A 72,089-nucleotide genomic window follows, 5' to 3' on the forward strand; every position below is an offset into this window, starting at 1 on the left:
ACAATGGCTTTCAGTAGGACAGGGGAAAAACTGCCAAGAAACAAAAACAAAAAAGAGATTTCTTCAAGAAAGATGACGTAATTGTTAAATAAGGCAATAATATTTTTTTTAAGCCATGCAATAAACGTTTTTTATCTTTGTTATTCTTTGGAATGGAACTCATAACTCTGTCTTGAAATCTCAGCCCCTAATTTTGCAGGCTGTTTTGCTTTGGCAGAATAGGTATCTGTCAGTGCAAAGGGCCTTGCACAAGCACACTGAAAAACCTTTCAAGTAAGTTTTAAGTGTGTGTGCTTGAAGGACAGAATTTAGTTGTCTTCTTAAAAAGGTCATCAATGCTCCATAACTGAATATGTTTTAAAATTATGTACTGTCTTCGCTGTCTTGTTGTTTGTATTGAAAAATGATGGATAGGTAGATGCACAAATCTAATCTGTGTCTGGGAGCTGTCTAGTGCATATTGCACAGGTTGGAAATCTTCCACACAATTCTTTGCTGATATGTATGTATATATTGTGATGCAGGGATTAGAGCAAATTTAGCTGGGCTCCTTGGGATGCTAGTCACATACTAGGCTGTCTACAAAGTGGTCTTACTGGCCTGCATCTCAGTCTCTCTCTCCCTGTTGCTATTTTTAATACAGAGAAACAAGAAACTGTAAGGCAAGGACTAGACTATGATTTCACTTCTGTTCAGATTCTGTGCCCATAGGCACCTCTCTTAAAAAGTGCAATAGCTTTGGGTGCCCCAGAGTAAGCAACACAATAAACCAGATCCAGATTCTTCAGAGAGAGAGCCGGAATTTCAGTTAAAATTTAGGAGAACTTTTAGATGTTGGAGGAGCGCACTGGAGGCACTCAAACAACTTTCTTTTAGACTATTTCATCAAAACTGGTTTAGCATTTCCAAGTCCCTAAGTATTGCCAGCCTGAAAGCTTACTAGAAGGGAGACATACAAAAGAGTGAATGGCAATCAAAAGTGAAATGAATGTTTCTTTAGTGTTTAATCTTTTGAAACATACAACATAAGAAATGGAAACTACAGGGCTACAGAGACAACTAATGATTACAGGAGGTGCAGTGAATGGAAGGGGAATATTTGGGGGCGGTAGAGTCCGCTTCGGAAGAATACAAGATTGGCTTTGAACCTAACATAGTCACCAGCGATGCAAGGCACAGCACCCCTTTTTGTTCTTTACTTCTTCCTGACTCCGTGGAGGCTCTCTGACTCCATCTGGCTCTAGCATAGAATATAGGCAAGACAAATATAATACAGAATAAAATAAAATATTTGGAAAATACTGTAATTTTACACAGCACGGAGCCAGACTGATTCTATGGCAAGAAATTTGTAGGATTTAAAGCATGAATTGCAGATATATGTAGGTAACATAAATATCCCAAATGAGCATTCGAAAGGTGTTTTGTAAAGGATTGTGCATTGGAGCATATGACAGACAGCTATTTATATGGAGACACATTTCTGTGGACATTTTATTGCAATAGTCTCCTGCCTTTCATATCCCTTTGCTGATCTTGGCTGCTCTCAAGAAAAAAAGAGATGGGATCAGATGGATAGGTGTAATCTAACAATATCAGTTACTGTGTTCCTGTACCTTTACAGTGGGCCTCAGGGAAAGGCTGACTGTATAAATGCCAGGTAGATAAAAACTGTTGAATGGGAAGAGACTGGTCTGTTCACATTCCCCACTGCTTCACTCTTTTGCTTCAGCAGTTCACTTCCTCTGCATCCACTGGGAGGTCCTGGCTGTGCCTCAACTCTTCTGTGATTTCAACTTGTCATTCCTGCTTTTGTTTTTTTTTTTTATGTTTCCAATTTTTAGAAACCCTTTGATAACCCAGTTATCACAACTATGGTGTGAAAGGGGAGGGACCTCAGGTACAGTAATTATGATACCATGGCTTTTGTTTACCCAAGATCAAATACCCAATATCAAAGTTGAAGTGAAAAAGAAATATGTTTTTACAGAGGTGATTAAAAGCAGCTGGCTTTTTTTTTTGTGTCAGTCTGCTACATATATATATTTTTTTATCCATGATTCTACTTGGAATATTAATGGCAGAAATAGCTTTGACTCAACACCATAACTGTGATGACAAAATTGTCACCCCCTCTTGATAACTTGCTGCCAAAAGCCATAAAACATTATTTCTCCAAGTTAAATCTAAAGGCTTCATCTATTTTTATGCATGTCTGTTATGACTGACAACTGAAAATTCAAAGGCAATGAATATGTGCTTTTTGCTAGATTGAGGCATGAACTTTTTATAAATAAAGGGCTACTATATATTGAAATCTTAGGCATTTCCATTAGTGAGGCAGGTTGCATCTGTGGGAGGTGGTGATTTATGAGGATCATGCTTAGCTCTGGGGAGACTTTTTAATGTATCCATGTCAGCAGCTACTCTTCACCCATCAGAAGTCCAGCAGCCTATTAAGTATCTGACACAATAATTTGAAAAGGTTATTTTATCAAATAAACTGCAGTTAATTGCTTCTAAATGCCTAAACTGTTAATTACTTCTAAATGCTACACATACACCATAAATAGACTCCTGATATGATACTGGGAGCAGTTTTGCTCTGAGGTATCTCTACTACTTTCACACTGCTTTTGGCAATGGAATAACATTAGCAAATAGCCTTAGAGCTGTCAGCAGACTGCATCAAAAAGTTTGTCTCGAGGTTAGGAATCACAGGCATTGGAGGTGAAGAAAGGGAGTCCCAGACCTTCAGTGTCACTCATCTTACAGTCTCCACTGATGGGTTTTCCCGAGGGACAAACTGGATACTACCAAAGAAACTGCTCAGGAAAGTTCTATGCTCACAGGCTTTTGTCCAAATGGCATAGACAGCTGTATCCCATTGCTAGGACTGGCTGGATGGAGAAACTAGGGCTGGTGACTAGTGCCCATAGGAAATGTAAAGGCAGATCAGATGAGTTGTGTTGGCTAGACAAAACAAGTGAAAGCCAAGGATGGGACATCTGAGATAAGGAGGGGAGGGCTTGGGAGAAGAGGAAAGAAAGAAGGATAAACTGCTCAGCTCATATTCTGAATAATGAAGCTGTAATATTTGAAGTGAATATTTACATTAAAGTCAGAACCTTTAGAAGAGTTATGAATATATTTAATTGAAAGAAAAACCACAGTGTCCCTGTAGGTATGGTGAAAAGTGGAGAAACGTTACATTAATCAGATAAATTTTATGCTGCAAAGTCCCACAGATCTAAAGTTTCATATGGAATAAAATTAATTCCTGCATCAAACCTATTGATTCCTGAGACTCAATGAGATCCAGGTTACGATGTATTTAACTGCTTAACTTGAAGTATACAAAATGGCATTATCCACAATTTTTTTTTTTTTTTAAGATAACTGTTAAAAATGTAAACTGTAAAAAAAGTTCCTTATTCTGGATTGTCCTTTGGTGTAATCCATATTTACAGATCAGTATACCTTTGGCACAGATAGTAGTTTATAGAACTAAACTGAAGAAATACATTCAAGCTGAAGTGTCACCTATGCAATAGAAAAGGTTACCTGATACAGATAAGACCATATGCCTTTCAGGAATGGTTTTTCTTTGTAAATAAAACGTACAGAATTTCAACCACAGCCAGAGAAAAGAATATTCTCACTTTCACAGGTCATTTGTATTAATGTTCTGAAAATTAGAATTAAACTCAACAGATTAAACATGGTTATCTTATAGGATGAAGAACTACTGGAAGTACGGGTATCATTTGCTTCTAAATCATATTTAGTCACAGCTGTGACAGTGCTATGTTTTGGAATTGTTATATTGAGTATATTATTTCCAAAGGTAGATTGGAAATCTTCTATTTCAGGATGTGTAGATAATGTCACCTTACTCTGGGAGGGTAACGAAAATACAGTTCTGTTAGACAGGATCTTTTCTTCAGAGTCTTCTATATTAGAAAGCGCATTTGAGGATATCTGAATGCAAATATCTTCTGAAATGCAAACATGGAGGTAATGGATGTCATTTATATCAGCTCTCGGTTCACAACTCTGCCCTGCATAACAGTGGCAATCAAATTTTTCTATGAATGTTTGCAGATCCTGAAATGCTGGCTGCCCTTGTAGAGTGTATTTTCCATCCTTTGTCATTTGAATGACAATATTCTCAGGGTTTAAGTGAAGATAGTCAGTGGAATTCCATTTTTTCCGTACACAGGCACCAGAGTCTTGGCATAACACCTGGCTACAGATTCTGGCTGCCATTGTGACATTGATGAGGTATGGGGTCAAGGTCCTCCTAAGGTAGTTGTCCAGAGTTCTGCAGGTGTTCTGTGAAAAGAATATCATATCTGCATAGTTTAGTGTAGAAACCATTAAAATGCTGTCATTCTAACACCACTTTACTGTAGTGGATATCTATGAATGTTTCTTCTGAGGTTTTGATAATAGATAACAGTTCCAACTAGTTGTTGGAAGCAAGTTTATCTGAGAAATTGCTACACAGTTCAAGGATCACAGCAAATTTATGTGGGTAGTTGCTGTAGATGTGATGAAAAACACATCAGAAAGCCAACAACTTTAGGCTTTCATTTTATCTGTATATTTCATGTAGCTTCTTGAATCAGTTGCATTTAAAGAAGTTACATGAAGGATCAAAGTTCTTTTTTATGGTCTTGAATGGTTTGAAGGGATCTTGGAAGAAAATCTCACTTCTTCAGCCTGAACAAATATTTTTTTTCTATCAAATCATCTCTATGAGACTCTTCAATTTTGCCCTGACCTGAATAGGCTGCAGGAAAAGGGAGCTTTCACAGCATTTTTGAATGGAAAACATTTTGGGAGGATGGTCAAACTGGATGTATGCTAAGAGAATTGAGCATTTGAATTGATCACAAAGATGACATATATTCTGTGTATGCTTGGCACGGTTTAATAATCAGAGGCTTTGGAAACTCTTTGTTTCTGACACTGTCTTCTTAGGGCATTTGCCTAATACCACATATAGATACAGCTAATATTTACACCTGTGGAGATGACTTTGGTGAATATGAGGTACAGGTAGGTTTTTTTGTTTTTCTTTTAGGTATAGATAAAAACCCTGCCTAGAAATTTTGGTTGATGCAATTCTTGCAGAAGGGAGGCTCACAGTAATAGTTCATTGCTGAAAGGCTACTGACTCTGATAGCTGTAAAAAAAAAAAGGTGTGATTAGTGCACAAATACATAGTCTGACTGGGCTGTGGAAAGTTCTGTTTCCTTACATGAATCTCAAAATTCAAGCAATAAAAGTGGTTGCTTATCTGTGGTCTGATATTGCACTAATAGGCAAAAAAAAACCCCTTCAAGTGCAACTGATAATCCTTTCTCAAATGCAGGCACATATAATAAAGTCAAGCTCAGATGCTCTTGATTGTTTGACCCTAACAACTGGGAGGTTTATTTGGCTATGCTTTCTATGACAGGAGGCCCAGCAGTGCTTTAGAGTTTCAGCTCTTTGCTCTTAGAAGACTTCAGAAGAGTCTCCCCATACAGAAGTTTATGATATCTAGCTTGCCTGGGTATGAATGAGCTAGTTCGAAAGATTTATTTGAACATCCTTGTAACACTGTTTCTCAAACTATGTTTTTTCCCTTCCTAAAACAAACTAGATTTTTTCTCTTTTCTGACCCAGATCCTTCTTACTATGAAATTAATCAAAGTAGTACTTCCAACACACACAACAGGCTGACGCTGAAATTTCACAGACTAACTCCTAGTGCTTTAAATATTCTTGCTAAATGCACTACTTTAAAAAGTAGAAGAGTCTTTTAAAAATTGTTTTGGGCAAGCACAAGTAATTTTTTTCTGTACCTCAAGACTGCAATGCAATGAGAATATAGGAATTCTTTCCTTAAATTAAGCGTGAACTTGCCTACAGTTACCATAGTAGCTTGTCCAGTTGCTCAGATCCAACACCAATAATCTGAAAAACTGAACTCTTACTCTGTGTGGTCAGTGACGATCTTCATATGCCTCAAATGTGCTTGCTTTTTTTGACTCGATAGGACTGCTGGCAATATAGAGTCATTATTATAAATGTAGAAGATCTTATGTAAGTAATCATAATGCTTTATGTCCTTTTCACTTTAGAGCTCTTTAAAAATGTCATGTTATGATTAATCTGGCATACCTTATTTTGTGTTAAATTCATATCACCCCAGATCACAATTCCAGAAGCACCCAGTGCAGCAGATTCTCCGATGGTATTTACCAGGTCATCCTGAGGGGAAACATGTTATAGCTTACTTACATCAGTATGATTCTTTGTACAAGGGCAAAGGGTATAATGTGTATAGTAAATTACATATCCAAAATAACTGCTTTGAGGACAGCAAGTAATTATACACTATGCAAACATTCTGCTCTCAATTACACTGTTTTATTCTGGGATTGGGTTGCACAGGTGACACCAGAAAACATTGCCAACTATATCCAATTTATGTATGTCATCTGGTTAGAAAAACAAGGCTGTAAAACTGAGATGGTGGTTAGGCATATGACATACACTCCTCCAACCATTTTAAATTATGTTTTGCTGCATTGCCTTGACACTGCTCAGAGCTGGTAGTAGCTGGTTTCAGTAATGCTGCCTGAAGCAAAAGCTGGACAGCACAGCTATTTTGGTTGTTTGGCTTGGGTTTTGGGTTTGTTTCTTTTTGTGTGTGTATTTTTTTTTAAACTTCGTATCAGGTACCAGAAAGTGCTAAAGCAGAAAAGTAGCAAGAGAAAGAGCTTTCATCAACAGCAATCAGTTTTCTTCAGAGGATGGCTCTGGCCTTTTACAGAGATTAATCTGGGAAATTTGTTTCTGCTCATATCTCCTTTTAGGGTCAGCTATTAACCCAGCCCTAACAAAAATCTTAAAGCTCATCCGGCCTGCGAGAGGACTATGGGTAGAAAAAGAACAAGGGGAAAACACAGCACATGAAAAGGAAGAATGTAAGGATTACAGGATTTAAGCGATTGGTTAGGAACCCAGTAGGGACTCTGACAGCACCCCTTGCTCCCTGAAGGTATCCACAGAACTGGGGACAATGCCCGGTCATGCTGTATCTAGAACGTGAGACGACAACAGACAACAATGCATTCACCATTACTACAACATCTAACTTCACTTTCCTCATGGTCTGGATGACCAGGAAGAGATTCCCCAGATTGGCAGCATCTCTGATAGCATGGGTGTATATAAAAATATGAAGGGGAAAGTATAGCCATAACTGCAATAAGATGATTAGACCTTAATCAGAGCCTAACCTTGGCTAACCCATGAGATGCTGAAATACTATTTGGAAAGCTACTGGAGTACAACTAGGGACAGAATTTTCTCACTATCTTTTAACCCTTATTCAAGGGCTATCTCCACTCACCTGGGACAGATATTCCTCATAGACATCTGTGAACACTGGACGTGTATATACAAAAACTGGAAGAGGATGAGTAGCACTAGAGACATAAGAAATTCTAATGGCTTCTTGAACTCTGTTGCGAACAAAGAGCTGGGCATTTCTGGAAGATCTTAAGGCTGTCTCTAGATAGATAGATGGATAAAGTGCTGTGCTTTTCTCCCACAACCAATTAAGCTCATTATTTCTTTCTATTTCAATATCTAAACAGGTCCCTGTGTAATTATGTGGGTTTTGTTTGTAATCATAGTTGTAACAGTCTGGATAAAGGTAATATCCCCACAGACGATTTGGCTTCATTTCTATGCCCAGCTTTAAAGATTCCAACATAATTGATTTTGCTGCAGCTTCAAATTCCATTTTGGCTATAATCCTGGCTTCGGCTTCTGATATACTGAGGTCTCTCTGCTGAACCAGTTCAATGGATTCCTGCCTATAAATATCTTTTGATCCCCAGTTTCTTATCCATACAGGTCTCCAGTTTTCCCAGTCAATGACAGCCAATCCAAATTGTTCATCTGAAGGAATATAGAACTGGATGTCCTCTTTGGCTTTCTTTAAATGATTCTCCAGCAGTGAGAGTTGAGGGAGTCCTCCATTTAACGCCTCTCCTGTGATTTCATTTTTGTAAGGATAGTAGCCAAGCCTGTCTGGATAGAAAAGAGTGATGTTTTGCCCAGTGGATGTCTTCAGTGTGCTTCCAATGAAGGAAAAAAAATTCATGTCCAGCTGTACTCCAGTCCTTTCAGTACAAAGCTCTGTAGGAGCATTCCAGATAGAAAGGAAGGGTGAATTATGAACAAGTGGACGAGCTCTTATGTTCAGAGATGAGCAGCAACACACTAGAAGAGTGGCAAATACCATACCAGATGCTATAGGATACGTATAGGTAACACAGATACCAAAACTTTGTATTTGTCTTACAGTTTCCATTGTAGCATGTGCAGTTACATTAGGTGGTTTTGACTGGACAAAAACTAAATGCTCTCTGGGTGTTAGAAGGTTGGCTCTCTATTAAATGCTTTACCATACAGTATATTACTTCAGATTAATACATATTAAGCAATATTCCTTGGGTGTAAAATTGGGGTGTCCTTTATCTGAGGCTCTCCATCATTTCAGGCTGCAGGAAACCTCTCAACAACTTCTGAAACCTAATGCAGAAAAAGACAGATGTGGATAAAGCAAGAGATGATAAATGTTTAATTTCTAACCATGACACACATACTATTTGTGATTTTGAATGCATTGTAATCTTTGAATAAAATTCTCTTATGAAGCAAAAGCATAATATGTAACCATAGAGGAAATAAATTGTACATATATAAAATCATGTATATATAAAGTAGGTATAAAACTGACAATGGATTGGTATCCAGCGAGTCATGTATCTGAATGAGTATGCTCGATAGTAGCCCTGATTGTACCTGTGACTGAAGTCTGTAAGCAGTCGTACAATATCTTCTCTTAATCAACAGTAATGTATGTGTAGCATTTCTCACCTATTTCAAAATACAGCCCTAGCTCTTACTTAATTAATTTTACAGAACATTTAAGGGAAGTTAAAAGATAACACAAAACTGGAATCTGGACTGCTGTATATATGCAAGAAAACAATCTATGTACACTCATTTAACTCGGTGAGGTATCTGAAATAGTATATGTACTCTATCTTCTGTCCAGAGCTCTATTAAACAGGCTCAGAAGCTATGTGTCATCTTGGTATATGGCCATCTTTATGTTGCTGGAGGCTATTTGAGATCTACAGATTAAGTGACCTTAAGTTTGCTTGTACGTGTAATTCATTAGGAGAGCTGAAGTTGTCCATACACCCACAGTGAGCAGTCACACTTTTATTGAAGAACATAATGGAAGCGGTGGTAGTCATGGTGTGGTCATCAACTTTTACATAGTAGCCCAGGAGCTAAACCATTCCTCGGTGCAGTGACTCACTTGAACCCACTTCCCTCCTGATTTTGAAATAGTTCAAACTTGCATCCATCACTTTCCATAGGAGCCTCATGACAAGGCCATAGAGTATCTAAGGAGTACATAGAAGTGTGCACAAAAATATAGGAGCCACCATGAAGTGGGCCACAGTGTGGCTGGCAGCGTAAAGTCTCTGAGTACAGATTAAAAAGAAAAGCCAAAAAAGATTTTGATTTGCATTTACTGAATTCAGCTAGGAGTGAAAATCCACAAATCTCTGGTTCCTACACCCTGAATTATCTCTCTCCCTCTGTTTCTCTTTTCTGTGACTACTTAGTGTAAAACAAGCTGCATGGGCACAGAATCTTAGATCTCTGTTCCCCCAACAGCACATAGAGACAATAGGCTGCAATTATAATCCATTTGCGTTTTTTCATCCTCCCTCTGGCTGCATGGTTATATTTCTGATGTGTTTCAGTAAAATGGCAAACTGCCTCCATCCATCAAATTGTCACATAAGCAGGAAAGTTTGACAGTATAATGGGAGGTTGATAGACTTGAACCTTCCCAAATTCAGCCTCAAGCCAGATTCACAGCAGAGACTGTTGTAGTACTAGTACAAAGAGTTTCCCAGTGTGCGTTCACAGTTTGATCACATCTGAATCTACTGAAAACTACAGATTTGCCTTGTCTGAGAGAGAAAGCCACGTATGAAAGGAACTATCATGGGGGGGGGGTGGGGGGTGGTGGTGGTGAGAAAAGGCAGAGCAGCATGATGGAAATCTAGACCTTTGGGGGATCAAAACAGTAAAGGAACCTATGCCAACAAATGGACTAGATCCTGTCCCTGGTCACAGACTTCACACTCTCTAGAGATTTTTCTGATTCTTCTTAATTTGAGGGTAATTTGCCTCTTCTGAGGACTACAAGGAAATGAAAGACAAATGAGAAAGTTGTACTGGAGGAGGAGATCTCTAGGAGTCAAGTCTGCCAGAGGAGAGAGGATGCATACATTAGAGGGATCTTCAAGACATGCCAGAACCCATACTCTTAGGCTCCCAGATTAGCAAGTCTATTTTGCAGATCTCACTGTACTTCTTCCTCATCCATCATTTCTGATGCCAACAGGCAGTAGGGATCTTTTCCCTTTTATTCCTTTTCTTCCTGGGCGCATTGCCAGCTCTTGACCATTGTGTCAGTGGAGAAACATAGAGCTGCTCGCCATTCCTTTTGCTTGGTCCCCAACCTGGCTGAGAAGGGAACAACAGCCAATTCAATATTGTTGGCTTCGAGCTCCCAGTACATGTGAATGAAAACAGCTACTCAAAGACATAAGCATGCACAGCTGAAAAACTGGCAAATAGGCACCTATAGCAAGGGTTCTTGGAAGATGGTTTGGCAGCAGAGAAAGACTTTTTCTTTAAAAGCAGAACCTTATAGTCCTGGAGTAGGAAGTGCAAGTAGAAGGAGCAGAAAGTACGTCCATGCAGTATCTTCAAGCATCACTTCAGAACTCACTAGCAGATACACAAAAGACAGGTAAGGAAGGGAAATAAAATGTAGCATAGGTGGCGAGGTGCAAAGTACACCAGACCTATAACTGCAACAGCTTCCTCCTACAAGCCATGGTAGCAGCTCCATCTTCCCAGTAGCACTGCTAGTCTCTAGAGCCCAATTTCTGACCATAAATCAAGCAACGTAAAGCACATTCTACATTCTCTAGCAGGAGTGTCATCAGCACTTCTCTTCCACAGACCTGCACAAACTTTCAGCTAGGATTTTGGCCCAGTCATCCTCTTTCCCCAGTGTTCACAGTGCTATGTGCATATCTGCAGAGAACTCCATATCTTTTCACAAAGAGCTGACCTCTGCTCCAGTGTAGTTCTGCACTTCTTTATTTAGCTTAGCTTTTATTTTCTCCCTTACAGGAAAGCTTTTTGTTCATCTTCAATGGTCAAATTTTCATCAACATTTTGGAAGAAATGGAAACAAGTGCCTTGAAAGCTAGACTACCAGTCAAGAAGGCCAAGAGCTGTAAAGGAAAAGTGAAACAACAGATACTTCAGACCCTATGATCAAGAGGTATGTATGGTGACTGCTTATTGCTTTCAACAAGCTTGAATCCTCCTTCATGGTCAAGCTCTTTTTTTCTCTTGGGACGATGAATAAGCAGCAGTAGACAGGAGTTCTCACAGTTGTGTTTGCATTCCTTCACCTAGTCTTCAATTGTCCACTTCTTTTATCTTAAAAAGCCTTATCAATCACAGGAGGCAAACAAGTTCTTGGTATAGAAATAGCAGATGCATTGAAGTCTAAACATTCATACAGATACTTCATCATTCTGCACCTGCTGATGTGATAACTAAAGAAATCCTGCCAAGAAGCAGTTTCATAAGATAGGCTTATATTACAGATCTGATCACCAGGAAACAACGTATGGCTGTGTTTAAATTGCTCCAAGAGCAGCACTTCATTTACATGGCATCTGCTTGATGAGTCTTGTAGAAAACAAGGCTTCATGCACTTCCCCCAACTGCCCAGACATGACAACAGGAAAAAGCCATCTCTCCTCTGATCTAAACTCTTTGAGCCTCTCCTCATATGACAACTGTTATAATCCCTTATTCATTTTTGTAGCAATTTGCTGGACTTGCTCCAGTATGTCCATTTCCTTCTTGTACTGGGGAAACAACACCAGGGGTGGAGACAATACTACAGTGTGGTATCACCACTGCTAAATAGACAGATGAAGCACATTCCTCATCAGATTATTCCTCGCCAGGTGCAGGACTTTGCTTTTGTTGAACTTCATGAGGTTCCCATCAGCCTGTTTCTCCAGCCTGTGAAGGCCCCTCTAAGCAGCAGCATGATCCTCTAGTGCATCAGCCACTCCTCCCAAGTTTGCATTGTTTGCAAACTTGCCAAGGGAGCACTCTGTTCAGCTAATTAATCAAGATGTGAAATGGTATTGGACCCAGTATGAGCCCTTATTGTACATCATTTGAAATGGGCCTCCAGCTGGACTTCCTGGCACTGATCACAACCCTTTGAGCTTGGCAGTTCAGCAACTCTTCAGTTTCACCATCCATTTATCTAGCTTGTACTTCATCATTGAAAATATCACAGGAGACAGTGTTGAAAGTCTTGCTAAAATCAAAAGAATCTGCAATAAAGACAATATCATCTGCTCTTCCTTTGTTCATCAAGCCAGTCATCTCTTTGTAGAAGGCTGTTGGGTTAGGCAGGAATGATTTCCTCTTTCTTAATACATGCTGACTACTTCAATCACATTTTGTGCTTAATGTTCAGGAATGTTTTCCAGAATTATTTGCTCTGTCAGCCTCCCAGGGATTGAGGTGGGGCTGGGCTGATCAGCCTATGGTTCTTTGGATCTCCTTTTTTTTGGCTTTTTTGAAGACAAGTGAAATTTGTTTTCATCCAGTTCTCAGAACCCTCACTCAATAACCATGACCTTTCAAAGATTATCACGAATGGCCTTCCAATGACATCAGCCAGCCAATTCAACACATACAGCTTCTCACGGACACATGAAGTCATGCCCCATAGACTTGCGTATGTCCAGTCTATTCAAGTGTTCCCCAACCTGATCCTTCTCCACTGAAGGCAAGTCTTCCCTCCACCACTCTTTTTTTCATTCCAGAAATGACTGAGGTGGTAAAGCCATTGAGTACCTCTGCCTCTTCCACGTCCTTTGCCACTGGACCTCCTGCCTGCCGCATTCCGCATTGGGCCCACATTTTCCCACATCTACTGCTGACAGACGTGTAGAGCCCTTCATGTTGCCCTTAACATCTCTTTCCAGATTCAACTCCAAGTGGGCTTAGGCTTTCTTAATCCAATCCTTACACCTCAGGCAGTGTCTCTATTCCTCCCAGTTCACTTGTCCTTGCTTACCATTCACGTGTTCTTCCTTCTTATGTCTGAGTTTTGTTAGGAGATCCTCCTGCTTTTTCTTGATTTCCTACATGTGGACCATTTTTGAGCTTGGAAAAGGTGATTCTTGAAAGTCAATCAGCTCCTGTATCCATCTTTCTAGGGCTGTCTCCCAGGCAGTTCTTCCAAGCTGATGCCTAAAGACATCAGTGTGCTCTCCTGAAATCAGTGGTTGCCATTTGCCTCTTTTGGGGACCTTGAACTTCACCATTGCATAATCACTGCAGCCAAGACTGCCTCCAACCTTCACCCTCCCTGTTTGTAAGGTTCAACAGAGCATTTCCCCTTGCTCACTCTTTGCTGTATTATCCAAAGTGACATTTCCCAAGATGGTACAGACTGATACTTCAATGACAAACTAAAAGAAATCCATACTGAAATTCTGAGGGAAAGTATTTTCCACTTATGCAAGTACATCTTATTAAAATGGAATAAAACTATCACACATAGAGAGCTGAGATATACTGGTATTTGCCAGGACAGCGATCCTTCATGGGATTGGTTTTGTCCTAACAAAGTGGGATAACCTCAGAAAGGAGCTGTGGGACTGGTTCAGCTTTTACTGTGCCCCTGTCTCTGGTTGTATAAGATTTCTTGCACCCAAAGTCAGAAAACTGCAGGACACAAATTTTTTTCTTTGTTCCTACAGGCTTTTTTTTTTATGAGTGGATTTCAGCAATATGCTGGTTTGATGTAGAGGAAAAGAGGAAAGCATTGTTTTGAATCCTGTATTTGCTGGTTTAGCTAGAACATATTTATTTTTGGCTAATGTTGCAAAGTTTGATTTAACTGATTGTTGGGAAACGATGCTCCTCCAAATCTTGCTGTAATGTGCTCTGCTGGGTATAAATTAATACATTATTGTATGCAATAATTTCCAGTTAAAAGGATTGCCTGTAGCCCCACCTAACAATGACAGCTCTGATAAATGTTGCTCTTTTCGGTCTTCTTGAGCATCCTTCTGAATGAGCTGAGTCATAAAGCCACCCTTGTCTTTGTCAAAAAGTCAATATCTTTACAATATATTAACACTAATTGCTCTGGGGCTACCTGACCAGGAGTACATACTGATGGATCTAAATGCCCTTTGTCTAAGGAAATAGCTTCTGCTTTATTTTCCCAAATTTGGCATTTGTAAAAGTTAACTATTAGAGGGAATCATCTTAATTTTCATGGTATAATTATTTCATCATTTTTCACAGCATGAACTGCACTGCAGAAACACACAGTTGAAAGTACAGCAAATGTGCTCCTGTATTTTGGTAGCTAGTCAGTCATAGATGCCAGGGGAGCCTGAAAAAAAATGCCTCACTTGGCCACAGACAGAAAATAAAAGGGAGAGGAATACTATACATACCTTTGGACTTCACATAAATATTATGCACCACAACCAGATGATGTATCCCATCAAATAAGCATTATGTTATTTGGCTTATAGTCAAGAAGTGCCACTAAATATTAGAAGAATTCAGGTTTGGGCTTTTTTAATGAAAATTAGACATGAAAGTCCATGTTTAGCCTTGAAATGATTAGACATTGCTTAGTGAAGTCAGACCTGCTAACATTAAAAAGAAACTTAAGCCAATAAGTACAACCAGTATCTGACATTGTGATTTTAGTAAATCTTAACCATGTTTCTCAGATTTCAAGAACAAAAAAAAAAAAAACCAAAAAAAAAAAAACCCCATGGAATCTCACTTTCCCTGGTTTAGTTTGAATGCTGAGGAAGCAGTGGTGCTCCTCATGACTTCTGAGGGAGAAGCTGGGTGTTACTGAGCTGCGGTATCTGGTTGAACAATAGCATGTAGAAATACTTTTAAGCCCTAGTTATCAATATAATTTTAGGTTATAAATGACATAGTTTAAATGTTTATTGACTGTTTCTTGCATTGCACACAATGTGTTGCTGCCTATTAATTAGTAATATAAAACAGTAACAGAAAATACCAATGTAAAAATTGGTTGGGCTTTTCTCCTGTGCCAAGGAAAATATGAATTCAGAAGTTGGCATGTGGAACTGTTTTGTTTTTGGTTTTTTTTTTGATAGGGCAGAGGAATCCAAGTCTTTAAATCCTTCTAAAGCTGTGGTGCAAGTCACATGGTCAAACATGCAGATGGGACCAGAATATTGAGGATTTAGTCCCTATTCTTTCATTTCCATATAAACACTATGTTAGTGTAAAAATAATTCCCAACAATAGAGACAAAACATGGTATTAGACAGTGTAACTTTATAAGTTCTTTGGTCAAGTTGCTTTATATCCTCCTTCATCTTGAAGGCTATGAAAACAAAGTTGTGAAAGATGTCTGAAGACTTCTGTGAACAGATCAGCACTGATCAAATCCTAAGGAGAAATAGAATAGACTCCTAGGATCTGAGAAACAGACTAAGGATATGTTAAATTGGTGTTAACAAACTTGGAACTTGAAGCAGAATCCTTCTGGATGAAGGGAACAGTATCACTGCTGGGACTTCAGCTTAGAGAGGGTTTAAACCCTGCTATATATTTGTTTATTTTAAGAGGCGCAGTCCTTGGGCTAGAGGCTGTTTGTTCCTTACAAAGAGGTTTCATAGTCATGACACAACCACAGAGGAAATGCAGAATAACCCTGCAGTTATATTGCATTCCCTACTTGGGTCATTTTGGCATTTCTAAAAGATAAGTCAATGATATTCGAACACACATTGATGTTGCGATGATAACATTAATATCTGGGAGGAATAGGATGCTCCTCAGAATGAAGGTCCTCCTCTAGGAGTATGAGCCATCAGTGCTGCACACCTGATGGCAAGTTTAACCCGGTGAGACATTAAGTGTGAAGGATGGTCTTTGTATAGCAAGATGTAACCGCATTGTTATGAAGTAACCTCATTGTTATGAATGCATTTAAGCTGCACTTCCCTGTGAAGTCAGAATTTGCTAAGCACTTACGTTTGACAGTGGTTCCTAAACTCCACCCTCATTTCAGTGTAATCTCAGTTGAGTTAGGGCAACTGTTTCTGAGGCCACATAATGAATTGTTCAGATTAAAAATACCTCAGCCAAAAGAAGAGAAAGGAAGGGGGTTTTATGACTAAGTACACAAACCAGCAAAACTGGCTAGTTTAGCCAGCATGTCTGATTTAAGACATGGTTGTCAAACTACACCCCAGTGCTGTGGCTGTCTTTATCATCAAGAACTGCCAAACCACCTCTTTCATCATTGCTTACTCCCATTCTTGAGTTGTTTCCTAGTACAGGGCAATGAGTGTGTGAGGACCTGAAGTCTCAGAAAACTTCTAAACAGATTTCTGTGATGGCATGCCTGACCGTTGCCTGTGGAAGACAAAGCCAATGATGTAAAGGTCAGGAGATAAGCATTCAGGTTATAGACAGCCCCCCTTTAAAGATGTATATACAAAAGATTTAGTCAAACTGCCATTCAATTATTTAAACGAGTCCATGATATGTTTTTACTAATGTATCCCAATTATTTCTGTTTTATAGTCTTACAATGACTGCTGCAGCGTTCCATGACTAGTTTCAAATGTTAGGAAATACTATCCTCTCCATTCTTGGTTTCTTTTTCTTTTGCAAGTTCTAATTCTCAATTTCATAAAAATTCTTAATACCCTAATGACTTGTTTACTGATGTTCTAATTTTTAGCAAGTTAGCCAAATAAACTGTCTGAACACATTTCCAAGAGTATTTGGAAAATTTCCTGTGCTTTATTGTGCATACTTAGGTTTGTCATTACAGAGTCTGAGTTCTGCCAGTTCCATTGCACAGAAATAGCGGACAAGATAAAGAGTCCATCACTGTCACTTTGCAGAGTATTCCATCTCATGAAGGTTATTCTGCAAAATATTCACTGTCTGCTGAATCTCTACTGCTTTATGGCAAAACAAGTCCAAACATTTTTTGTAGCAAGAAATATGCATTACTAGACAAATTTTAAAATCATATCTACCGTTAATATCAATTAGCTTATTAGAGTACAGATTGACCTGGGGGTATATTTGTAACACATTTCTGCACTACACCGCTACAACTCTAATGTAGAATAGAGCAAATCACAGACCCATTTTTAAAAAGCAACTAGTGGTTTTCTTTGGTTTGTAATTAGTCAAATATTTTTCACTGTATTACACTGAACCCTCTTGAATAATTTTAATTAGAAGCATTCAAAAAAAGCCCCAAACCAACCAAACAAAAAATCCAATCCTGATTTCCTTTGGTTGAGCCTTTATGTTCAACCTGTTCTTCATCTGAGAACTTGACAAAGCTGTAGACAAATTTTCATAGAAGCATACAATGGTCTGGGTTAGAAGGGACCTTTAAAGGTTATCTGGTCCAACTCCCACTGGGGACATCAACTGAGTAAATCAAATAATCTTTGAATAATTGCATCAAGCAAGATAATGCTTTGAAATTTGACCCAAGATGTCCAGGGGCAGGGTTTTTTTTTTTTTCGCAGCAATATCTGAATTCCAGTATTATTTAAAACTCTATTGGACAGCAATTTTTACAAAGGGCTGTCATGCAGATCACTGTGCACTTGGAGTTACAGTACAAGAACAAGCTTCCTTTACTAGATCTTCTCAGCGCTCTCTTCCAAACATGACAATATTATACCTGCAAATGCATAGGCAATATCACAGGGAGCTCATACTATGGAGGATTATAATATGCTATTAACATGTATGATCATTAGCTCCCATAGGAATATTATTTTGAAAACCAGAAGTCTGAACTGAACATATACAGTGTTCTTTTCTTCTAAGAACAGCAGCACAGAAATAACTTCAACACGTTTGGACAAAGCAGATTGCATTTCACATCTGTGTTAAAAATATATTTTCCGCCAACCTAACCATTACCCTGGTCTAGGGATTAATATGGTAAAATGATCTACATTATACAAAAGCAGCTGTGCCTTTGGAAGAGGTAAGATTGCTCTGGAGAACATCTGAGGAAAAGAGAGCAGGCTTTTGCTTAATTCTCAGAAGTAATGCAGAATTAAAATTAACACAGCGGCCAGTTCTGAATGTGAAACTGGTTCGGTTCTTTCAAGAAAAAATTATAATGGCGTTCCCTTTTAAAAGCAGGGGAGCAGATATACCCCTGGAGTAAGCCCAGCCTGCATGGATGAACTTGTTCCTGGGTTTTCAGCAGCAACGCTTCATAGCTAGAGCAACAGGAGGCGGCAGGGGGGTTTGGGGGTGTCCTCAAAGGGAATTATCCTTGGAAATAAATATGTATTATTAACCTCAGTACCAGTTTGCACAGTAACATCTGTCTTCACAGTATGTGTTTCAAGTTCTGTAGTGCTATGCCTGAATGCTCTCTCTTTTTAAACTTCCTCTCCTGGGACTGTAATTCATTCCATATTCCTTTCTTCCACACACCTATATATAAATAACTACAATCCGAGGAAAATATGAAACCGCAGTAAAGAAATGCACCTTCTCTCAAAGATAATTTCTCTTTCCTACTGTGTCCCTTTTCACCTGCTGTTTCTTCACAATCCTCATTGCCTTTTGTTATTTTGATAAGCCTACTAATACCGAGGAGCCAGTGTAATTACCACCCATCCCTGGAGATAAGCGAGAGAGATGGGTAAGCAGATGTCAAAGGCTCAAAGCAAAGGTGAGTACAAAGCTATGCAGAACACTGGTGATTTATAAAGGAGGCATTAGCATTATCTAGCACTGTTTTCGGAGACAGTTATGCAGAGAATTAACAGTTTCAATTGAAAAGAAGAAAGGAGCTCAGCTGGACCTGCCAGAGCAAGCACATTAACATAACCCTTGGAGGAAGCCTAAGGAAAAGGATTTACAGGGAGGGAGCTGAACGCAGAGGCTTGTGGCTCTGAGCCAACACCAATTTCTTTTTCTTTGGACCTACCACTGCTAGGGAGGCCAAGCTGGTGCAGTCCTTATGAACAGCAGCGATACCTGACCTCCTCACCGGGTCTTCTTCTACCTGAAGTAACCTACAAACCTTTATACATTTTGACTAAACAGCAAGGTCGAGAGCCACAATGAAGTCTAGAGGGTAAGAGATCTCAACATCTATGGTGTTGAGAGAGTGACTGTAGACCACTTGCCAGGGGAGCTGGGACAATGTGTGCCATTCAGGCCTGGCGCTTACCCTCTCTCAGATTTCTCCTTGGCTTCAGCAGAGACCCATGCCAACCTGCAGCTGTGCAAGCTGTGCCCAGTGTGCGCTCCATTGCTTATGAGCAACTCTGACTCTTACCTCAGATATTTTGTGGATTGCCTTAGCCACCTGCGGCTCCACATAGAAAATAACTATTACACTGCAACATATCATTTCCCTGAGTTGTTGAAAGCTGAAAACAATCAGGTGTATTTTCTTTCACCCCTGACTAGAAGCATTCACTAGAGACAAATAACTTCTTATTAAACTTCCCCAGGCAGAATTTTATACCAATAGACTCCTAAAACCCAAAAAATCCCTACTTTTACTTCTAAGTGAACGCCATTCCCACCCGCTGTAGACTAACAATCTTATTTGAATTAAGACCTGTTTCAAGTTTTTAGGTTGGTTTAAGCACTTTTGTTGGTATGGAGACACAGATTTTACTCAATACCTCCAAGAGCTACATATCTGCAGCTTATAGGTAATCTGTTGTGTGTGCAATGGTTCCGTGTATCGTTTGCTATGAAAAAAAGTTAAAACAGGCTGAAAGATAATGGGGTGGTAGCATCATACATGGTTCAGAATAGTGATTGTTACACCTCACAATTCCTGACAATCTTCCTGGTAAGTCCTACTGAAATTTACCTTCCCTGGCTGAGATTTACATTTCCAAACAGTAAAAATGTAAGCAATATAAAAATAAGCAATAAATACTCACCCACATGGTTCTACAGGTCAGGACTTGCTGGAGTGAATAATCGAGTGAGTGGACAAAATAATTATTCCTGTCTGGAAAGGCAGGGCTCTGGCCCAGCCAATTGGGATTTGTATCTGGTGAAAGCCTTAGCATAATTATAGGGTAGTTGATTAAAGGTGTCTCCTGTCACAGCTGATTGCAGTAAGTAGTATAACAACACATTACCTGTCAGAGGTTTTACACTGTGTTTTATAGTCCACTGAAAAAAGCTTTGAATGAGTTCTTTTTTCCTAAAGTAAGAAATGTTTTATAGCTTGACTTAATTTTGCTTTTTGATGCAGCAGTGCTTTGAGTAATGGCTATGCAGAAATGGGGTAAGGAGTAAGCAAAACTGTATCCTGCATGGCCGGAGCATTGAGTACCCCCAGGCAGTGCATCCACGCTGGGCGGGAAACGCGATCGTAGGAGGAGATCCTTCACTAGTAAGCAAGTGGCAAGGCTGCTGTGCCTGGAGATCACTGAACTGAGACACACTGGGCCAGCTTCCTGCTCCCGCAGAGATTCGGGCAGGACCACCAGAGCATCCCTTGCAGGTGTTGATGAGTTTGTTAACACCCAGATAAAGATAATTAAACAACCATCCGCTGTTTGTTGTTAAACTCCTAGCTCTGACTATGCTCATGTTGTAGTTTGTGTTGAGGGGTTCCCAGAGCAGTGGGATGGCAGGCAGTACCACAGGTTAGAGCCGATTTGAGCTGTGGCCCCTCTGTTATAATTGTAATATAGCAACTTAAAAAATGTCCCTTTTCTTCCTCAATATAAAACCAGTTTTGTCTTTGGAATTGGTTTCAGTCTCAAGACTTTCAGTTCAGTTCATTCCAGCAACATCTCCTCTGGCTTCTATCATCAAACTATTTCTTCCAAAACAAGACTTGCAGTCACTGATACAGAAGGCTCCCATCCCCGGAACACCCCCAGCAGGTGGGTGATCTGCAGATTGTTCACCCAGTCCTCTCAGTCTTCTCTGTGGGCATTGCTCAGCGTTAAGAACAGCCTCAGTGCCCCTGCTAAGCCTGCCACCAAAGGCGTTAGTTTTATTTGCATTTTTATGATGTGGATATCTGTCCATTAGCAACTGGAGAAAAGCCACCAGTATCACGCCCCACAGCTGCCAGCCCATCAGCAGGCACTGACAATATTTAGTTGCTACTGAATGAGCTGGATTCAACCCAATAACCTGGTGCTAAATGTTACTGTGCTCCTCTAAATCATTATAGTATGGCTGTTGGGTGGCTCCTCATTTCCATTTGATATAATACAAATTGGAAGGTGCTCCTGGGCAGCAGGAGGTGAAAAATTACAGAAGCCACAGCTGGCAGCTGAAAAGAGAGGCGGTGTCATCCCAGATGGGAAGAGAAGCTGATAAAAAGATGAAAATACCACCCCGTTGATACCATTGAATGCTACAAATAATAATAATAAAAAAAACTAGTGGTAATGTGCAAAGGCAGAGATGGTCCAAAGGTTCTAAGCAGTGTAGGCAAAATTGAACTCTGCTGCCCCAAAAACAAAGCATTGAGGAATTGATCCCATTATTAATCAGTAGCAAAACTCAACACTGTGATTTGTGTAAGGCTAAGGGAATGGAGTGAAAGGAGGCAGGGGGCTCAGCTGAAGATGTGGTATCTCCCTTCCCCTCTCCCCTCACATCACCTGCTCTCCTGCCAGTCTGGTTCCACTGAGATGAATCCTGCCTCCCTACACTTCTTCATCTCTCAGCAAAACAAGGTATTAAGGCAGCTGTAACCTGTTTCTCTGCAGCTATCCTGTGAACCTCAGTCACGCCTGTCAGATCCTTCTCTGCACACCCCATATCCCCTTCTTCTAAGCCCACCCTCCACAGAGGTCCTGTTCTTTTTCTCTGCCCCAGTACAGTTTGGTATATCCCCACCTCCAACCTCATTTCTCCAAAGTGCCCATCTTAACCTCCACATCCCCAAGGCAGAGGGACCTACTCCATAGTATGCTCATCCACCATGCCCATGGGACAGAGCCTGCCTTCCAATTCACATCGCTCAGGATGCTCTTTTCCTTCACCCCTTCACAATACGGGGCTGACTTCCCTAACTCACTCCCAGGATTCTTGATGTTGCTGTGCATTGCCCTCAGCCAGACCCAGGCAGCGTTACACCCCTTGCAGTTAAGCTGTGAGAGCTGAAGTCACACCAGTAGTTTTGACAGCACCACGTATGTTTGGCATGCCCTGTGCGCACCTGAGATTTGCTTTCACCATTTTGATATGACTCTATTACAATTTACCACCTCTTTAGCCAAGATTTTCTATATATTTGTCAACTCCAGCCTAAAGATTCAAACTGCTTTTTGGAGAACCATGGCTTAACTTGACCAAGATCCCCCATTTGGTAGAAGGTTCAGCTACCCCCAGAGGTGAACCTTCATAAGCAACTAACACCTCTGTTCTCTTTTGTTTGAAGGAGCCACTTTAGTGCTAGAGAATCTGTAAATCTTTTTTTTTTTTTTAATTATTATTGTTATTTTTCCTGCCCTGGCACAGTTGCATATGCAAGGCTACCTCTGACTTGTGCTCCTCTGTGCCAGCTAAAGGAAACTGGCGATGGGCAGCATAGTTCTCCCCTGGGAGGCCTCCTGCCAAATGGCTTGTACTCAGTGCCTTCCAGGATTCAGATCTAGGCTTTTAAAGGCAACACAGAAGGCTCTTTTGCCTTTATTTTTTTCCCCTACAATTCTGAATAACAAACTCAGTTTTGAGAATGACAGATCTAATTTACATTTAAATCTTTCTAATCCCTTGCTGAGCTGCCATGACAATAGGCCCTGTAAAAATTAGTAAATAAGAATTTTCTTATTTACCTGATTGCCTTTCATTTCTCCTTTTTATGTCAATCTACGCCAAGGCACTTTCAAGTTATATCTTCAAATAGGAAAGCTAAAAGCAATCTGAGTGAAATGGTTTTGTGTTAAGAAAGATGCATTTCTGTGTGTCCTGTGTTCATATTGAAAGCAGCAGTTTCAATCAAGGAGTAAAGAGACACCCTCCCTCACCCAGCCCAAGTGCAAAAAGGTTTGTAAAACTAAGTTCCAGCTTAAACCAACAGCGGTAGCACAGGATGCTTCTGAAGCTTATATAGTCCCATATTCTCAACTGTGAAAATCCATGCAGTGAACATAGCTCTGGTGCATCTGTGCGGATCTATACCAATGAGCCCACATTCACTAATACAATGATATTTGGGATTGCACCTTTAGCAAGAGTAAGCCCACTGCCCTATTCATGTGCGCTGATGTGGATGTCTAGAAAAGGTTCCTTTCCACATAGGTTCAAATTACATGTGGGGAGAAGAGAGAGAAGCACACATTGTCACCACAACAGCATAGAAAAGGAACTGCACCACCCTACATCCTTGCCATTGTAAACGCTGGATAGTACAAGGAGCACTTACCAGTCTTCCCCGTACTCCGAAATTTGTGCCATTTAGGATACCAGGACCACTGGATCATAGGAAATCCTGCTTCTTGTTCTCAGCCAGCCTTCACTTTTGTGCGCAGAATGTGTCTTGTGGACCAGAACCTTTCTTTTCTGTTATGGCAATGTAATCCACCTGGATTTCATTGATGTAGTAGACATGCAAAATCCATGTTAATGTTCTCCACCCATATTTTCCTAACATACTAATGTTTGTATTAACCATAGTCCATGAGAGAACAATGAAAATATGACATACGATACTGTCCAGGAATAAACCAGCTTTGGTATATAACCTTGACCTTCACCCCAAACTCAGTGACATAACACTGCCCCAAGCAAAGACAAATGCCAGGCTCACAAGAGACAAGGCTTGGTTTCCTGGCTATTGCTTTGCAACAGGTTATGTAAAAGGAGGCAGACAAGAGAGAAGGAAGGAGAGGGCCTGGAAATGAGCTCTGGCTGGGGTGACTGAAGGTGCTGCAGTCCCCTCTTGCCCTCCCAACTCTCAGCTGTAAGCTCTCTGCATGTGCAGGAGAAACAGGTAACACAGACACAAGCAGCATTCTGCAGCCAAAATCACCTTCAGCTGGCTGTTACCTGAACCCAGCAGGCTCTAGACTGCAGCAGTGCCTCTTCTGCTGCAAGTACATGTTTCCTACTATGCAAAATACTGTTTTTCTATTTCACAGTCAATGTCAATAGAACTCACATGAGTTGGAGAACCCTGTATTCCCTGCTGGTTTCTGTTGGTCCTCTGGTTTCTTGGAACTAGAAGATCTTAAGGTCCTTTCCAACCCTAACTATTCTATGATTCTATGATTCTTTTTTTTTTCTATTTTATTTTTTAACAGACTGGCATTTTCTGAAAAAAAAAAAGGATAGTTTTATCAAACAGCTCCCATTCAGCAGTAATTTACAGTGTGTTTGATTGGGAGGTTTTTGTTCTTTTCACCTTTGCATGTATTGAACTTGATTTGGACTTTGATCTCAAGGATTTTTTACTTCTGAGACCTTCTTGCAGTTAAATTAGCTCTTTCTCCTGAGCATTCAAAACTTCTCTGCTGAGTCTGCTTGTTTTTTTTTCCTGCCATCAACTCTGCTTGTGAAGTCAAGGAGAGTAAAAACTCATTACAGCTTTGCTGTAACCGTGTGTGCACTGGAGGGAAGTTCTGAAGTGTAAAGCAGTTAAAAGGCTATGATCAATCTGTGCCCTGTTTTACCAGAAGTTCAAGGGCTCCAGAGGCCTCTCTCAATTCTATTTGTTTATTTACCTATTGCTAGCTCACACACCACTTCTGCAGAAATCAGAAATAGATTAGTCCCCATTTCTAACTAGATCTACCTAGAAATAGTCTGTCCATCTTGCATAAAATCCAGAGGCTGTTCCTTACTTGTTTCCGTCAGTGACAGAGCCAGGGAACTTTCTTTGTGATTTCCATATTAAGAACAATAATACAAGAAATTCTAAATCCGGTCTGACAAAGACATTATTCACTTCTAAAGTAATTTTGAAAAAATGAATTATTGAAATAAATCAGTATCTCAGTTTATTATAATGCTTGAAAAAACAGATCCCACTGTCTCTTACCTACAAAAAGTCCAATTTACTAAGCCTGCTGAGAAAAGTGCTCATTAAAGTAGGTTATAAATGTTCTGTGTGAAGACGACTACCTGAATTTGAATTGAAAACAAAGCCAAGGGTTTTCACAGGGGCTAGGGTAGGAGGTTGCTTACTAGCTTGCTCCCACACCTAACACAGCTGGAATGCGGCCTGAAAGAAAGTCTGTGTTACAGACTGCCTCTGAACTGCCTCACCTGCTTGTGAAACGAATTCAAATAACTTCTGAAAGCTGCAGAAGTAGCAGCTCATTTGGATTGCAAAGTAGCAGAGTTAACAGTCATTTGGATTGCAAAGTAGCATAGAAAAGGTAAGTGTCTTCCCAGGCTAGCAATCTACATATTAAAGACATAAAAAGAACTACCTGGAGTCATTAAGACTAGTGCCAAAATAAACTCAGGAAGATCCATGGCGAGTGAAATGGTGGTTCTGGGCAGGACTGTCAGTGTTCATGGGTTTATAGAGTCTTAAAATGTTTTTGTACGTTATAAAAATTATACTACACTTCAGGATGGCACTGCCCAGTATTGTTAGTGCCATTTCCTAAAGGAACAGCTTTAGGAAATGGTGCTTTCCATGAGAATTTCATGTCTAGACCGCGTTTAATTTTCATTAGTTTAATTCTCTGCAATATAGAAATAGAATTTCTGGGGGATTTTTTTTATACTTTTCAACTAGTCATTTGAGAACCATCAGGGTTTCTTCTATGCTTGACTGTAGCCAGAAACTGTTTCTGTAAAGATGATATGTGAACTTCTGGAATGCCTGCGAGTGTGAATCATTTATTTCCAATTCTGTCTCTCAGACCCCAAGTACAGGTGTTTGAACTTGCTAACAAAACAACATGTAATCAGGTCATTGTGAAACCAACAGAATGTGAGAGTGAGATGGAGATTAACAAGTTCAAAAGCTTTATGTAGGACTGTTTTAAATGGTGGGTTTTTGCTATTTTCTTACTTCTTCATTGAGCAAACAGAGTAAATCACCCAGGACAGATGTTTCTCTCAATATAAAGGAAATTATCGATTTACTGAAAAAAGGGAAAGATCTTGCAAGCTCGGAAAATCCTAAAAATGTGGGAATTCTACTCTAAGTATTGTATCAGCAATGAAAACATCTTAAGAAGAGTCTCTTTCTCTCCTCTTTTATTACAGCTGAGTTCACCTGCTCCCAGATAAAAGAGGAACTTAATAATGGATTAGACAATAACTAGTCTATTTCTTAAACTGGGATTTTATCATACTATTTTTTTAAGAAAAGTTTAGGGAAATATTCATTCATTTTCAAAAGCCATTTTCAAAGAAGTCAATCACTTCCAATTACCACAGGATATGCAACCATTCTGCAGCCATGTTTAGTAGTTCACCTTTTATTTGCTACTTCAAACAGTTTTATAACATGTAATTATCTATAAAACACTGCTGAATATCTCGGGAATAGATTTACAGTCAGGCAATGTACATCTTGCTCTGATCCTGCCTTAAATACCTGATGCAGCTTTGCACAGGAGGAATTGTTTACGTGATTAATGGTAAAGTGTGCAGCACCTACCCATAGCAGAGGAAGAAATCTGAGTCTTACCTCATGGGCATTTTATAAGAACTTGTCCAGAGCTATTGATTCACGTTTTTTTAGACTCAGTTTCTGTCTCCTTCTTTGGGCCAGAGAATTAATTGCCACGAATCCAAAACATGCAACTCCCTTGAATTACAAGATTAATTTACAGCTTTCCTTTGGCATAAAACAGCTGCTTATTGCTTGTTAATGTTTTCATAGTGGTTAGATGTGAGAAAAAAAATATCACGCTGAAGTAATTTGTTACCAAGAAAATAGAGAAAAATGATCAGGAAAATACACTAGTGTAAAAAAAAAGATGTAGAAAAGCCCCCAAATGGAAATGCCCAGTTGCCCGATTAGTCACTTGTTTGCTAGAGGCATGTAGCAATAGGTCTCTGTTAGTGTGACATGTACACAGACACATCACAGGTAAAGTTTCAGAGAGTCATATATATTCATATGTGTGTGTTGATGTGAACTGAAATTACGTGCCAGCTCAGCATGCACAGCCTCCTCAGAATCCTAACAGAGGCTTAAATGTAATTTCAGGCAAGTGTTTATTTTTTGCTGAGCATGGCCTACAGCACGGACAGCCTACAGGTCTGCCTAGGCGGCAAAAGAAATAATTATCATATGGAAGGAATGACGAGGGAAAAGGTTGGATTCAACTCAATAGGGACGTATGCAAAAATTTGTCCTGAGGTAGAAGAAATCAATTGAGCAGAACACTGAAGATACATCAGAACACAGAAAACAATAGAAGTCTAGGAAATACAGCAAGGTAGGACTGAAGAAATAAAGGATATTTCTCTAAAGGACATTATTAGGAAAACACAGTAACATATATTTTATAGGCATGAAATGGAAAAAGAATGAAAAGGGATGAACATTATATTCTTATATTCTCCGTGTCCACTAGGGGTTAGGCAAGGACTAATGAATCTCAATCACACTAAAAAAGACTTAAACTGAATATTAGAAACCTTTGTAGCAGTAAGAGCAGATAAACAACAGAATACTTTGTCTAGGACAGTTGGTAAATCTTTCAAGGAAGTTGTAGATATAATTAATTCTATAAACTTTGGAAAGCAAGCGATAATCAGATTATTTCCAGAGGACCCTTTCAGGATTGTATTCTTTGACTTCTGCAGTATTAAAAGATCTCTTTGACTTAGAATTCTTTTCTTTAGTTTGGTTGACACACAATACCTGATGGCTGCAGATACAACAGGCAACATTATGATTCAAGAGATGAGGCACATTGTAGGATTGTTTGCTAGATAAAGCTTTTAAAAGCTGCTCACATTTTCACTGCAAACCAGTGTAGAAATATTAGAACTAAAGTAGTTTTGTAAACTCCACCCAGTTTCTAGCGCTACGTATTTGTGTTCATAAGCATTAAAAGCTCCTCAGTCAGTGTAAGGCTAATTCAGAAATTTTAACTAGTAGACTCTCAAGATAGGTACTTACACATTGCACCACCCACAGTTACTGACTGTGTTTAAAAATATGAGCCCATATTTTATCAGTTGCCCAGATGAAAACATCAAGTTTGGGCTCATCTATGTCATTAGGTGCATCATTTATGTCCTCACACCAAAAGTGTGAATTTCTGCACACTGCAGCCAGTAACTAGAATGAGTTAAACTCATATTTGATCTTGCTTCTGCACTGCAGAGCTCATACAAGACTGCACAAGCCAATGTTGAGCAACTTGTCCATAGCTGGTCTTCGTAGCCTTGTGAGCACTTTTGCAGTATAGCAGCCACTTGTTCACTCTTGCATGCAGTATGATTATTGAATTATTAGGACTTTTAAAGGATTTTAAACTCTAGAAATATAACAGTCTACTAAAAATTCATTGCAGGCGTAGTTATCAAATCATGATCATCATGACGTGAGAACATTAACATCTTCCTGAAACCCATACTTGAAAAAATAGTGGTCTGTTCTCCATCCCTTCTCTTAATGGATTCAAAGTATCTACAGTTAAATCTACTTTATTTTTCTGCTATTATGCCATCACAACTAAGTTGAAAGTTCAGTTTCAGCCTACCCAGTTAGTATCTTGGCTACCTGCTGCGTCACATAAAATTGGTAAAATGACTTCAGCTCTCTGTCATAAAATCTGATGTACAGCTGAAAGTAACTGAGTTAATGACAATGAAGGCTGAGCTATTTTCTAACTCTTCAGGCAAATCAGAGCTTAATAACTTTGAATGATACTCACAGAACATTACAGGGAAGCTTGCATCCTGCTGCCTGTTTTATCCTACCGGATAAGATAAAAGATGACTATTAAGCTGCTGGGATGATACTTTCCTTTAACACTGTTGTGGTTTAAACCCAGTCAGACATACAGTTGCATGACTGCTACTGCTGAACCCAGGACAGACACTAACAATGAGACTTTTTCAGCCATCTAAAAGTTAGGCTCCTGCTCCAAGGTAGTTATTCAAGACACTCTTTAGCAGAAAGAGACAGAAACCCCTACAGCATGACTCTTCCCATCTATGTACAACATCTGTCCAGTATATTTATTCTTGCCAGGAAATACCTTCTCCCTCTAATGACTGAGTAAATTACAGGCACATACCTGGGTCCACAGTCCTAACACATAAATGGTTAAAGTCATAAGGACTGAATGTCACAGTGCAGTTTACCCAGGCAACTTCATGCACGTAGCTGCAGTGCCTACTTTAGGAATGCAGTTGTCATAGACTCGCTCTGCAGGAACCTCTCGAGTTTATCTCAGATCCTGAATGGTGGGTGAGGGGGGGAGGAATCACCCTGCACACGTGCCTGTCTCTCTCCGTTGCCTGCAGATGGTACCTAACAAGAACAGGTATCTAACTGGTTCATCAAATGTATGTAGATGAATTCAAGACCTAAATAGTCAGTTATTCACACAGAAAATGAAAAGCAATTTGTCTCCATAGGAGATGGATGCACTTTCTGCACTATATTGCACTACTCAGGATGTGATAAAGGACAACGTGAATATCATCACACAAAAGTATTCAACCTGGAAGTTAGTGCACAGGCTGAAGGCATGCTAAGGACCCACTAGGCCATCAACCTCTAGTTTACAGGCTCATCTACATTTTCTTCAAGATACTGTGTAACTGAATACTGGATGTGTAGCCTAGTTTTTAATAAAATTATACAAAGTCTAATAATTACCTACTTAAAAGGAAAAGAGAGAAAGGAAAATGAAAATGTGGGTATTGATAACTTTTCCAAAGAGCATACAGCATTAGACAGTTTAATCAAAGCATTGCCTGTACCAAATTAGCTCTAAAGATGTCCACTACATAAACAATTATTATCAAATTGCTGCAGCAATAAACTGGACAAGTTCTTTTTATAAAGAACAAATATAGGACATCATCATGGTCATCAATAGGGTTTGAGCAGCAACCAGGGTAGATTTAATAATGGTGACTCAAAGAGAACAAATGCAGATACCAGTAGCTTGAGGAGTTCATACATACAAGCACACACACATTCAAACCCTTTGGCTTTTTGAGTTACAGCGGTGGGGCTAGAAATCTAGTTTTAGAAAATGAGGAATGCTAACAGATCCTGAGGGTTTCATGAGTGCTTTCACCAACCGCTCATTCATCTCCCCATAACATAAAGACACAGTTCAAAAGTAGTTTCTGTTATAGACTGACTACCCAAAGATTGACTCAAAATACTTCACAAGCAAAGGAGTCACCCTTTTAAATTAATTTACTTTCAAAAACAGATGCTAAAGAAAACCAAAGTAAAGGAACTGCCCCATAGAAACCCACTAACAGATACTGTCCTGGTCTGCCTGGGATGGCTGCCCTTCCACCAGCCACATGAATGAACACATGGTGTATCAGCCAGTCATGTAGCAGGAGAGGGAAAAAAACAGCTGGTATTCCTTCAGTCTCTTCTCTGCACCACCATAAGTAAAAGTGTGCTTGGGAAAAATCAGCCTAGTGTGCTGCCCGTGCTCTTTCAGCAGCACACAGTATACATTTGCGGTGATACACATTGTTTATCACAATTATAGAATGTATCTGCAAAACAGGGAGAAAAATTACCTTTATTATTATTATTCAGCTAAGATATAAATTGCCATCTGGAAGCAGGAGTCATAAAATGTAGCAAAATAGGTAATGACAACAGACAAGCTCAGAAAGAAAAATAGCTTGGCACCATCCTCACCATTGCTCCCAGACTGGGTTCCATATCCCAGCAAGGTGCAATCCATCTAGGAGCTGTGGGAGCATGTATGACTCTCTCATGGCAAGTTCTTCCTTTAAAAATTAACTCATTACCCTGGATTAACAGCTGGCACTTAGCAAATACTGTCCATGCTCTACTGATTTTACCTCCTTTATAGCTTCCTCTGTGACTGCCCTTGAGTTAATGGTTACATCATGCATGAGTAGGGTAGCACTCCACATTCATTTCCCAACACAGCAAGCATTGTCATGCACTGGGTCATAAGCAGGTATAAACCAGCCTAAGTCCTGTGTAATTAACTTTGGCCCAGCACATTGAAGTGTCTTTGACAGTGAGCATCATTCTCCCCATCAGTTCTGGAAGGGGAACATGGGAGAATTCAGATGGATGACACGAAACAACCTGGCATCTCTCTGCAGGTAATGGTGCTAGGGCTGCAAGTGAAGGTCCCTGCATGCAGGGATTAGAAAACTGCAGGATGAGTTATGATGGCCCAAAATGCTTCAGTTCTTTTAGTTCTTATCCAAAATAATTCAGGCAATGATAATTTACATGTTAAATAAAATATTTCCTATTTTTCTAATACAAGAACAGGGTGTCAGACCAACTTATTTTATTGAAAGTATCAATGATACTGAGGTGAATGACGTTTCATTCTCTGAATATAGCTGTAAGAATCTTCCAGGTGAGATAAAGTTTAATAGGTCATTTGGTCTGTTATTTAAAAATGTATGTATATCCCCTGCTTCATGTACTCTTTTAGGATACTTCCCATAGAACAAGATAATCTTTCAACTTTCATTTTAACCTAATATTCACCAAACTTTCCTTCCTTCTGCAGGTTTAATCCACTATTTTTATTTATAAGCTTTGACAACACGCAAAAGAAATCCTTTCTTTTCTTGTATCCCCAGCAATTTTTATTATAGCCTATGATTTTGTCCTCATTTACCAGGAATCACTATGTAGTCAGTTGTTTTTATCTTTTTTTAATATATATAGTGGTCTCTTCAATTCCTGGTCATATTCTTTTAATCTAAGTATAATACTTAGCATATTTTTGAGGTAGGGTCCCTGCAAATGCAGGGACACTGCTCGATGATGTCCCACCACTACATAAAATTTAATTGCTATTCTTTTGCTGTTAGATGAAGCTGCTAGTTTGAGACTTGTTATTCCCTCTCAGCATTGCTGTTCCTCTATACAGCTCTTTCACTGAACAACTCCTTTATATTATTTTTCTCCAAATATCTGTCTTTCCTTGAGGGAGAAAGATTTTTCCTTCTCTGATTGTTACCACTAAGTTACCCTATGCCCACTGGCCTGTGAAACTTGAACAATTTACTACAGATAATTTCCCGAGAACTGCTACTAATACAGAAAATGTACTCTGGTTCCCAGCAAATACAATTTATTTATTCAGTGGCTCTTCTTGTCTCCGAGGGAAAATCAAGCACAGGTAGATCTTTTCTTGCTTTCATTTGTGAATAACTCTGAGTTTGTTCATGCAAGGTAAAACTAACCCCCTGCAGAATGGAAATAGAGGTTAAAAAGAGTCAGCACCTTCTTATACCATGAGTTTTCTTAATAAAGGGGGGAAAGGAAGAGAATTTGGCCTTACTTGGGAGAATTAAATAGCAAATCAGAAATAGGATGGGAGAGTAAAAAAGGCAACCAAATGCTAAGCAATTATAGGCTGCTGATGGGAAGGAACAAAGAAAATAGAATAAATGTATATTGATTGAGGAGGTCAAGCAAATGCATTTATTTACTGCATTCATTACCAGCTCTAAAAAAATCCTGAGAAAAAAGCTGATAAAACGCTTTGCCCAAGGATCCGATCCTGTGCCATCAAAATTAATGCACTTTTTTGGTTGACTGCTATGAGAAGAACCAGGCTCTTGAGTTACCTGAAGATTGAGAATGTAAAGAATTTAGTGGAATAGAGCTGTCAAATTGCCACGAGCTGAGGGAGAGGGTAGCTTTGCAAATGGGCCACAGGAACAACTGGTCTGCAGCGATGCTTTTTTATGGTGAAAACTTGCAGTGAAAATCTTTTCAGGAGCCACATGAAGGCAGTGTGTAACAACTTCATCGTAGGTTTGAAAGCTCCATGTCTGACATCCAAGGAAAGGATATAGGATGTCTGTCAGTCGTTCTACCTGAGCTCAGCTTAGAGTTGGTCGCGTTTTTCAGTGGCACATTATTTTCAGACACAAAATGCTGACTTTTGACCTCTTGCTTAATTCTGACCTTATCATTTTGATCACTATTATGTAAATGACTGATACAATGTATGTTTGCATGTAAATAATCATTGGGGTGTTTGACATTTATAACATTTCTGTCTTCAAAGTGGAGTCAGCCTTCCGTGAATGCCCTAAAGCAACTGCAAAATGTGAATCTAGGTCAGTAAAGGATGAGATGTGTCAGGCAGCAAAATGCCTAAAGCCACAAACATTCAGGTGTCATTCACAGTCAGTGCTGTTCCTGGGTGGGGAGGCAGGATGCTCTTTGAAGTTTCTTTATTACAGTGAGGAGGCTACTCAGGACCCATGAGTACCAATTTCAGAGACAACTAATGTGGGCAGTAGGCAAAGAGCCACTTATTCTCCTTTTTGGCTGCCCTGTTTTAATGACCCAGATGCTTAGATGAGGTAGCCAGGGTATACGGTGTGACCTAACTTGTAGCTGCATTCCTTCCTATCCCTTCAGAGGAACAGGCAGGCAGAGGGGTTAAGCCCACACTTCCTCACATGTTCACATACAAAAGGGCTGCAGCCAAAATCCCTGCTCTTTGCTGCTTTTTCACGGCCCAAAGTGTAAGATATTTTGAAGGGAATCACTACAAACCTGCTTTAACTCCTCCTTTCTGGTTCCACTCCTCCTCTACTTTTGTCATTATTCCATCCTTGTCCTCCTGGACAATTGCAAGAGTAATAGCAACTATTAGTGCACTGGTGAAAGGTGTGTGATTTATATTTATGGAGGGAAGTGATGGTGCACTGGTGTGTAAGATCCCTCAAATATAGGTACTGAGTAGCTGGCATGTGTCCTGGTGCAAGGGATTAATTGTCCTGTCTCCAGCGCTCACTCTGTGCTACCTCCATCTTCAGAAAATCCAGCCTGCAGATGCAGGTACACTGAATTCCCTGCACAGTTGACAATCACGTCTCTGACATGTCTGTATGGAAAATAACAGTTTAAATATTTCTGCACAAAGAATTCACAGTACTATTGGACCATATAAAATTTTCCTAAGATTTGGCCTACATTTTTCTTTTGGATCACTGTGTTTTATAATAAATAAATATTATCTTTTCCCTCAACTTTAGACTGATACTCAGTCTTTTTGGCAATAAAGTGATCATATGAATTTTCCACATATTTTACTATTTTCCAAAGAGAAGAATACAGTTTCTTTCAAACACCATTTTTCCAATTTAGTTAAAATTAGTATAGATTTTTCATTATGCAAATCAGCTTACAAGCCCATTAGCTATTGGAGCTGTTGTTGGTATTCTTAACTATCTTAGTCCTGCAGGACAATGTGGAACAGACTCACACGAAGGTTTTGTTACAAGAAAGAAAACCTTATTATCCTGCTCACCTCACAGGGGTACATTTCAGCCAAGGAGAATTTCAGAAGCAGCTGTTTGCCGATGGGTGAATGTCTAGCATTGAACTTGGCTGGATATAACATTTTGATACGGGATATAGAGAATTCCTGCAAAAGTAAAGCAGAAAATTGAGGGGGAAGAATAGTTTTGTAGTTTTGCAGTTTTGCTGAAGCAGTAGCAAATGCAACAGTAGCAGGGGATTGTGGTGTTTCGTTGAGTTTTGCAGTTTATATGTGGTAGAGGGGAACAGCTGGCTTGTGGCCCTGAGAGGGTAAGTTTTTTGATGTGTTTGCTCTTTGCAGTGCAGAAAACTAACAGCATTCAAGCCTCAAAAAGAAGAACCTTCAATTCTGGCCAAAGCCAGAAAAATCAGTGTCTGGTTTTGTGACCTTTTCACATTCTAGACATTCTGTATTGCCTCAGTTGTTGGGTAATGTATAGAATATGATTTTACACACATAAGGATAAATATTTAAAAAATTATTTCCATAAATAAGAGGAAATTCAGGGACCTGAATATTCAGCAGCTTTGTTCAGCTTGAAAAAAGCTGTCCAGCTGTAACAGCAACTCATTGAATTTTCCTGAACCAGGCAATTTTCCTAGGCAAGGTCTTCTAATGCAATTTCCAGTAATTTCAGGATCAGAGCAGGATATCTTGTGCCATTTTCTTACTGTTTCTATTTCCAGTTTAAAAACCCTGAAATTATTGCAAGGAGCATGCACTGTGACAGCCGAAAGAAAACTCTCCTTTCTTTCCTAAGAGTTCAAACTTAGTTTTCTTTAGGCTTTTGCCAAGGATCACTGAAAGGTGCAGGTGACTGTTTCTCAACCTTCTTCTCTAGCTGTGATTCTTACTACAGTTTGGAAGGTATTTATCATACCATTTTCAGTGTTGTAATCCCTGAATCACCATTATCAATACCCATTAGACTGGAGAGAGTAAGGTTTAGGCCCACAGAGCCACTTAAGTATTTAAAGCATTTCAAAGCCTGAACTCTATTTAAATCAGTTGGAACTAGTTGGTAAAATACATTCTTAAACACAGATTGTAGTCTGCACTCTAAATGTTAGAAAAAAATATCTCCATCGCCTGTTTATTTGCATTCTAAATGTCTCAGGCTTTGAGATGTTAAACACCCTTTGCCCAGGTGGAAATGAACAAATGACACCCAGCATTCTGCAGAATGCATCCAGCAAATGTTTTAAAGAGTAGTTTGACTTTAGTATTTGACATGCAGGAGGTAGAGCTGCTAGAAAAACTGGTTTGCATTAAAAAAGGGCACTACTTTTAATTAAACATATATCTGAGATGTATGAAATTGTTTACTTTTTCTCCAACACAAAATCTCAGTGAAAAGGGAAAGTTGCAACAATATAAAAAAAAATTTGGAAGTTTGCTTGCCATTTGAAGTGATGCTTTCATTTTCATTTTGTATTTAGTTGGAAGTTACAAAGCTGAAGGCAAAATCGTTTGTTGAAACGAAACTGGTATAAAAGGATTTTTTCATTTCCTGACTCAAAAAAATCTTTGGAGTCTTTAAAGTGATAGCCAGAGAAGCATCTGGGTTGCATTATCCGGATCCCTTGGAAATAAGAGGACACGACTGCTGGAAAATGCAGCTGAAAATAAAGATCTCTCACAGTTGTTACAAATATTTTCCTGCTTTCCCCCAGGGTTTGCCTGTGGGTTTCTTTCAGAAGTCCTGGTGCTGCCCAGTCTCTGAAGGTCAAACCTGGCCCAGGGCACCCACACCTCAACCCGCAGCAGGAACAAGGTTTGCATCTTTGTAGCTGGTGGGTGCCATGCCGTGAGCTGGGTTTATGCCATGGCCAGAGCCTTACCCTTCAGGGCATTAGTCCTGGAGAAAAGCAACTGAATTCCTAACCCTGCATTTCTACCCTACCTGCTGTGCTTTTCTCCTTTTGCTTCTCATCTCTTTATGAAAAGGAGGGAGGTGTCTCTTGACAGATGAAATTATGATTTAATGAAAAAAACCCTTTCCATTCTCACGTCTATAATCTTGCTTTATATTACCTACCAGTTGAACTAATGGTAAACACAAATTTATCGTAACATGTGGCCCCTCAGTGTGCAGATAAACAGGGATACAGCAAGCCCTGCTCAGGCTGCAAGATGTTCTCTTACCTCAAAAATAGGTGGTGTAGTAACAGCCCAAAACCCAGTTTTATTTCATTTATAGCTCAACTGCATAAAAGATGGTTGTAGTACCTTGATAAACACTTCTAAGTGACAGCAAATGCTTTATTGCCATTAGCATGAGCTGGCAAAGATTAACAGGCTCCATCATTTTGTACCAATAGTTTGTCGAACTGCCAGCACAACGTTCCTTCCCCATGTCTCTTTAACAGAAGAATGTGACTTTCTGAAATACCACTACCTTTACTGTTGCCATTAATTTAGCAGGAAGGCAACATCTTGAGCACGTGTCGATTCTGAGAGTTATTTTTGATACTGAATCCCAAATTTATGTCTGTTAAGTGCATATTTTCCCATATACAATGCCAGACCAGTGGGAATTACTGTGTACAATAAAATTCAAACACAGTCTTGTTATCAACACTGACACTGTTCAGAGCAGTAACCAGTGCTGTAATGTTTATAGCAAGCCTGTCTGTGTACATGTAAATAAATTTGACAGATTGAGCAATATATTTATAAAATGATGCTCAGTATCTTCCAAGAACAGCTTTTAGTAGATACTTCCCACAGAATTCAACTATATTTTTCCCAAAGGAAGCCATGTGAATTTTAAGTTACTTGCTATTCCTGTGCATAAAGCTCTTGCTTCTTTTTTTTTCTGGCTAGTTAGAAGCTTTGTGCTAAAATGTGCTAAAAAGGGGGTGGACTGTGCATTTTAGATGCTAAGTGATGTGGAGGATTTTCCAAGCTTGTCAGCAGAGAATCTGAGTGGTAGAGCTAATCTTTTGCTTAATTTAGCTTGCTGCTAAAAAAGATTCCCTCAGATCTGTTTTCATTTTCCTTATATTTCTATTACTGTATATTCCTGACCTGTTTCTATTCAATCCTAAGGTTGAATGAGGCAGACAATGCTTTAATAAATATGTACATTCCAGTCACAAAAAGAAGTTGTATTAGGAGCAATTGGTGCTAGTATTTCCACAGCACATCACATGAAGATGATGAATTAAGAAACCTTTTGAAGGTGAAAAACAATCATAGACTTTCATATGGCCATAAAGGATGGTAAAGACAAAAGCCAGAGCATTTCCAAGAGGTCTTAATCCAGCACTTCATCCACAGCCTGCAGTGCCCTCACTTTACAGGGATTTGTTTTTAAATGTATTACTTGTTCACTTCAAGAAACTCTTTTGCCCTGCCTTTCTCAAGATAAACACCCAGCTAGGGCACATTGCTGGGAGTTTAGGGAACCTGAGCCTTCTACCTGCTGCACCAAGATGTTACAAGAAGTACTTATGTCACAGAGTCCAAAGACTGTGTGTCATAGATATGCTTAATATCATGCATGGAGTCCTTATCTTTGCTGTCTTGGTGACTGTTCAAGGGGTTCAAACACTTCTCTGCCGCAGCCCCCAAAGGCACTGATGGTCTTTCTGTCCCTGCCCAGCCTTCCCTGGGGCCTCCCTCCAGCTCAGCCCATGGCCCTGGAGCCCCATTTCAGCTTAGCCTGGGGCTGTTGGTCCTTGCCGCAGCAATGCAGGAGGGGTGCCTGTCTCCAGCCCCATCTCTGGCCCTATTTCCTGGGTGAATGCCTTGGGCCCACACTGTTGTCTCATCTCTGGCTCCATCTCCTGCTGCTCTTGACTGGGCTGGACAGCCCTTGCACCTGGGTCATCACTTGCCTCCTCTGGCTCTGTCAGTGGGCCCATTACCAGCACCTGGCTATAGGGGCTGTGCCTTTTGATGAGGGCAAGGCCCATGCTGGGGTCACCCATGGCTGCCCATCCCTCCTGGAGCAGCTAGTACTCAGCCCCAGAACCCTCATCTTTAGCTTACTGCTCTGAGAAAACAGTCATATTGTATCTGCAAGGAACAAAAGCTCACTGTTTTTTCCACTCTAATGTTTCACCAAAAGTAGATCTTATTTTTTGCATTACCTCAGGATTCACCAATCTTAGTCAGAAGTGCAGGAGGCCTGGGCTTAAGCCTCTGCTCCCAAACAAAGGCAGCAAACAAGTCTTTCAAATCCATTTCCTACAATACCAGGCTGTTGACTAAAATGCAGTAGAGTTGTTGTTCATCAGTATCTCCCTTAGATATCCAGGAGATATGCTTTACAGATGCTTGGCAAGTCACTCTCAGCTGGTCACATAGATGAGACTTCCAAAGAATCCCACCAAACTGTAGATGTGAAATAGGTCTCTACATAGCCAGCTGGCAAGAGGGGTTGGGTGAAGCAGAGACATTACTGGGAAAGCCTGACATGCTAAAGGAGTGTAACAGTCTGGAGGGCTGGGTAATACCTGAGCAGAAGTCTTTTAGAGGGCTGGTAACATCTGCATGTTAGGTGTAAGCATCGTGGTTCACCATGGTTGCTACCAGTCCACATCTATCAGGAAGCACAGAAAACAATCTTTGTGAGTGTCCCCCTGCACTAGGACACAGCCGTTTCTTTTCTAAAAGCAAATTTATGCAGACTCAAAAGCCTCAAAGCCTCAGTGCAAAGAGTTGTAAAAACACTTGGTGAGATTTAGCTGTCTATATACAGTACATTATAACTACCCTGTTCTATTCCAGGTATCTCCATGGGCTTGGCAGGTATGACACAGGATGCACAGGAGTCCTATATCCCTTTGGGACTGCAGCTGGAGGTCAGGTGGGATATACCTGAATCCCGCCCTTTGCTCAGGAATGACCCAGGTCAAACAGTAGCAAGCTTAAACCAAAATAAACAAATTCATGCAGAGGTTTTTTACCTGGTTCTGATGAGATCTGCTGCTTACAAGGCTCTGCAGGAGAGAGCTACCAGAACTGCCTGTTCCCAGCCTACCCTACCTTTATACTGGCTGGCAGAAATCCAGTTCTTCCAGTCCTTCCCTAAGTGGCACAGAGTGAAGTTTGTGGCACACCACTTATGCCCACATTCACTTGTTACAGCATGTACTCCTTGGCACAGCAAACAAAGCGATCCCAACCTCCTCCAGTGTTTGAAATCAGGAGGGGTGAAGGCTCTCGGTACGCAGACGGAAGCACCCTGTGCTATGTAAAAACTGTAGTTCCTGATCAGAGATGTAAATAGAATGAAACCCACCACTGGAAAATCTACACGCTTCTGAGACATCATCATGAGTCAGAAGCGCAATGGACAGAGGCTTGCAGTGAGTGTGTTTGTACTTTTCACTGGACTCTTGAACTAGTGCACCAGGCCTCCCTAGTCAAACTAGACACAGCTCACCGGCAAGCAATGCTACAGCTTGGGCAGCTCTAGCACATCTACAAAGGCTCTGCCCATACACCAGTATGCTGCTGCAGACCCAGGAACGGTCTCTTCTGATTACTCTGAAACCCCATCCAGTAGAAGTAGCTGTCAAGGAGCTGTACAAATCCTGCTCCTCATGAGCAGGAGTGAAGCAGTGTAACATCTGCTAGTATAAATGGGCTGCATTTCTGATTCCCTCTCCTTGCATGGCCAGGCTAATCATATGGAGGAGTTTGGTTTGTTGTTCCTGTTGCTGTGCTGCTTCACCAGCTGCCCAGGCTCCTGCTCACAGCACAGGAAGGGACTTGGAACCATTCAGAACATGGAGCCCTGGAAGCCAGCAATGGGATGCACAGTTACCAAGGCAAACAGCAGGAAAACATCTTTTTTTTTTCCTATCTCTTGAGTCATCCTGGAAAAAGATTTGGATTGTGTTGTGTAAAAATATACACTCAATAGTGAAGTCTGGAATAAGTAAAGGTGATGTCGCTCTTCTATTTTCAATTACCAGAAAGGTTTTCCTTACTTTAGAAGTGGTCTTTTCCCAGGAAATAATACAAAAAAGTCGTAACTCTCACTTTAGTTGTTCATTTCTACACCACCAAACCTTCTGCTGAGCAAAGAGAAGATTAGGAAGGTTATCTTGCCATGTTTTTCAATGCAATGAAATCAGTGCTACAATCAGTGTTACAGTCTATTTGAGAAACTAGATAATCACATTCCTCTAGGCAGATTTCAACAGATACATGACTTTGTTCGTGACCCTTTTCTGCCTGTTTCCAATTAATATTTTAATGAGCAAGTTTTCTTGAAAGAACCTCTTGAGGAAACAGCACATTTTATTTGAGAGAAAATTTCTAAAAGACAAATTTTACATTTTTCCCCATTAACACTTGCCTTGAAGCTTGCTTGAGAGAATTTGATTGATCTGGGCAGAGAGATCAGGTCACTCAGATAACTCAGTAAAATTGTGGGTATTATTCATTAACCTAGCCCTAAAAAATACAGAGCATAAAAATCTAAAGATTTTAATTCAAGTACTGCATTGTGTTCAAGAAGTAGGCAAACCATGTGAATAAAGTTAAAGAAGGTTCTATTTCATAGGTTTGGTGGCAACATAATGAAATACCTTTTCACAGAATGTGGTTCCTTTATGTTGAGTTCTGTATATGCAATAACATTTTCATCAAGTAGACAAGACAGTTCTCACAGTGCTCATGTATCTATACCTCAGGTTTAATACTGTGAACTAAATAAACACTAACCACACACGGGAGGCACATGGGAGGTTCACAGCTTTTCTCCCAGTGGTACCATACGCCTGAATGCGAGTACCAAGGGAGGCTTTGTTTCCACCACTGCAGCGTGGGCTGTACAGCAGCAGCACCGGTGAATTAAAGCTACCGTTACCAGTTTAAAAGCATCCAAGAAAGGATATGAAGTAGTTTAACTAAACCAGTTAAGCCAGTTAAACTGCTCAGAGCTTCACTTGGCAAACTCTGACAAACCCTGCTGATTGCAGTACACGGTGTTAGTTCTTTTTATGCAATTCTGACTGTGATTTTTGTTTTGCTCATTTATTTGAATGAATGGAAGATATAGGCCATAGGTCCCAGTAAAGATAGACCATAGGTCTGGTATCATTCTTCATGTTTAGCTGCATTGCTGAGAACAGATCACATCAGGAGTTCAACAGACATACGCTGCCATAACTACACTGACTTGACAAGAACTGTGCCGGTGCTTTTAACCTCAAGCACTGAAAAAAGCATGAGAAAGACCCCAGAGGAAATGTTATAGATTTCTGAGGCAAAGAAAGGACCATTTGCCATTGGGCCCTCCCTGTGCTGTGCTTGGGAATGTCTTCCTTTGCAGGCAGTGTTCAAGGCCGGGTTGGACAGAGCCTTGGGTGACGTGGTTTAGTGTGAGGTGTCCCTGCCCGTGGCAGGGGGGTTGGAACTAGATGATCTTAAGGTGCTTTCCAACCCTAACTATTCTATGATTCTATGTACAGTTGCAATACTTTGTGGTAAGGTGGGATACTGTTCATCCTTTGTCTTTGGGGGTAGCACCCTCATCTGGGGTCCAGAGGCTCTTGTCCCGTTCTTGGCTCAGCCATCAGCCAGATGCAAGACTGTCTTTTTGGACTACAATTTGACTATTGTAAAATTGTTGTTTATGGCCTTTGTATAGCATTTCAAGATTCACAGGCTGGACAGGCTATAAAAGAACAGGTATTTATTTGAATCATTATGTGAGAGACTTAAAAGCCACTAACTATTAAAAACAACAGGCATTAAGCTCTATGAGTTTTATATATTAAGTTTTATGAGTTTTCAGTCATACCACATAGATTAAACCTAGTGTGGCTTGAGCAGTGGTCCAGCACCTTCTGGGAAGTGCTGGCTTTCTGTGGCAGAAGTGTTATGGCTGATCTGCAGGGAACATCTGCTGTGTCTGAAGTACACTGAATCTGTAGCATGTACAAAATAGACATGCCATTTCTTGAAATGGTCATATCCAGTGTTCAAATATCATTTATCTGATCCCATCTGTAGCCATGAACATGAATGGAAATGCCAGACAAAATTTCCAGCCAGAAAAAGTGAGCATGCTTGGAGAAGCCCATTTGCAAACTAACCCCAGCCAAATGCTCTCCTTCAGAAATGAAAACTATTATTTCTTCTGTACTCCATATTCTGCCAGCCAGCACTGGAGGAAATCCTCCAAGTATGGAAAAGCAATGGTAATTGTGTGGGAACTAGCAAAGCTAGCTGCCAATAAACCAGCCAAGGAGTTATCTAATGGCAGCCACCAAGTAGCCCAGCCACTCACCTGTCAGTGCTTCAACCCACTGCAGAGCAGACTGGGTCACATCTCACCCTTACCTTCCTCTTTTCTCCAGAGCTTTGCACTGTTCAGACACTCCATCTGGACACAGCTCAGGTGCATGTCATGGCCATTCCTTTCCCTGTCCCAGAGCTCACTGGCATGTGGAGGGTGGCAGTGCTGCAGCCCAGGGTGCAGATAGACCACAGCGCAAGCAGCCGAGCAGCCGAGGGTGCAGGCAGTCCGAGAGAGCACAGCCTGCTTGCAGCACTATGCCCGAGGCCTGGCTTCACACGATGCCCTTGCTCTCTGCCTTCAAATCCCACCACAGAGTACAGTGCTGGCATTACAAAGCTGGGAAGTGAACATGTTCCTCTAAATTGCCTGCCAAGACTGCATGGAACCAGTCATGCTGATAGTTCATTATAAAGCCCTAATACGTATTTAATGACACCATATTTTCTACAATGCCAATTCTATTTTAATAGCCTTAATAATAGCACATATTAGTGACATTATCAGTTGATTGTGTAATGCTCTCCACCTTCACTGTGCTATGCCAGTAGTAACTAATGAATGCACATTCTAGGAAATTCATCCACCTGGAGCTGATTTCTCTGAGTAAAGCTTTAATTTCAGGGAAATGGGATGTGAGCTTAGTGTGGGAGTGGATTTGACAGAGATTTGATGCTCTTTTGGAGTTATATATCAGCTTCCAATTTCTGCTGATACAGAAATAAGCTTAAAAATAGCTAATTCCACCTGGGCCATTTGTGTGCCTGCTGCTCCAGACCCAGCCAAGAACAGCAGACCTGCTGCACAAGCCAAGCTGCTGAGAGGTAGGAATCCAAGATGGGGAGATGCCAATGTCCCATCTTTTAAATGGCCTTTTCCATCCATTCTTCATATGACTAAAAAAAATATTAGCAAGAACAGGTGAACAACATTACTGTATGTCCTGGGTTCAGCAGTAGCAGTCATTTTTCTCTTTCTTAGTAGCCGGTGCTGTGCTGTGTTTTTGACTTTCAGCCTGGGAACAGTGCTGATAACACCGATGTTTTTAGTTGCTGCTCAGTAATGTTTACTCTGACCAAGGACTTTATGAGTCTCAGGCTCTATCAGGGAGGAGGGATACAAGAAACCAGGAGAAAGCAGAGACAGGACACCTGACCCAAAGTAGCCAAAGAGGTATTCCATACCACAGCACGTCATGCCCACTATATAAACTGGGGGCAGTTACCCAGAAGGGCTAGATCACTGTTTAGTCGGCTGGGTATTGGTCAGCAGGTGGTGAGCAGTTGCATTCTCTCCCCTTGTTATTTCCCTTATCATTATTATTATTGGTGGTAGCAGCAGTGGTTTGTGTTCTACCTTAGTTACTGGACTGCTCTTATCTCAACCCATGGGAGTTGCATTCTTTCGATTCTCCCCATCCCTCCAGGAGCGGGGGGGAAGTGGGGGGGAGTGAGCAAGTGGCTGCATGGTTCTGAGTTACCGGCTGGGCTTAAACCATGACACTGTTACTATATCAGTTTTGGGCTGTCTGATAGGAGCAGTTTACCAGCCGCCTCATAAATGCAGACACTGGAAAAGTAGAAAACTAGGCCTAAGATTAGTTTAGGTCTTCTCTTTGGCCTTGAACATTCTGTTTTACCCCCAAAAATACCATGTAATCATGCACCTAATCCATCAATCAGCAAGACAAAATGTTAGGACTACAGGCAGCAGAAGCAAATGGGCGAATGTTATTACCGCTTACAGCAAATGTTATAAAAGCCCTTGAAGCTGTTACTCAGAAGATTATTGTCAACACCTCCAATAATGCTGTGGACCCTCAGTGGGGGCAGACATTGTCCAGACTCATGCTGAGCACTTGTTCAGGTTGGGTGTTTGACTTTTGCTATCTATTTGTTATATACTTGGTCAACACACTGAGTGAGCATCAATACCTCAACAACATATGCAGATCATCCTTTTCTGTACCGCCCTTCTTCCTATGCATATTTAGAGATCTGGTTAGAATCAGAGACCCGGTCCTACTTTTAGGCACACTGTTGTTGTAAGACCTGTTTTGACTAATGGTGGTTCCCAGGATGACGTGTGGGATATCAATTTGACACAGTCAATCAGGCTCCTTCCTTTGGCTCCATGTTGACAGTCAGTCATTTGCCTTTCCCTACTCATCTGCTGAGAGAAATGATCCCAGCATACAAGTCCCATATGTCTGTATTCCCATTTCTCCCCCTTATACATACATCCAGGCTCCTTCCTCTTTGTCCCCAAAAACACGTGAAGCCATAGCAGCTGCTTTAAGCAGAACCTGTAACTGCTACCTCGGCAGCCACTAAAAATGTTGAGGCAATTTTCTTCGCAAACATTCCACCAGGAAAGCCAGGGAATGAACTGGCAGAGGAGTGCTACTTTTCACATACCGACTGAAATGTTTTCTTATTGATTGGCTATTACCCTGTTCTAAAAGACTCAGGGTGAAATTCCCAGCTGGTGTAAATCAGGGAAGTCCTACTGGAGTCTCTGATATATTTTCCAAATGGCTTAAAAATTCAGCAGGAGCCTTAAACTGCCAATGTTATATATCAAACAGCTGGCTAAAATTCAGAAAGGTAGCACATTTGCTGTAATGCTCTTTGACTTTTAAGTATTCCTTATGGACCAGATTCCTTATGGACCAATCCAAGTCCTAGAGCAAGCATTCTGAAAATTAAAAATAACCAACCAAAACTAACCACAAAACCCCACACGGACCTGATCAACATCATAAGTTTTAGGAATAAGAGTCAAACTGTGGAAGTAAATTTTACATTTTAAGCCTTTGTTTTCCTTTACAGATGTGTGTTAGTTATCGCATGAATCAAAATTGAGTTTTAAGAGTCCTGCACTTCTCTTGGATGGAAGTTTGCGTGTCAAAGTGACTGGAAGGATTTTCCTAGCTCTCAGTGGGACTGGACTGCATCCCTTGTGAAGCCCAGTTCCCCAGCCGGTGTGGATATGACCTATGTGCACAGCACAGTCATTGCGTTTTTTTTTCCTTTTTCTTTCCAGTTCTGCTTCCCAAACATTCAGCAAGCTGGTGTCCCAGACAAATGTGCTAATGAAACTAAAGGCCCAGGACCTGAATGGCCTTGGGAGAATTAGCATGGCAAAGGAAGGCAAGTCAAGCTCCAGAATCTGTCTTTTCTTTGGTAACAATGACTTTGTCTTAGGAGACAAACAAACATTGCCTGGACTTGTTTCATAACTTTAGGCAAGTCGGATGTATTGGTCTACTTTTAGCAGCTATGTATTTTAGAAAACTTTTGTGAACCTGATAATGTCACTGTAATGTTTCCTATGTTTCCTTCAGCTGCCTAATGAAGCAGGATGGGTTTGGGGCTGCTGCTCTTCAGTGTACACATCTTATTTCTGGAGATAAGTACAGCCATACTCCATTTTCTCCATCCTCTTCACACTGCTGTGTAAGCAAGTCACTGCTACAGAATTCTATATTCTATCAAGATAAGACCATGATACATGTGTTACGGAGTGGTGATATTTCATTTTACCAATCAGAAACTCTAATAATCACTTAGATAAAGGCAAGACCACACTGTAAATTGCACATATTCTTTAATCCTGTATTCATTTAAAATACAACCAAAGACTTTTCTAACTTTAATAGAATTAGATCATTTTTTTATATTTGTAATATATCACAATGCAGAATATTAAAAAGGGTGAGAAAATTTCTATTATTAAAATAAAACCAGTATATTGAAAGTGAAGAAAAGGATTTTACCACCTATAGAAACATCCACTTCTTCCCTCCAAGGAGTTACAAGTAAATCATTTGTATTCATGTTGCCGTAACTGAATGCCAGTTAAGTCTGTGTTGATTTCTAATAGTGATTTTCCTGGAAACAGAGGCATGTAGTAGTTTTCATTTCAAAAATCCAGCTTTTAAACTACAGACTTTTCCCTAAATGCTCATCTGCAATCCCTCCTCCCACTTTCTCAGAGAAACAAGCCAGTGTTCAATCTGCTTAACACAGATGGCTCTTGCAGAATCAGTGATGACTAGGAAAGACTTCACCTTTTGTACTGTGATCATTTCAATGACCTGTGCCTGAAGATTTGGAAAAAGGCCAGGTTGTTCTATGCTGAAGAGCAAAGTCCACATACAGCAGGAAGCTGCAGAGCTGCTCCAGATCTAAACAAATTCTCCAGAGAATCAATGCTCAAGTCTTCGACAGCCACATCCAGTGAAAGTTAAAGAGAGAGCCACTTTTTCACAGACACATCTAAGATGTAACTGCAGCCAGTCCCAGAAGAGTTCAACATCATCTTCCTTGTCTGCTGAGAGAGAATCCTTACAGAAACACAGATTTCAGGAAGAGCTTTCTAAAATGACCCAGAATACTAGCAGAAAATAGATTCATTGCCATCATGAAGACACAGTTTTACTACCCTTCAAATAGCGGAATAGTCAGTTTCTGTTTGGGAGGCTTATCTTTCCTTTAGAGAGAGGCATGGGCTGAACTACAAATCTTGTTTGAATAAGCATCTGAAACATCTTTTTTGCATAGGATGATGATTTGACACTTCTGTCAAAACAAGGAAAGAACTTGAATCCAAATCTTCTGACACATATATTAATAGGTGATTATAAGCTGTTCTAGCTCATGCTGTATTTCTCCTTTCCCACTCTCTCAAAACATGTTTGTAGGCAAAACACATACAGAAATTCCCCAAGAATCAGAAGAACAGAAGTCTGTAACAACACTTAATATCTCATTTCTAAATACTGAGCAATTCACATGGAGCTGAGACTTCATTCATTGTAGGGAGTTCATAGTATACCAGTCCATGAAGAGTCATCTGAATAAGCAACCCCACTGGCTAAGTTCACATAGCAGAGGAAAGCCACAATACCTCTGAATATATTCAGAGGTATTGTATTTTGTAATATGTATTTTTTTTTTTATTTAAGACAGGCTTGTTCAGAAAATCCTGAATTAAGTGGGAGCCCAATAGAAAATTCTATGTTGATTCATCAGGTTAGGGTTTGATAAATAATGATTTACATGTAATTATGTAATTTTCAGAACATTACATACCCCAGACTTCTACCAGTCGACCACAAGGTGAAAGTATATGCAGATGGATACAAGAGATCTGTAATTTGTTCCACTATTCTCAATACAATGACAGTGGTGATTAAATTATTCATTATAAACATAAAATAATGTCATAACTGAAAGTACTAGAACTCAGGTAGGTAGTTACTCTTAAATCCCCTACATGAAAATGAGAGTAATACAAACAAACTCCTATTAATCTGACTCATTAAGCGTACTTAGGAGACCTAAGTACATCCATTTCAATACAGCATACAATTAAAATGAATGTGCAATTCAATCTGTACAGTGTTTAACAATGTTATTGCTGAGTTTAACCATCATTTTACCCAAATTATTCCAGGGCAAATCTGTTTTGCAGTTGGCTGTCAAACTGATTTGCAGCAAAGACCCAGTCTGGGATTCAGAACAACATCCAGACATCTGGAACTAGATGAGTGATAAAGAAAAATCCTTGTCTGTAAGATCAAGTAGCAGTAATGAGCACAATGGTGCAGCATTACCTTTCAGCTGCCTCGAGGCTAATGGGAGGATAATAGTTTAGTGCTGAATAAGTTAAGGTGACTGGGACAAGGGCTGCCTGCACCAGGTCAGAATTTCTGATTTCAATTGAAACACTGACTTAACCTTGCTGCCACTTGTATCTGTACCTCCTAACTGGCTACACATGCAGATGGGTTTTGCCTGATTAGGTCTAGATGAAGAAACAAGGCCATGAATTGCACAGACACTTCACGGTATGACTGCAAGTAGGTGCCAGCTTCAAACATCTGTTGTTTGCTAGGGTGGAAGCAAAAAGAGAAGATACCTTTGTCAACATAAAGCCAGCAGGAAATGTGGTACAACATGTCAATACCACAAAATTGCTGCAAATCAAAGTTCCATATAACCTGAAATTCAGAATTAGTATAAGATTTTCCATTTCAAAGTGACTTACAGAAGAGCCTAGGAGGGTGACCAGCAGGTAGTAATGTCAGAGCAGTTTTTCTTATGTCCTGCTCTCATTCAGCGCTACAGCTACATTTCAATAACCTTGGTTGCCTCTGCTAAAAGACTAGATGTACTGAAAATTGTACATGGTTTCAATTATTAGCAAGATACATGCAGATTTTTAGCTGACTTTGTTAATCTTTTGGCTAGGTGAAAGAACATTTAAGGTTATTCTCATACCTTACACCAATAAATATTCTTAAACATCAAATCACATAGACTATTTATTGGCTATCTGAATGCTTATATTTATTGGCTATCTGAATGCTTAATAGCTTATCAAAACCTTTAACAACTTAGATAATAAGGTCTTTTAGATGCTTTTTAGTCATCTTTTGTGTTTAGGTAAACACAAAAGCTAAACAAACTGCTTCAAAACTTGTTTTTGCTTGTAATGAATGCCTTCTGATCCATTTTAGGAATGTTCTAGCATGGAAGAGGCACCCTATCAAGGTCTCAAGACCCTTGTGGTGTAATTTCCCAGGAGGCACCCCAGCTTGACTCAAGGCCTATTGAAACCAAGGGAAGCTTACCATTGACTTCATATGGCTTTGGTAGGACCATCAAAAGCAATGAGTAAAATATTTTTATGCTTATCATGTCCTCCGATTTTTAGTTTCATATTTTATTATTTTCACATGACATTACTATAAAATATTTAGACTCACAAAACATGAAAAGAAGAATCACAAATTGCACTATAATAAGAGAATGTATGTTTGTTATACTTAAAAACATCCATTCTCATGGATGTACAGAGATTACTTAATTTTATCACCACCATTTAGCAGGTATAACAACATAAATTGAACTTTAATTTTCTGCAGGGAAACCACCTACAGCTAGAATATTTATTTGCACTAACAGTTTTGTTATGAAATGCTGCATTATGTTCTACATATCATGTGAGACAGTTTTAACCATGCAGCTGCTGAGAGCCCAGGTGCAGATTTTCAGGCCTGTTTAGGTTTCTAACTCCTACAGAAATCAATAAATTTATTTGGTCACCATAATGCTCAGTTTTAGCATGCCTAAATCTTAAGGATATGGCTACTGAGAGGAACCAACAGTCTGAAGTTTAAGCAGCCTGATTCTTTATAGGATGCTCTATCATAGTTAGATCCCTGGAAAGAAATCTGAAAATGCCAGCACACCAGCTGAGGATCACAAAATGTAGCCAACAGGAAAAATGAAGAGAAGAAAATAGAAATCCAAAAAGTTATAAAACTGGAAATCAGAAATGCTGCTCATAGGAGAACAGAAGAGAGGCGGTTGATCTTAGCGGAGCAGCTGACACAAATTCATACCAGATTTCACATAGCCTGGGTGTCCAGCCTCAAAATGAAAGGGATGCTAGCATAGGAGTCAGAAGGAGCACCTGGTTCAGCTTTCCCCATGAGAACAGACTCTGCATGCAGGGTACCCTGCTGTGGGAGGGTAACCTGCCGTGGCTTGGGAAGCATCTCCTCATTCTATCACCTCGCAAGTCATCTCTGCCAAACCACAGATCTTGGCTCCTTGAACCTTACAAAATCATCTGGCCTACCAATACTGTTGAATAGATTCTTCTGAAACATCTGAAAGCTCAGTTTCATTGCACTGGCCTGTGCTTTGTTGTTTGCTTACCTGGGCTGTAATACTTAAAAATTACAATTCTCAGTGTAACCTGGATTTTGAGCTCTTCCTCTGAATGCAGAACACTCAAAAAAAAAGCCTGAGCCACTGCAAAAAAAACCACAGCCTTATATCTCTCAATGAAAGGAAGCAATATGACAGAGCTTGTTTGTGCTTTGATAAAAAGGCACTGCACCTCTGCCTAAAGAGGAAATGTGACCCAGATTCAAACCAAGGCTTATGTGCATGGGTTGATAATGAGGTGGGATATAGGAACTGCCATCTCCAACAGAATCTGCCCAAGGGCTATTTATCTCAAAACCAGCTAACCCGTACTGCACTTGAAGTGGTCCTCAGGAGCTGCTCTCAGGAGCTACTCCATTAGAAGCCCACTAACACATTAGCTTTTGATTTAGTTGTCCCACTTCAATGGATATACTGGGTGGGAAAAATTAGGGCCTGAGTACCTAGATGCATGTTTGAGCACGAAGGAATATCATTTATGTAAGATACGTTATATTTATATATAAGAAACATTTATACAAGATACATTAATGTATTACAGACAGCTCCTAATTTAACATAGTCATGGAAGAGTCTGAAATTTGATCTTATGTTTTATTGGTTCTCTTTTCCATTGTTTAGTTACTACAAGCATTAAGATGTGACAGTAACAAAGACAGCAAGAAGACTCAAAACTAACATCTAATCCAGTGCTGCTCAGAAGAAATTAAGAGATATTTTGTTTGATATTAGCTTGTACTTCAGTCCTGCAGTATGAGCAGAATGTCAAATGAATCATTTTTACACGTTTCCCTTGAAAAATCCACCACAATCTGCACTTTGCCTTTAACAAATTGCATCTTCCTGAGAAAGCCATTCCACCAAAAAAAAATTCAAACAAAATATCTCTCGTTTTCTTCCCCATAAAAATGTGCATTCGAATGTATTCAGTGGATCTCCTACATCTAATTTTTGAGAGAAATAGCATGAATTAAATTTATTTTTTTTCTGTTAAAGAAGGATCATTCTAAATTCAATTTATTTCTTATTGACTGGCTGTGGTGTAGTCACAGTCTCCCCACCTTAAATGGAATTTAAAATATTTGTTTCTACAATGGAGTTTTGTCAAAAAAATTATGAAAGTTTTTCTCACTTCCCTTCCAGAACTCTAGTAACATGATGTTTTTTCACCTTACAATTGTTTATCTAAAATGATTTTTATGGCAATAACTCACTGAGGATAGATATGAGGATAACAGGATGTATTTGAAGAGTAAATAGCACATATTTGAAGAGTGAAGCATATTTTGAATACACTATATGAATAGCATATATTTGAAGAATGCACCTCTTAGCAGTCAGTTAAAGAGCTGGCTGCTCTTTAATATGGCTAGGTCTGATATCATGTAATACAAAGCCTGTCCACCCGATCTCAACAGCCTGCTTCATTTTACTTTCCCACACAGAGGCACAAACAGAGCTCCCAGAACCTGTCAAATTGCTGGGCATCACTGGGTCACCTAATCTGGCCTGCTGATGTGCTAATTAGGCTTTAGATGACTTTCTAGTTTCCTAGCAGTTAAAGAGCTGGCTGCTAAAAGGTGTGAAATCACAAATGTCTAAGCCTGATGAGATCTTTAAGGTTCTGGCACAAAAGGAATAATGGAGGCCAGTGGGAGCTGGATGGTATGTTTCAAATCTTTGCTGGGGTCACATAGAAAAAAAGCAGGGAGACCAGCACAGGTCTTAAACATGCCTTATTTGTCTTATGGCTACTTGTTTATTCCTTTTCTAGATACAGACATCAAACTTTGCCATGAGAAAAGACTTTGACCTTAAAGCTGTGTGGAATGGGTGTTCTAGGCTGCATTTCTCCTGGCAGGTAGTACAGAAAACCCAGCCAGCATGAGAATGAATGGCTGAAAGTAAGTGCTCAATTGTCTTCAGCAAATTCAATTACTTCAGCCAATTTTTGTAAATATTCGGCTGCGGTTTCTGTCAGAGTCAATGTGAATAGGGGAGTAAACTTCCTTCCAACTCAGTCAGGTCACAAATGCAAGTCCCTGAAGCATCTGCATCAGCTCTGGACCCACACAGTCTTACACACAGCCATGCCATCATTACCTGTGTTTATAGGATACTACATGGCTTCTTTGTAGGTCCACAGACTGTGGTGTTTTCTGGGGACCGCAAGTTGCTAAAGCCCTTTGCACCTCAATTGGGTGTCTGAAAGCTCCAGGACATGACGGAGCCTCAGAAATCAGTCACTAATTTTAATATGTCTAGGTCTGATACCATGTAATACAAAGCCTGTCCATCTGATCTCAGCATCCTGCTTTATTTTAGATGCCCACACAGAGCCACAGACACAGAGCTCCCATAACCTGACAAATGGCTCAGCACCACTGGTTCACCTAATCTGGTCTGCTGATATGCTAATCAGGCTCTAGATGATTTCCTCATGTTTTATTCAGCTGGAAAGGAATCTGACCAGGATGATAAGTATTGAGGATCTGTCTTCCAAAATCCCTGTTATTAGCCATTGGTTTCCTATCCTGCCACTGGTTGCCTGTGAGCCTCAAAAGACCTTGTTGAGCCAGGAAGAACTGACCATGCTCCATGGTCATCCTGACTGCAGGACAGCAAGGACTGGTTAAGTAGTCAGCTCTGCTGGTACCAAGTATTCATCACTGGTGCAGTCCATCAGTGTCTATTCATAGGATAAAATGAGGATCTTACACATTGCATTTAAATCAAGCACAGGCTTAATCTGAAGAAATTAAATACATAACTCATCAAGTAACAATGCCTTCAGTTCCCAGGGTACTCTGCCCAATAGTGTTAAGAAAATCTGGGTACAGTGAAAAGAGTAAAGGCATCACTGTCAAGCTAATTCAGCATTTCAGTCTTTCTAAAGTAATCCAATGGTTTGCTATGTGGCTGTCCCTCAGACTACATTTTCTTTTCATTCTTGTCCATATGAACTATATTTTATTGTGGTTAAAGATTTGTTGTCTAGAGCACAGAGATTATTAAACAAAAGTTGCAAACTTAGGTACTGCTTTAGGTGTTGGTAATAAGCAAGTGAACAAACACTGGGGAAAAAAAACCAACTGTTTTCATTTACTTTGGTGCAAAGTTTAATTAAAATTATTTCATATCAATTACCAGAAGCAACTAAAATCTTTTCATTAAAGAAGAATTTTTAACATGAGAATTCCCCTCAGCATTCCCTCAGTTCTGTTTTTGCTGATAAGGGGAAGGAAAGAGCCATTCTACTATGTCAATCAGCTGTTTTCCAGTCCCTCTCTGTTTGAAAGCTGTGATACCAAAGGCATGCATTTTTCCCATTGCTTTCCCTGGGACATTCTTACAAACACCTTAGAAAAAGTGACTGTAAATAGGCACACACTATAGGAGAGAGAATGTTGGCATTGTACAGCCTTACATGAAAGGGAAAATGCAACACTTGGTGAATCTTAAGAAATTCAGTTTTAACTTTTGTGCTCTTCCTAGGTTTGTTTCAGAGACACGTCTTTCACTGTACGTTTTTATCATATTGCAAGATGTAAGGAGAGGGTATTTGGTGCTTGGATGTTTATCCTTAACTAAACAGTGATTAAGGCTCAGCAACAATTAAATTACTATGCCCAAGCACTGGAGATGAAAGACCATTGATGTGCAAGTGACTCCCTAGATATCATCATTGATTTAAGAGAGACTGAGGATGTCAAGGTTTAACCCCAGGTGGCAACTCACTCAGCCTAAGGCTCTGTCCCCTCTTCCCAACCCCAGTGAGATGGGGAGAACTGGAAAAAGGTTAAAGCGATAGGTTGAGATAAGAACAATTTAATAATAATATAATAAAGAGTGGGAAGAGTGAGGTCTAAAACTTAAAGGGAAAACCCCCAAGTGATGCACAATACAACTGCTCACCACCTACTGGCTGATACCCAGCCTGACCTGAGCAGTGATCTGGGCTTTCCAGGTAACTCCCCCCAGTTTATATACTGGGCATGACATGCTGTGGTATGGAATACCCCTTTGGCTGGTTTGGGTCAGGTGTCCTGTCTCTGCTTCCTCCTGGTTTCTTGTATCCCTCCGCACTGGTAGAGCATGAGAGACTGCAAAGTCTTTGATCAGGGTACATACTGCTTAGCAACAACTAAAACATTGGTGTATTATCAGCATTATTCTCATGCTAAAGCCAAAACACAGCACTGCACCAGCTACTAGGAAGAAAATTAACTATCCCAGCTGAAACCAGGACAAAGGGCCTCCACACATCAAGAATCAAAGCAGAAAAACTTTACAGGAACTAGCTGCCTGAAGGGGAAAAGATATGGAAACTGGGCATAAAATGTCAAAGGGGATGCACACCAGCCTGAAGCAGTTATTTATGTCCATATATCCTCTTCTTACAGGGCTAAGGAAGGGTAACATGGATAACAACAGGTGTCTGTACTTCCTTTAATACCTAAAAATAAGCATTTGCCTTCAAGACAGAGAGAAGGGCAGTCCCTTTGTGGGCAGCGTAGTGGGTGATGGCAGTGCTAACAGAGTAGTGGGACCTAATAGGAGAGAGAGCTAATGCTCTTTCCCAGACAAGGTGCCAGCTTCAGACTCTGTATGTGGTCTGAAAGACTTAACATAGCCTTTAAAATGGCAATACAGCTCACTTGCTAAACTCTGAAACACAGAAATTGAGACTTGCTGGTAGTGCAGTCTACAGTGGAAGATGAAGCCAGGGCTGTGACAGATAGGGTATGCTGCTTTTTCACTACTGTCTTCACCCAGTTTCTGTGAGGATGTCCAAAATGACATGAAGAAGGACTAAGGTAAGGTACTTCTTGAAAATACTTGTGCGTTCAGCTGATGTGAGCAGAGCTCCGTGGTTCTGGTCCACCATTTGCCTGCTTCAGGTAGGTATGGGACTAAACTAAATGTGTTTAAGATGGAGACATGCAGAAAGACTGCTGGTTTCAACTTCTCATTCTGATGTAACACTGAGCAAGCTGCTAACATCTCTGCCTCATTTTCCCTTCTATAAAAGGGGCAGCTATCTGAGGATTAGTTAAGTGAATGCATACCTGAGCTGAAGAAAGTACATCAGGGAGGATTAATGTATTAACTGTCTTCTACATACTACATCAAAATGCTGAAATCCTTTTAATTCATTCAAATGCATGATGGAGTATAGCATAGGGATAAATCAAAGCAAAACAAGAAAAAAAACCACCAGTTTTTGAGGCTGTATTTTTTCTTCAGAACATTGAGCTCTTTAAAGCATGTGGACAATTAACATGAACCAGCAGAGCTGGCCCGAGTAGGAGGTTTTCCATCCTGATGCACCATCTGCAAGAACGGGTAAAGCATAAATGCAGCCCACATTGTTCCAGCAAAAGCTTACCATAGAGAGAAATAATAAAGGTTCATCTCTATAACCGGTCAAGTGTACACAAATACAAGCAAAGCACAATCTTGGGATGTCACAAAGGAAATTTTTATGGATTCATCCAGCCTAAACTGAGAAAAGTGTAAAAGATTTTGACTGTTTCCAAGGGGTTTCTTGATGTCAATGGAAGGATACAGGGCTGTACTGCTATCCCAGAGCCAGGAAAGTTCATTGCTCCTCGTAACTTCACTCTCTGGACAGGAACTCATGTAGTTCTGATCATGGAAATTGTAATTATGACAGTCAGGGCATAAATAGTATCCCCAAAGGCCCTCTGCTCTGCTTTCATTCCTTATGCAATTGTTTCCCTCATAAAAGCTTTGCACTTTCTTCAAAGGAAACTGGCCAAATGTTCAACATCATTTCCTGAAATACTCCCTTCCATTTTGGTTATGAATTTCCTGGATTTTCTTCTACATACTTTTTTTTGCATCCCAGTTGCAGGCCCACTGAGGTCTCCAGTGTTCTCACTCTGTAATAACTTATACACTGAAGTCCTTGTCTGGGATGTAGTAGTTAAAGTCATGGCCGTTTTTTTCCAGATGAGTTTTCAAACTGAAGTTCTAGGGTAGGCCACCATTAACAGGGTCTTCCTGTGATATGTTTGCCCTCTTGCTTTAGCTAACGGGCTTCCAATCATATGGAACATTTGCAGGTTCAGTATGACATTGCACCTCAGGGAGCCCAGGTCTTTTGGCCATTCCAAGTGTGTAAGAAAGGCTTGCTCTCTCACACTGGTGGCTGGGCTGTTTTCACAGCAAGGGAAGTCCAGATGAGTGAAATGTGCAGTCATGCTGAAGGGTGAACAATGCAAAACCATGTCCCATTTTCAGGAAATACTTACATGACTTAACAGACAACATTAGGTGGATCTCCCAGTTTTTCTGTAGAACATAACAGAAGAGGCATTATTATTACCTTTCCATATACAGCTATATGAATTTGTATTAGCCACTTCTAAGGTATCTATCTTGCTAACACAAGTGAGCACAATCTAACCCAAAGAAAAGGGGAAGATTCCCAGATGAAGTAAATCAGTGTAAGTCTATGGAAGTCAGCAGAACCACAATTGTATGTCTCATCAATCCAGGTCTTACTGAAATCACCAAGGATACTGCCATCACTTCAGTGGGGGCCCAGGGTGTCTTAGAGGCCATGGCTGTTGCAGTTAACAGGATGATGAAGAAACAGTTTCCTTATTCTTTGAGCTTTCTCAAGAATAACAAAGGTAACAATAAAATCAAACCTTGGCTTTTATCACCATCTTCACAGCTTCATGAACATCCCTGACCTGTCTAGTACAGTGCCAGACAGAGATACTCCAAATAGCTCTAAACAAGCACACATATTTCATTGTCATTGTGCAGTACCATAAAGGGATACAAGTTCAAATCCCCAATAGCAATAAAGCAGGACCATGAGCTATTTATTAGCCTGGCTGCACTATCACACAGAGCTAGCACCTTCCAGACCAGCTCTGACAGCTCTGCATAGCACTGCACTGTACAATGTGGACTTTGATGCTAAGGCTTGTGGCCACTGCTACAAGCAAATCACTAGTCACAAGATCCCTGCCATTATGTGTTTTTTAAGCAGAAAAGAAATCGGATACACAGCAAAACCTACATACTTACATTATTGGTAAGAGTCTTACACATCCTCCAACTCCAGGCTCAGCCCTGCATTCCAAACCCTGAGGAAATCCCACGCAATCAACCTGTGCAATCAACCTGTACAATCAACCATCAGGGATGATCATGGATTTGTATGTGAGTCCTGCTTGTTGTTCTTCTTCCTTAACCCTTGCCTACCTATTTATCATTCCTGGGGTAGTGAGCTGCTGGAGGTGAGGCTCATGCATGTCATATGGGCAGCCAGACTATTACATATACTAATGGGAATACAGCATCTATGTTATCCTTCCTTTCTCTCAAAACAGAAAAACAATCAGGAGTCTCTATACTCCTAAGGTACTTCTATGGACTCCCCACTCCCCCATTTCTTTGCTATTTTAGGGTAGGACTAGAATGACCTAATTTCAGGTACCTGCAGCAAAAACATCAACATTCAAGGTAGCCAACCTCAGTACATTTAATAAGACATGGATGCTTTTAGGATACAGTCATCTGACAGTTTGAGACTCATCAGAGTGCTCTGAAGTGCAAAATGTGCTTGTTCCTCCTGCTGACCAGGCAGTCAGTCCATGGGACTGATGTAGTATGGTGTAGGCACTGTAGAACTCAACATTTCCTCAGAGAAATCTCACCCCAAGAGATTCACAATACTTTGTGTTTAGTGAAGAGGAAACCCAGGTTTTCAAAACCACTACCCATATATCCACAAGTGCCATATCAGCATTAATGGGATTAATGAAAATTAGCCTGATTTGCTGAGTATCTTGGCATGGTATATGAAAGAATTCTTATCAAGAATTCAAACCAGCAAAGCCATTCAGGGCTTGTCAGAAAGATGAATTTTCTTGCTAGAAGGCTGTACAAAGCTGGAAGACAGTGGGCTTGCTCTTGTGAGGAGACAAGCAATGAAAAAAACAGCTTTAGAGAGTCAGGCTTGCTTCCCCATCACCCCAAAGGGATAGAGAGAAGGGACAGGGTGCTCCTGCCAGCCCAGCAGCTCTGCCGTTTACACCAGCCCTTGCATGTGCTTCTGGCTTTCCAGAAGGGTTCCAGGGAGGCAGCAGCAGTGGTGCCCAGCTGTTTGCTCTACTCTGCTGACAATCAGCTGGGAAATGCAGAGACCTTTCTGAGCTGGAGCATCATCACTGAGCACTGCTCTCACAGTTTACAGAGAACCAGAGCTGTAAGAAAATCCTGCCAGAGGGCAGCAAATTCCTACAATTATTTTTTTCTTTCATACTGCAGCATGTGATTTTAAATTGCAGCTTCTTAAGCATGCGCCTGCTGTTAGAGGTGTACCACCCACCCTGCCCCTCTGCTCCCACGCCTGTCACAGTCTGGTTCAAGGAGCTGTCACTAGCTGGGCTGGGGATATCCCACAGGTGATTTACATCAGGTTTCAGGGAGCACTGTACCAGTGGCCCACCTGTGTCCTGGCACACCTCATGGCATTGCACCCTGGGGCAGGCAGAGCCAGTGCTGCCCAGCCAGGCTGTGCCAAAACCTAAGGAACTCACCAGAGCTTGCTCCTGCTGGGGTCTGCCTGCTGGTGGGAAGTGGGGTGGGTCAGCACTGCCCTGTGCTATGGGTCTGCACATCCCTCCTCAGCCAGGGCTCTGGTGTAATTAGCCCTATGCTTTACTGATCGCCGGATATATTGATTTGCTGCCCCAAGACTCTCTGAGCTCACACATGGGAAATGCAGTATCAGCAAGCTAATAATAGTAATAATAATAACAAGGACAATAATAATATCACTATAGGTTACTGAAGACTCCAGGGAAGCTGCAGACTGCCCTGCCCCCTGAGAAAAACCTGTCATGAACGACTTTACATGGAAACATATTTGTCGTTTCTCTATTGTTAAGGAGGAAACAGTTACTGGGTTATATACTGTGTGAGGGCAAATCACTGAGATTTGCTGACTTCTGATTTTATTCCATTTGACGCATTTAGTCACCACGTAAGCACACCCATGCTCCAGCTGGGAACAGGCTCTGAATTCACTTGTCTGCAGCATGCAGAAAGGATGTCCTGTGCCCAAGCTCTGCTCAGTATTTTGCGTTTCCTCCAGACCTTTTAAATTGTTTCCCCTGTTTTGCTAGGTATTTCTTTCATATATATCTGTCATAGTTGACAAATGAAAGAATGTGGGTGCCCAGTTATACCCCTACTGCTAATTTTATTTTTCTCTGAAAACCAAGGCAACACAGAGACAGCCAATGTTGATGTCCAGCTGACAGTGAAAATGCACAGTGGGCAGCAACTTCCAACAGAGAGAAAGCAGAAACTATTTGTCTTTATTAGACATCAGCTTTAACTAAGACTAAGCAAAACTGGCTTAAAACAAGCAGTTCTGAGTTGAACAGACACAAGGGAAGTACTTAAACCAGATCACAGTATACTGCTAAAAAAAAAAAAAAGAAGCAGCTGTGTAAAGGATAAGAAAACGACTAAGCAATCATCAGATAATATAAACCCTGTGTCCCTCTCCCCCAGTTAATCTAGAACTGAGGAATGTGCCTTCAAGCTTTGGCATTTATTTTGTAACAAAAATCCTACTGCAGTGATGTTACACTACTGATATCAAGGGATTAGAAAAATTACAAATGATTAATAAAGACAATGATCTTTTCTCCATTCTGGTTAACACTGTAACAACGTGAAATTGATGCAGTGACACCCTTATGGGCTTAAACCAAGCTGTCTCAACAGGCAAGCTGATCACCAAACACCTTATGAAAGACATGTGTGGTTTTTGAAAAAAACAAACAACAAACCAGACTTTTCACACCCACAGAAATCAAATAAAATCCCTGGATTCTTACAGAATAATCTTTTTGCTGACTTTTTATCAGCAAAACCAAAGCTGATACATTCAGAAGTCTGACGGGCTGGAACAAGTTTTGTCCAGTTGAAGTCATGCTGTCAGCAGCATACCTTGCTCTCTGTGATGGATCTGGATTTGGAAACAATATGCTTGGAGGCTGGTGACAAAGGAGAGGAGAGCTGCAGAGCTTGCAGCAGCCCCAAGGGGGATGATAAAGGAGGATGCATGCTACATTGCTACCATTCTCTACCTACCCTCACATGGATGGTGACTTACTAGACCAGGGCATCCTTTACAGATTTGCCTGGATAAGATTCTGCAGAATATCTGTTATTAAATGAAGGAGACTGAATGTGCAGCATAATGAACAATAAAAATAGAGCAGGACCTCACCTCACAATTATCTGACTGACCCAGGGGTACTGACAGCTCGTCAGAACCAAGATTCAAACCGCTTTAGTACAGTGCTTTCCTGATCCTGCTGATGAAGGTGCGAGGAACCCTGCGCAGCCTGGCCCCCTAACCACCACCCCAAGGCCACGTCCTTCGCACGCACCGCGGAGGATGCCGTCAGGACCCGCCGGGTAGCGGGCGCTGCGCACCCCCTCACGTGCCCGCTCACTGCGCACGCGCGAGGAGGCTTCCAGTGCCCGTGCCCCCGCCCCCCCCCCTCCTCCGCCCAGCTGCCAGCTGCCAGCCTTCGGATGCGACGGGCTGAGCTGCGCGCTGTGGGTGCTGTTCACCCTTTTGTATCACACACAGGTAGTGCTGAGCCGCGCGCTGTGGGTGCTGTTCACCCCTTTGTGTCACACACACGTAGTGCTGAGCGGCGCGCTGTGGGTGCTGTTCACCCTTTTGTATCACACACACGTAGTGCTGAGCTGCGCGCTGTGGGTGCTGTTCACCCCTTTGTGTCACACACACGTAGTGCTGAGCCGCGCGCTGTGGGTGCTGTTCACCCTTTTGTATCACACACACGTAGTGCTGAGCTGCGCGCTGTGGGTGCTGTTCACCCTTTTGTATCACACACAGGTAGTGCTGAGCTGCGCGCTGTGGGTGCTGTTCACCCTTTTGTATCACACACACGTAGTGCTGAGCTGCGCGCTGTGGGTGCTGTTCACCCTTTTGTATCACACACACGTAGTGCTGAGCTGCGCGCTGTGGGTGCTGTTCACCCTTTTGTGTCACACACACGTAGTGCTGAGCTGCGCGCTGTGGGTGCTGTTCACCCCTTTGTGTCACACACACGTAGTGCTGAGCTGCGCGCTGTGGGTGCTGTTCACCCTTTTGTATCACACACACGTAGTGCTGAGCTGCGCGCTGTGGGTGCTGTTCACCCTTTTGTATCACACACACGTAGTGCTGAGCTGCGCGCTGTGGGTGCTGTTCACCCTTTTGTATCACACACACGTAGTGCTGAGCCGCGCGCTGTGGGTGCTGTTCACCCCTTTGTATCACACACACGTAGTGCTGAGCTGCGTGCTGTGGGTGCTGTTCACCCCTTTGTATCACACACACGTAGTGCTGAGCGGCGCCCTGTGGGTGCTGGTCACCCCTTCGTGTCACACACACGTAGTGCTGAGCTGCGTCCTGTGGGTGCTGGTCACCCCTTTGTATCACACACAGGTAGTGCTGAGCTGCGTGCTGTGGGTGCTGTTCACCCCTTTGTATCACACACACGTAGTGCTGAGCGGCGCCCTGTGGGTGCTGGTCACCCCTTCGTGTCACACACACGTAGTGCTGAGCTGCGTCCTGTGGGTGCTGGTCACCCCTTTGTATCACACACAGGTAGTGCTGAGCTGCGTGCTGTGGGTGCTGTTCACCCCTTTGTATCACACACATGTAGTGCTGAGCTGCGTCCTGTGGGTGCTGTTCACCCCTTTCTATCACACACACGTAGTGCTGAGCTGCGTCCTGTGGGTGCTGGTCACCCCTTTGTATCACACACAGGTAGTGCTGAGCTGCGTGCTGTGGGTGCTGTTCACCCCTTTGTATCACACACATGTAGTGCTGAGCTGCGTCCTGTGGGTGCTGTTCACCCCTTTCTATCACACACACGTAGTGCTGAGCTGCGCACTGTGGGTGCTGTTCACCCTTTTGTATCACACACACGTAGTGCTGAGCTGCGCGCTGTGGGTGCTGTTCACCCCTTTGTATCACACACACATAGTGCTGAGCTGCGCGCTGTGGGTGCTGTTCACCCCTTCGTATCACACACATGTAGTGCTGGTAGCCACGTCCCTCTCTGCCCAGACTGCTCCTCATCAGCCTTTCCCTCCGCCTGTCAGTAGCTGTTTGGTGTTCAGCTGCCCCAGAGCTGCACTCAGCCCAGTCACAAGCCTGTAAATGCCACATACGAGAACTGTGGAAATGAAACCTTAGACTCCGGCCATGACACAGTGGCATCTGAAACACAGAGCAATGTGACCTCACTGTGGTATTGTAGGGTAGACATATATCAAGATCAACCCAACAACATCTTTACAGCGCACCTAAAGAAACCACGTGCTTTCCAGACAGTGGTTGCCCAGGCACAGCACATAGCTGAGAGATGAGAGACTGCTGGAGGCACCTGAAAGCTAAATAAAAATGCACTTAAAACATTGCTAAGAGATGGAGTGCAGTGATAGCTGGAACAGCAGCATTACGCAGTGCCATATTGCAATGTTTTTATTTTCTAAAGTCAGCCAACAAAAGTATCACTGGGGAATTGAGAATGTTAAAGCCTGAAAGCAGAATGATTCTAATAAGATGTGCATTTGCATTAACCACTGGGTTAAAGGTGAAACCCTGCCCTTGAGTATACCCAACAGGTCAGTTTGTTACTTCTTTGCCCATATGTATTATTCCTCATCTGGAAAGTTATGGAGCTGGTCCTGGCTTGATAGTTCTATCAGAGCTACTATTGCTGCAAATGCTGAGGAGACAGCACCTGCTTCCTAAACCTTCCTCATGTAAACAGCCAGAAATTTATACCAAGTCCTCCACCCTTTCCTCCCTAGAGTTACCAACTGATAACTCTTTCTAGCCATAGGAAAACATACATACTACTCAGACTTAACCTGCAGAGGAAATGGTTTCATAAGCTCTGCAGGTTTCCCCTGCAAGTAGCATCCTACATGTGGCCATGACAGAACCTGCCTCCTGGTTGATGGAGGTAGGCAGACTGTGGCTGCCCTGCCCTTTGAGCCTTTCCAGGTGTTGTTCCTCCCTGCATCCCGCCTTCCCTCTCCCAGGTGCCTCAGGCACCTTGAAGCCATCTGAGGCCAGCAGAGCAGGATGGGAAGGGCGGCCATTTCAGAAGCAGCTGAGGAAATGGCTGCAGTCTGGTGGGAGCACCATGCTCACCCATGTGCCCTCCAGGTGCCAAACATGAGCTGCATCTATGAGAACATGAAGCACATCAGTGCAGCGTCAGCCTGGCACAGCCTGGCCTTGCCGTGCCTCCGTATGACAGAGCAGTGCCCAGGGAAGTGGTCACAAGCCTGCTGAAGCTCTCTCCATCATGTGACTCACCCCAACAGCCCTCATGGGCTTGTCCCATGTGGGGATAGGGGTCTGGAGACACACAGAAAACTGCAGGACACCCCCAGAGAGTAGGGCCCTGCACCCCCACACACTCTCCAGCCCTTCTGGGTTGGCCAGGCCTGCAGTAGCCAAAGCTGGCCAAGCCAGCCCTGAGTCCCACCATGAGGTTCCTCCCTGCTCCACAGAGAACACTATCCCAGCCCCCTCCTGCCTGCCCAGGCAGGGCCCCAGACACTCCAAGCAAGGGCTTGGGATGGGCCAAGGCTTTAGGAGAGGCTGGCTGCTGCAGGTCTGGCCCACGTACTGTGTGGGGGCCAAGGCACCCCTGCTGACAGAGCACTCTGGGCCTGCAGTGCTGCTCTGGCCATGTGGGATGGGCTGCTGTCCCAGCCCCACACCTTGGAGGTGGCCTTGAGGGACCTGAGCGGCAAGGTCTAGGACCTGCAGTTGCACAGGACATTCAGCTCCAGCACAGAGGAGGCCTGCACCCAGCACTTGGCTGCAAGTAACCAGAGCAGTCCTTGCTTGTGCAAGGGCATAGGGACACAACCCCTTAGGGCCAGCCCAGCACCAGGTTCCCCTGCACAAGCCATGGGGGGCCATGCCACACTGCTTGGGAGTGGGTGCAAAAAGCCCAGGCAGCCCGTCTGCCCAGGCAGTCCTGTTCTTGCCCCTTGCCTGCATCCTCTTGCCCCACTCTGCAGACTGGAGACCTGTGGCAGGGCAAGGGCTGGGACAAGGTCACAGACCCCAGTGGCCTCTTCACAGGCTGAGCAGGCTGCAAGGTTGGGCACAGGAAGCATCGACACTTCCTTTGTGCTCTTTCTCTTGGATGGCTCCTCATAGGGGTGCGAGCAAGATGCTGCCTATCTCAGAGCACATGCGGAGCCAGCACAGACACAAGCGTGTGGTGTGCGGCAACTGTCCCCCAGGACATCCTCTCTGTCCCCGATGATCTTGCTCTGAGCTGCCAGTGGGACCCAGGAGCTGCACAGGGCAAGGAGCCCTGCAGGCTCTCCAGGACTCTCACTGCCGTCTGTTTCAGCTGCTGGCCTCCGGTGACGTGACAGCAGAGAAGTTTGCTGGGGTGTACAGAGTTCAGAGGACCCTGATGCACACAAGGCCGGTGCTGCTCTCACTGATGCTCAGAGGCCTTGTCACACTGTCCCAGAGACCTGACATGGTGAGCAGGGCATAGTCAAGTGAAGCTGTGTTGGCAGCCTGGGGCTGGGCAGTGGGTAACACAGTGGCTTGACCTGTGCTGGCAGTCAGAAGCTGTGGCCTCAAATGCCCCCAGCATCCCCTCACAGGCCCTGGCCCCATCAGTGCACCTATGGGTGCTGCTTGCCAGGAGGCTGCTGCAGGGATTCCTGTGCCACCGGCCAGGCAGTCGGATGGGAGACTGGTGCTTAGTGGCCAGAGCATTTTTGCCAGGGTGGTCTTTCACCACTTCACAAAAAATTCTGTGCTTCATACAGGCAAGGAAAATGCTGGTCCTGCTGCTGGACATGATGGAGACCCTGCAGAGTGCCCACACTGACAACAAGGTGTAGCCCCTGCCTGTGTTCAGAAATGTGATGGGTCGTATGAAGAAGGAAGAGCTGGCCAAGAAGCTCCAGCAACTCTTTGATGATATAAGGCTGCTGTGGGACCCTGAGCCCCTGATGGGCCCTCCGCCAGGACAACTGCCCACAAGCACAGCGCAGTGGCAGCACTTAGGCAGGACTGTGCCCCTCTTCCAGTCCCTGCGCTCTCATGGGGATGGCTTCTGGGCTCTGCAGCCCAGCATAGCTTCTCCCTGACTCACTGATGCCTCTGGAGACCTGAGCCCCCTCCCCTCAGGCATGCTGAGGCCCTTGCTCAGGAAGTGGCTGTTGCTGAAGTCCTCCTGTCCTCCTCCCTACCAGGAATCTGGCCAGGTGCAAGAGTTCTTCATCCCCCTCTTCAAAGAGTTGATTCACACGGTGGTTTGGAAGCACAAGTGGCAAACATATAAGGAGGTGCGGAGGAGCCTGGTCCCACTTGTGTTGAACATGAGTGATGAGACTGAGAGCATGGCCCAGGTAGATTCCAAACCTGAGCGGTGGTGCAGGGAAGGGCATGCTAAGCCCGCAGGGGTGGCCTGGGCATCAGGGAGGGACGGAGAAGCTGGCAGGGACGTTTCCCACACCTACCCTTTGCAGTCCAGGAGGGATCAGGAGCAGCCCATGGCCACCAAGGCATAAACACCAGAGTCCCCAGAGGCTTCTCAGCTGTCCCTGCAGGTGCTGGGGGCCAGACCTTTGGGCACCAAGCCCTGTCCACAACTCCCCTGTGGCAGTGGAGGCATGGACTTTAGTTGTGGTGCAACCAAAATCATTTATTGAGAGAACTTACAGGCTTTTTATAGAGCCCTTGCCTAGTGGTTAGTAATTGTTAGTATCAGTTAAGTTCTTTTCGGTACTTTTCACAACATCATACGCTTTTCCCAGCCAATGACATTACTGATGACACACCTTTTCAATCAATCACATTGTTGTCATAGAATCATAGAATCACAGAATAGTTAGGGTTGGAAAGGACCTTAAGATAATCTAGTTCCAACCGCCCTGCCATGGGCAGGGACCCCTCACACTAAACCATCTTGTGAAATACGAACTCACTCCTCTAAACAAGATAACAAGGTTTTATTTAGGGACAAAGTCAATAAAGCAAAAGCAACAACGCTGGCAAAAAGCCAGAGGTGCGGATGATTAGTATTTGTTACAGGTTTATATACTTTTACTATTGCATTAGTCACATATATATTCATAATTCCCACATATAGGCGGGGGATATTATAACTAGCTCCAAGAATTTATTATCATAAGTCTCCTCCTCTTGGTGTCTGCGCACTGCTCTGTGGTGATTGTGAGCAGGGGTTTTGAGGATGAAGTAAACAGTCTTCCTCTTGTGTGTAGGGGTCTTCAAGATGAAGTAAGCCGTCTTCCTCACAGTGTACTTTTCACCTTTGGCACAGTTGGACCCCCCAGTAATCACTCAACCAGCTATATCTGTAATTCTTCTGATAACTAGCAAAGATTTAAAACAGTGTGATCTACCTGCAAAATTTTTTGCAGGATGGGCAGACAAGGAGTATTCCAAGCTAGCAGATGTTTGGGAGTCTGTCTCTAAACTAACTGATAAGTAGAAGGATGGTGCGAAATAACTCATTCATGTTTAGTGGAGCCACTAAATCCTGTTATCTCACCACAGACTTACAACACAAACATTGTTCTTTAAAACTAAAGGTACTTCAGAAGACTAGTGTGAAACAATTAACTCATGTTTAGTGGGGCCACTACATTCCACAGACTTACAACATAAACATTGTTCTCTTTCTACAATCTAAGTTAAGCTAAAAAGTACTTTAACTGTTTTCCAGGCACCAGCTTCCCTTATATCAATCCCCCTCCCCCTTCTTTCTTTTATCTTTACAAATCCTTTTGCTATGTGACTCCATTTTGATCAAGAGATCTGAATCTTTTTAACTTGTTGTCTAGTCTTGTGTCTTTAGTGAGTTTTGTTTCTGTTATTATAAACTCTTACAGTTATATCCACATAACCACACCTATGATTTGCAAAAGCCAATACATTTATGTGTTTATCACAATTCCCGCCTTTTTACTTAATCCATTTGGCTTGAGCCATAATTTTCATTTCTGACTTTTCTCAATCACTCATTTTTTTTTGAAGATCAGTTTTGCCTCCTTCAACGGCTCATCACGAGGCCGAATTTTTAGCATTCTAATTTTTGATTCTGTTCCGTCAGGAGTAATTATTTCAAGCTGTAATTACTCTATGGTTCTACAGACCATTCTGCTCATCAGGGGAACAACACAGGTACAACAAGAAAACTAGTTATTAGCAAAACAAAACCCAGCAGAATTCCTCTTAACTTCCCCAAGTTCCACTATTTTTCCATATCCAAGTTAAGCCCTTTCCAGGTTTGAACGGGAACATGTGCAACCTTTTTCATTTCAGTAATTATCTTCTCAATAGCTTTTCCTTCATCATCTATCTGTAAACAACAGTTAGCTAGATTGATTTCCCCCCACACACACCCTTCCTGGGCCAAGGGGTAATCCAGGGCTAAGCAATTTTGATATACCACTGTAGGAATTTTGCTGTTCTGTTTGGCTAATATGGTTAATGCATCACCAGTTTTGTTAGTCACAATTTCCAGGACTGCTTGCAGTCTAATTATGCAATTTAACATATATGTAGGAGGCCGGTATCCCCAGGATCCATCCTCAGCCCAGGAGGCAGGATCGTAATATGCAATAATACTCTCTGGGGGCCACTGATTATCTTTCCAGTTTCCAATCTGTAGGGCCCTTTTTGCCTGGGAGATTTCAAATACATCAAAATAGACTGGCACCCCTAATCGTCCCCCCCTATGTATTGGTAACAAAAAGAAATTTGGCCGGATGGTTCTCAAAATACATGTTTCAGTCCAACTCCCAGGTAATTCAGAGTAAGCATATTTACCACAGATCCAATATAGTCCTTCTGGAGCTTCCCACTTATCCCCAGGATACTTATCTAAAGTCCAACTTTTCCCCCCTTCTGCAGTGTCCGAAGGATGGCCCCAAGTTGCCCATTTTTTTACTGTTTCATTCCAAATTCTACTGTTTTCATAAGTTAAATCCCCCACTGGCTTTTTCCCTTGTCTCCCAGGGGGCTTTTGCCAACAATTTTGGCCAATGATACTTGTCTGTAGTGCCCATTGTTTTGCTCTCCGGACTTTGCTTGAGTTCCATATACTATTATCAGTGACATTAATTTCCTTCAATTCCCAAGGCCATTGTTCCCCCATATTTGTACCTCCACAAATAATTACTTATATTGAGTACTTTTGCTATACTTTCTGCCAAGTTCACAAACAAATTTCTGGCAATTGTGGGAATTTCATATTTGGCCCCAGTTTCCATTTCATGATAGAAAGAATGGAACAGTAGGTACTCCTCCTTGTCGGTGTGTACAACTTCCTGGATCTTAATACGGATTAGAGTTCCTGGGTCTGAGCCAGTGGTGTCAGTCTGCAGGCCGAAATTGTGTTCGGCCATTTTCCAATCCTCTTTCCAGGTTCTGGGTTTATTTATGTTTAAGTTCAGGGGGTTACACTGGTTTATCCTGCATTCATTTGGGGCGGTCAGTCTCTCTAGCTTAACTACTCAATATCCTAGCTCCTCTAGTCTCTTGGAATACTTCCCTGGGGTATAATCTGAGTCCAAAGAACACGAGTCCAAGAGGTACAATAATTCCAGTTCCTTGTACAATCAGTACTTGCCCATTTAGATTTGTACCTCCAAGAGGGGCACATATATTTCCATTCGCAGGAGTAGGTTCGTACCCATTCCATACTTCCACATCCCCCTGACCACTTACCACTGTCTACTGCTTCACAATCATCAAAAATAACGCTTGCTGGATTATTTAGGTTGGTAATTTCAGTTCGCCCTACTACTACTAAGTTTTTCCCCAGGGATCGCACTTCCAACCACCATTCCTTTACTTTCATTTTAGGATCATAACATTATCTTGCCTTTAACATTACATCTGGCGTACTCTGTATTGTCATGGGTACACATCCCGAGCAGGGTTCCACTGCATTAATAATGGGTATGATAGATTAAAGTTTGCATGGTCAAGTGCCCACTCAATGTGGTTTTTATACATTCCGTGCAATCAGAGGAGGCTTGTACTCGTGATAGGGACAGGAGCCATAAGGTGATCAGAGGTCCAGTATGACCTATGCCTCCACCCCTCTGGCCTGTGGGGTTGCTGCCCACAGCAGAGGTATGTTTGTGCTTCTTGGTGGCAGGCATAGAGGCCAACCTGGGCTTGCCCTTGGATATCTTTTTCCTCCTATTCGATTTTCATGGAAACTCTGTTCACAAGCCCTGATAGTGGGTTTCCAATTATCTTCAGTTACCTCCCACTCCGATGGTACCAAAAACTCCCAGCCACAGAGTAGAGTAAGTACATCAGTGCCCTGTAATAGCTGTCTATATGAATCTGCTTATCTTACAGTGACAAACACCCCCAGTCATATAAACTCGCACTTCACCTTTTGTCTCGTACCTTGGTGTAGACTCTGTTCCTCTATTACAGGATCACAAGCCCGAGCCAGTTCCCCATGTATATCTGAATAATATGATCCAGATCCCCCAATTTGAGGAATATTACCTCCCCAGGAAGAGAACCTGAGTTTCCTCAAGTATTCCTCAAAAAATTTGAGACCCTGTATATGAGAGTTATTATCTATATATATTACTACATAGTCCTCTTCTTGAGAGTCAGTTTGGTGTCACCTGGCACAGATATGACAGTCCACTCCGTAGGTTCTTCCACAGGTCCTTTAATCCTGCTGGCATAGGTCCATCCTCTTTCTCTGGTCTGGACTGCAGTTTCTGTTGTCAGCAATACCTGAAAGGGACTTTCCTATTTTGGAGTTAAAGATTGCTCTCTCCAAGTCTTAATTAATACCCACTCCCAGGGATTAATCTTACGAATTTTAAAGTCTAGAGGCATCGACTGGGGAAATTATCACATCCTTGATTACAGGAGCTTTAAAACTTTCACCTTTTGCCCCCACCACTCTTATATTGTCCTGGCTCACATTGCATCCTCTTGGAATGCTAGAGACACAAGTTCCTTCAGCCCCTCTATCAACTAAAAACTCCAACGTCTCCCTCTGGGGTCCTACTTTTAAATTTATCAAGGGCTCTAGATGGTATTTATTCCCCAGGAGGTAGAGCCCCTGACACCCCTAGTCTTGTATCTCCTTCTGTTGAATTTCCTTGAAAACCTTTAGGTCCCTAATCCTCTTCGGACAGTCCTTCTTAAAGTGTCCCTCTTTTCCATAGTAAAAACACATGCTATTCGGTGCCTCACTGTTATAGTAGGGTCCTCTATTCGTGGCTCCTGCCAGTGGTCCGGCTCTTCCCCTTCCCCTGTTCCCTAAGGTATGGTATTTAGGCATCTCGGTATTCAGAGGACCCACAGACTTGGGGGGGTTAACCCCCTGCACTGTGGTCATCATAATTTTTGCTTTAGCCTTTGCCTTCATCTCTTCGCACATAAACTGTCTGTGCTTCTCGTAGCAGCTCCTGCAATCCTCTGTCCTACCAATCATCTAAATTCTCTAGTTTCTTCCTTGTATCTGGTCAAGTGTGTGTAACAAAATTAACTCTCGACAACGCCTGGCCAGCTGGGCTATTGGGGTCTATACCAGAGTATTGTTGTATGTTTCTCCGGAGCCTCTCCAGCCATTCCATAGGGGTTTCCTCTTTTCCCTGCTGGCTATCAAATGCCTTGCTCACATTCTGTCCTCGGCGAGTGGATTCCTTTATTCCTCTAATTATTAAACTATGATAATCACTCAGGTTCCGCCTGTCTGCCGCATCATTGTGATTCCAATTAGGGGTAGCTATTGGCATTTTCTGGTCTCCTGGCGAACCCTGTTGGTTTTCTCTTTCCCAAATTCTGATTCCCGCTACTCTAATCATTTATCTTTCCTCTGGTGAAAACAAAATGCCTGTTATGGATTGCATTTCTTCCCAGGTATAAATACTGGGCTCCAGGAACTGGTCAAATTGTTCTGAGAGACCTGTGGGGTCCTCCAGTAGTCTCTTAATCTCCTTCTTAAATTCCTAACTTCTGTTGAAGTTAAGGGGGCATTTACAAACCCTATTCCCCCTTGAGCCCCCCCTCAGGGTTCCTCCCAAAGAGGGAACAAACTAGTTCCCTCAGTAAGATTTTCCAGTTCTTTTGAACATTTATCACAATCTCATCAAAGGCTTCATCCAACCTGGCACTGAACACTGCCAGGGATGGAGCATTCACAGCCTCCCTGGGCAACCCATTCCAGTGCCTCACCACCCTAACAGGAAAGAATTTCCTCCTATAGCCAACCTAAACTTCTCCTGTTT

The 72,089-nt window shown here is 41.8% G+C and overlaps 1 protein-coding gene, 1 long non-coding RNA gene and 1 pseudogene across 4 annotated transcripts; 1 reads left to right on the forward strand and 2 right to left on the reverse strand.

The window, feature by feature from the left end:
- Window positions 1–3,386: 3,386 nt before the first annotated feature.
- Window positions 3,387–31,137, reverse strand: SPAM1 (sperm adhesion molecule 1). 3 transcript variants are annotated; one of them, XM_061467568.1, is made up of 4 exons: window positions 31,058–31,137; window positions 7,412–8,601; window positions 6,175–6,264; window positions 3,387–4,335 (listed from the first exon to the last, which is right to left on the reverse strand). In XM_061467568.1, the coding sequence occupies exons 2-4, from the start codon at window positions 8,378–8,380 to the stop codon at window positions 3,631–3,633; spliced, it is 1,764 nt and encodes a 587-aa protein (XP_061323552.1). In that variant the 5' UTR covers window positions 8,381–8,601; window positions 31,058–31,137; the 3' UTR covers window positions 3,387–3,630. The 3 variants fall into 3 exon arrangements, with proteins under 3 accessions (XP_061323552.1, XP_061323551.1, XP_061323553.1); XM_061467567.1 differs by lacking the exon at window positions 31,058–31,137 and adding an exon at window positions 23,657–24,138; XM_061467569.1 differs by lacking the exon at window positions 31,058–31,137 and adding an exon at window positions 10,745–10,856.
- Window positions 31,138–31,230: 93 nt separating this feature from the next.
- LOC133276605 (uncharacterized) lies at window positions 31,231–46,378 on the forward strand. The gene is made up of 3 exons (XR_009745929.1): window positions 31,231–31,497; window positions 39,438–39,516; window positions 45,795–46,378. It is a non-coding gene; the product is annotated as an uncharacterized LOC133276605 (long non-coding RNA).
- An 8,604-nt stretch (window positions 46,379–54,982) lies between these two features.
- Window positions 54,983–56,904, reverse strand: LOC133276392 (hyaluronidase-4-like; annotated as a pseudogene).
- Window positions 56,905–72,089: the final 15,185 nt, after the last annotated feature.

This window comes from Pezoporus flaviventris, unplaced genomic scaffold, assembly GCF_033815535.1.
Source record: "Pezoporus flaviventris isolate CSIRO_AGI_PZ_B2104156 unplaced genomic scaffold, CSIRO_AGI_Pfla_v1 ptg000045l, whole genome shotgun sequence".
In the NCBI taxonomy this organism is placed as follows: domain Eukaryota; kingdom Metazoa; phylum Chordata; class Aves; order Psittaciformes; family Psittacidae; genus Pezoporus; species Pezoporus flaviventris.

Bases quoted from the DNA above. Each gene is read 5' to 3' on its own strand.
- SPAM1 (XM_061467568.1), bottom strand. From the start codon at position 8,380: ATGGAAACTGTAAGACAAATACAAAGTTTTGGTATCTGTGTTACCTAT. The intron at 6,265-7,411 runs GTGAGTGGAGAT...GTTTCCCCTCAG, and splicing joins ATGAGGAATATCTGTCCCAG to GATGACCTGGTAAATACCAT. The intron at 4,336-6,174 runs GTATGCCAGATT...TTCTTTTCACAG, and splicing joins TGAATTTAACACAAAATAAG to AACACCTGCAGAACTCTGGA.